The sequence below is a fragment of the Glycine max genome, chromosome 8, assembly GCF_000004515.6.
Source record: "Glycine max cultivar Williams 82 chromosome 8, Glycine_max_v4.0, whole genome shotgun sequence".
Taxonomy (NCBI): Eukaryota; Viridiplantae; Streptophyta; class Magnoliopsida; order Fabales; family Fabaceae; genus Glycine; species Glycine max.
The window spans coordinates 36,324,508-36,396,596 of record NC_038244.2 but is presented as its reverse complement, the minus strand read 5'-3'; the positions used below and the strand labels follow the sequence as shown (position 1 = coordinate 36,396,596).

Sequence of the window (72,089 nt, the reverse complement as noted above, 5' to 3'; positions counted from 1 at the left end):
AAGAAAAAAAGGAAAGATTTTATTTAAAATAATTTCATATCTCTTTATCTTTATATAAATAAAATCATCTCATATCTTTAATTCAAGAAGTTTCTTCATATAAGACAAAGATAATTCACATGACTAATTATGATAACTAATCACATGATCTTGATACGTAGCAATAAAATATTATTCTTATTTTATAGACCACTTTCACATTTATAAAATAACATTCTTTGTTTATATTAATTATATTCTTGGTGCTAACAGAGAATATAATAATATTACACTAAAATACTTATTTGATTAAATTAAATTCTCTAATTTAATGATCAAATAAATTATTTTTTTTTGTAAAAATTAAAATATTCGTTTATGTGTGACCCCGTAGGTTAAATATTTAGTAATTAATCATAATTAATTTATTAATCAAGGTAGGTATCTAGCAACACTCCTTAATGTCAGGATGACATGAAATTACATCTTTTACATTCAAGAGCTAATAGAAGAATCATATAATATTTTCTTCCATCATTTACAGCTAAAGGTTAACGCTAGAGTGTAGTATTATTGTCAAACTCTAATAAGTTAACACAATATATTTAATCAATGAATGACTTAAAAAACTATTTTCTTCTTTCATTTAATTGTTGTGACCAAGGTCTTAATTCTAATATAGAGCTCAAACTCATTACTTAGATTTGATGAATTTCTTCTTGATTAATCATTAATTCTACAAGTATTTAATCATATACAATATTCATTCAACTAATGCCCTAAGACATTAGGTATCCGAAATTAAAATATAACAAATAACTTATTAATTACTATGATAATTTCAAGTCAAAACAAATTATTATATTTCTTCTTGAGAACTTCTCAGTGACATGTCAAAGTAATATTAACTATTAGGAATTCTCAATTGAGTTATTTCAATGATGACATCCACATATACATAATTTATATATGTAATTTAATAAATGAGATCTATTAATCTTTATCTAATAAACATTATTACATATAGATTGATATATTCAGATTATTGATGTCATATTCACAATAATTCTACTATTAAGAATAATTTAGATTAAAATTATAAAGGACTTGTTTCTCATTATCATAATCTCTATCATGATAACAAGTCTCTAATTTTAATCAATGACTTGTCAAAGTAACAATTTAATAAAACAATAAATATGATAATAAAATAAAAAATAATTATTTACTAAAACTGATAACATGATAGATTGGATCTTGGACGTATATATTTATCCCTCGCATATATGTTGCACATTTACAAAGTAGTTTTTTTCAAATCAGGATGAATAATTTTTATACGAGATTCTTCAAGTAAAAAAAATTATATATTATTCAATAAATTCATGGAGTATACATGTCTTTTTATTCAAAGCACTGAGCTTGTACTATATAAAAGAATTCCATTTAATATATAGTTGACATTAAATTAGTTTTCATTATAATAGTCTATATATAACAAAAATTAAAATGTTAGTATAAACAATGTGACTTTACACAAAAATTATGATACTCTTATAGATAATATATCTTCATGGTATAAAGAATTTATGTATGTTATCATAAATCAATAGTTAATAAAATGCATCATACTTTTAAGTATAGATCAATAATATCTACTCTAATAATTTAATTTGTTAGACAATGACTTTATCATAAAAGGATAAAGTTGATATATTTTGTGCTTAATAAATGACAAATTATTTTGGTTGTAAACTAATATAACCAAAAAAAAATTATCTAAGAGCAAAGCATTTGATGGACACAAGTTATTAATATCCATGTAGCTATCCAAAATTCACTTGATACACATCTTCCTTCAAGGTGATCTCTTAGTGCCAAAAACTAATTAATTAATAGTATTATTTTAAGAAGCAAAAGAAATTATTGTTGATAGAAAATACAAGGGATACTCAACCTGGAATACAACATAAAGACCAAAGGTTTCTCCTATATATGAAAAAAAACAATTAGAAAATATACTTTAACTTGCTCTACAAATAGAATATGACATAGAAATAGCCTATTTAGACCAAGTAGCAATATGTGCATGAGGGTTAATACACACAATAAGACAAAAAGAGTTCATGCTTCACTTGGCCAAAATCCATCTTACAAGTAGTAACCTAAATTTATATGATAAATTAAGTGCCTATTTGTTCGACTGGACAAAGTGTCATATATTACATTGGTTAGAGTATATGCAAATTAAATCTTTGTTGGTTTGAGGAGGTAGTGGGTAAAATTCATTAGGATGAAAAGTTGTGGAATAGAAAATGACATAGGAACTTATAATGTACTGATTGAGGAATATGAAAGACACAACAATATGTTGAGGTCAGAAAAAATTCTTTGATAACATCAAAGCGACACAAATTTATCCTAATGATCTAACTTACTCAACATTGATTAGAATATTTACTAAAGGTAGAATGATGCTGAGGCTATGGATGTTTGTAAACCAAAAGGAAGTAAGACAAGTATTGTGAGTGACTTACAACTCTATTATTGATGTTGACTTTGTAGGGTTGATACTTTTTTATTTGCTGCAATTTTGTGATTTTATTTTCACTAGTTACTAGATAGGTACATCGATCAGTTTTCTTGTCTACTAAATCGATTTTGATTTAGTTTTTGTAAAATTGACTTGAATAATTTTTATAATACTGGATAACTATCAATTATTAATTTAATTTCATAACATTTTCGATCATGTTTACATGGAAAGTTGAATGCAGTTTCTCAACTAAATTTGTTTTAAAACCAACAAACCTAGTGACTATTTAATGTTCATTGTATAAACTATACTTTGATGTGGTAAGAGTCTTTATAAATTACTTACTCCCTATTTCACCTTTCTGAAACCCTAATTACTAAGGACCCCAATGTCCTAAAAGGAGTGTGGTGAAAAATTCTAAGCTACTATATTCATAATCTCATAATCATACCCACTTACCCATTCATTTCTCATTTTGTATTTTCCTATTTGACATGCTATGAATGAAGGAATTGCAACATCAACAGTTTTAACACACGTGCTCTCATCTTTTCTTTTTTATATGATACTAATTTTACTAAAACAACTTGTTTTGTAGTTTTATTATCATAAAGAGAAAGACTTTCAATGCCGATCGTTAATAGAAGTTAAAAGATATGAGAAGCACCAAATTCGTACTCGATGTTACAAAGTGAAATTACAAGGCAAAGAAGAAAGCACAAAAATGAAACAAAAGTGAGTACACTTATTTTTATAAAAATAGAGTAATAGCAACATACTCTCCAACACCTTCTTTCTAATACATGTTTTACTATTGGTTAAAGTTTAATTAGAATAAATTCCAATCAATAACAAAGAGTGTGTTAAAGATGTTGGTGCTAGAATATCTATTTTCAAAATCACAAAAATTTAATTCTCTTTTATTTCTTGAGTACATGTAAAGATTGACACTTTAAATTACAATTCCTTGTTATAATTTAAATTGTACCATCAATATTTTGGAGAAAAAATCTCTCGTTGATGTTTTACATATTCTTTTTAATTTAACTACTAGGATTTTTGGAAAATGATAACTACAATGACTAATGAATGTGCTTATTTTGGGTGTCTGGTATCTTTTTCTTCATTACTTTCAAAATTTTGTTTTAAATATTTCTAATTTTTTGTAAAAAAAATTATGGCTAACAATGAAGTATAAAGCCATGCGAACATACATACTTTGGACATTTTGTATTTTTATTTATTATTCAAGATGTTGTTTTAAAACATTACTAATATTTTTTAGGAAATGATCGTGGCTAAAGAGAAAAACAAAGAAGAAAAAGCTGAAGTGAGTAAACATATTTTTTTAATATTTTTATTTTCTCATTATAATTTAAAATTTTGTTTAAAATATTGCTACCATTTTTTTTGGAAATGATCCTAGCTAATAAGAAAAACAAAGCAAAAACGTGAGTGTATTCATTTTGGAATTTTTTTTCTATTTTTCATTAATTTTAAAAATGTTTTTTCCTCTTAAATATTGCTAAAATTCTAAGAATCATTTTATAATAAAAAGAAACAAAAAAAGTGGAAAATGGAGCTTTTTTAAAAGTTTAGTGTATTGTATAGCTATTTAACATGAAAAAATATTTTTTACCGTCAAAGTTACCAGTAAATAGTGTTGTTGAAAAAAAAAGAGTACAAATTGGAAATTAACACAATATTCATCAATATACATGTTTCATGCTTTACTATGAAATTTTTCAGAAAATGTTTGTCTCTCAAAGAAAATCAAAAGCAGAGGATATACGAGCCATTGTTGAAGAGTTTCTTTTGAAAGTATATTAAAATCAGCTTCACATGTTCAATCGATAAATAAAAATTGACTTATTTATATATGGAATGTTCAAACTAAATGAAATTTCATACTTAATTTATTTAATACCTATGTTGACAACCTCCATATGATTTAAGATTTTGATATGATTTTATTTTGACTTTCTATGTTAGATGAGATCGATGAGTTTTAAATTTGGTCTTAATTTTATATATATATATATATATATATATATATATATATATATATATATATATATATATATATATATATATATATATATATATATATATATATATATATATATATATATATATATATATATATATATATATATGAATGTTATCATTGAGAACAATTATTTTTTCCCATCCTCTTACTTGTCATTATCATTATTTTTTAAAATTTTATGGCATCTAGATTTCCCTTTCTACTTTCTCCCTTATTTTTCTCATCAATGCTTACTACTCCTAATCTTTGTTGGAATTTTGACACCTCTTGTTTGGTCCTTGTTTCTTTGTAGAAATTAAATTAAATATAATAGTGTTAAAATATTATGTCGACATCTAAAAAATATGATAAAATAATTAACTTTTATAATATTTACTTTAACAATTATATTTAAAATAATTTTTTATAAGAAACTTTATTAATCGAAGTGAGTACAAGGGATACTCTAACCCTAATGCAGAGAGTTTTTACATATAATTTTTTTTAAAAAAAAAAGAAAAGAAAAGGCAAGCTACACGATCCAAACAACAATTATAGAAAGAACAATAAACATTGTTCCTCTTGGTCAAACCATGTCCACAATCTAACCTTTATCAAGTTCACAATAGCACTTAAGTCAAAATGAATGCCTTGAAACAAGAATTTTAAGGCATTATCCATAGACCAAACCACATATGTTGGAAAAAGATGATAAGTTGGAACTTTTTCTTATAAAAGAGAGAATCAAACTGAATAAAATGATAAAAAAAGATATAATTAAGTAAAAGTATTGAGTAACCAGGCGGTCCAGGGCAAGCTTTGTAACAATCCAATTTTCACCTTATAGAAATTTATCTTTTATGTTGCCTGGTGTATTTTAAGAGGTTTAATCATTTTAATATTTTTAATAAAATTGAAATTATAATTTTTTTAAAATAAGATTGTTTGGTATGAGGAAATTAAAATGCATGCAATTGTGGTTAGTTTTGTTTGATATTTTAAGCATACTAACTTTTGATGTGATTGCAAAAAATTATACATATCTTCGTCCTTAAATATAACATTATTTTAATTTGGTTTGTCTTTTTTTATAAAAGTCTTTTTAAGTTGTCTTTTGCATTAATTTTTTTACCCAGATATCCTTAGTTATTTTATAGTACATGTTATGTACTAGTGAAAAGATAAATGTATAATATCTCATCACTACTAAAAAAAAGATCTTTTACATCGGTTCTAATGACCTTTCTACATCGGTTATGACGCGTAGTGATAACATAATATCGTTGAATAACAACATTGGTTGAAGGACCGTCTTTGAAGGGCGACTGTTCTACATCGATTGTGTAGTTATAACCGATGTAGAATGCGAGTTTTCTACATCGGTTCTAATGGCTAGGCTCAAGCTAGTGGGCCTCGAGAGTGTAAAATAAATACTATAGATTACTATAATAGCATGTTTGAAATAAATAAGAAAGATATTGCTAAAAAAAATCAACAATGGCATAAAAAATGAAAAATTGAAGAATTGGAAGCATACCTCATGCATGTGCCACAAGGAAGCATGCCAAAGAGCTTTATGAGCCCATCTTGCCTAAAATTCCATAGCCACGTGAAAATTAGACATACCCAATTGAATTCAAGAGGTACAATTAAATTATATACCCGTTATGTTCTGGTACAACACGTTCTTGATTTGGATTGCGGATTTCTTCGAGGGCTACACCAAAAAATCATTAGATACCATAGTGGCAATTAATGGATTAATAAGACTAATTAATGTTACAAATTAATGGATTCTTTAATTTTCTTTTTAGCACATATACAAACCATAGGGGCAATTAATAAGACTAATTGAATTATAAAGTTTAAAATTAATTAATTACCTGTCATGTCTTGATTCTAACTCCATTTTTAGTTCCAAAAATCTTGGCTCTATTCACTCGTATTCCTAAAACAAATTCCTCGGATTTTCCGGACCCTAAGCTTCCAATACTGAAATAAATCATCAATCCAAAGAAAATTCACATACAATAATCAATACAAAATAACATATGGAAAGTTTTTAACAGTATTATAATAATAACAACAAAAATAAAAAAAATAATAATAATAAAAGAATGAAGAAGAAATATTAACTTTAGGTGCAATAGCGTGTGAACCAGATTAATAATAACTTCAGTGTAATCAGACAATTAATCTCTTTCATGAACTTTTCCTCTATCTAGTTTTCCAATTACAATGAGAGCTCTTCATTTCCCCTGGTTTTTGTATTAAAAATCACTTTTATTTTGAAAAGGAAAATCAAAATCTAAAATAATTCATTTTCTACACAACCTTAATCTATTTTCTCAAAAGCTTAAAAAAAAAACAGCCCCTAAATTTCAGTAATCGTCTACGAATCTTGAAGCAACTAGAGAAGTCAATGAATCTTGAAGAAGACAGGTTTGGTTGAATAAATCCCACTAGTACAGGGATCCTTTTCTTGTCACCAGCAGTAATGTCCAGCATTCATCACAGTCTACAAATGTTGTTGCATAACCCATCATCATGGTAGGCATTGCTCGTCTCCCACACTTTGTGTAAATCTTCTCAAAAGCAAGCAAAAGTCAAAAAACAGAGATTTCAAAAGCATAAGACCTACATCTTGCCCAATTCCCATATGTTTAACTAGTTTATGCCCATAGTTTTACAAACTTAAAAATAGTTTGAACCATGTATCTCACACTACATACAAATTAGTCATTTGTCACATAGTACTTAAGCACTTATCTCCTAATTAAAACTTAATAATTTTTCTGAAATTTGAATACCAAAAGATTATTAGCTAAGTTTGATATTGGGGTAAAGTAGTAACATAGATAGTTTTCTTCAATCAATTAGTTTACATGGTAAATTATTAGGTGACAAATGACAAGCAGTAAAGTATTAACATAGATAGCTTTCTTCAATCAATTAGTTTACAGTTACAAACAATGTGTTGAATTTATGGGATATTTTAAGTGTAAGGATGTAAGCAACTTTTCTAATGAATTATTAGTTATACAACTACAATGTTTAAGTTTATGCCAGTGGTATGTATACAAAGAATGAACACATTAACTCGAATGGACTTGATCGATGCACAAGAGATGTTACCAAGATACCAAAAGGTAGAAAACATGTGAGAAAGGTATAGAAGAAATAAATTTTCATAACATTCAAACATGAGGATAAAAGTCTTAAGGAAAACACAACAAAGCTCAATAATACCACGAAAAAAATATTATAAAGGATGTTGGGTACAACTACTACAACTCAACATAGAATCATAACCCATGTCCCACAATATATCAGAAATGTCAACAAAAAAGAGTACTGAAAGAAAACAATGCATATACATGTAGAAAAGCAATTTACCTGCAGACATCCATCTTCACATCCAACTGCCCAAAAATTTCCATTACCAGCTAAAATAGTGACTTTTCCTGATATCCTAGCAGACCAAAGTGTTTGAGGGCCCTTAGAGCACACAATTTCTGTTTCTTGCACTGTTATTTCTCTCTAAAGGGAGGGAAAGAGGACACGGTGGATGCCAAAAACTCTATATGCAATGCCAAAAATAGGTTTTTCTATTAAGGTTTTTGGATTAGCAATATCATTGTCAAGTGTTACAAATAATAAGGCAGGTGGTTGTTTGAAAGAATTGCAAAAGGTAAACAGAGGAAAAAGCCCTATCCTATTAGACATACCTTGGGATCGAAGTGCATTTGCGAAACTTCAACTTCAGAGGGAGGAGCCTTGAGTGTTGCAATGGTGGTGTTGGAATTGACATTGAAGACGCGGACGAAGTTACCAAGGGAGGAGGAGGCGGTGACGAAAGGGGTTGGCGGTGACAGAGACGACACCGAGGCCATGACTAATGTTTCTTCTCTCTCCCTCTCTCTCTCTCTCTCTATGACGGCAGAAATGAGAATGGAAGAATGAGGGAGCGTAGAAGAAACGCTGAGATTTAGGGTAAGCTAGCTAGTCCAATTAAAACATGCCACCTCATCATGAGAGAGTGGAAAAACACATGCTTTCGAAGGCGGTTTTTAAAAACCAATGTAGTAAAGTATTTTTAAAGTCGTTTTTTCAGAAAACCGCCTTTAAAAGATTATAATTATTTACAAAAATGTCATCGCATTAGATACTACATCGGTTTTTTATAACCGTCGTAAAACTAGTGTCGTAAAAGCTTTTATTGTAGTAGTGCATATAAGGATCAAATAAAAAGACTAACACACATTGATTAATTAGGTGAAAAATTAATTAAGTAGAAAGAGAGAAATTATGAATCACAATAATTTTAGACAAAATTTTGACAAAATAATACAAATTGTTAACAAATTTAATATTACTAATTATATTAACCAACTTTTTTAAAACGTCTGAATTAGTTAAAAAAAATTATATTTAAGAATGAAAGTCTATGATTTTATGTGGTTGATGTTTCAATAGATTGAATGTCAAACATGAGCGTATTGTTGGACCTTGTTAATAAAATGTTAGTTAGAATTGAAGGAAAGATTAATCGGGCCTTAGTTAAAATAAAATAAAATGTGTCTTGCATGACGAGTTGTATAGAGTAAAACGGATCCTGTAAATAGTAACAGCGAGTTACCTTATGAGTTGGACATCAGTTAGTCAAACAAAGGGGCAATTTTTTTGTGCACTCAGCATTTTTTTTACATCCAATATTTTTTTTTGTTTTTCTCAAAAGTACCCTTGCTAATAAACGGATTTGTAATCCTTAAGAGTAAGCTTACGGATTCGTAATTCATATACAGATTGACAATCCGTATGTACAGACTACAAAAAAATTTTAAAGCTCTAACCAACCGAGCTAATAGATCAATTATATTATGAAATAATTAATGTCATTATATATAATACTAAAATTTCTAATGTATATTTAATGCACATGTAAATTTACATAATAAATTTTGTGACAATTAATTTTGATCAAATAATTAATTTATTTACATATACAAATTTTTTATGAAACTTGTGTGATTTTTATTTAAATTTTGTATTTTTGGCCTTATTACAATTAATTTTGATCTAACAATGTATTTTTTACATATATAAATTTTAAATAAAAATCATAGGTTTCATAAAAATTTATATATGTGAACAAATTAATTATTAGATCAAAATTGATTGTCACAAAATTTATTATGTAAATTTACATGTGCATTAATATACATTAGAAATTTTAGTGTAATATATAGCGGCATTAATTATTTTATAACGTAATTCGCCTATTAGCTTAGTTGGTTAGAGTGTATTGCTAATAACATGAAAGTCATAGGTTTTGAATCTTGCATTAGCCATTAATTTTAAATTAATTAGTAAAACATTTTTAGTTTTTTTTTTAAAAAATGTACATACGGATTGTCAATCCGTATACGAATTACAAGTAAGCCTCTTACGAATTATGAATCTGTAAACTTACTGTTACGGATTACAAATTCATGAGTCTCTTATGGATTATGAATCTATTTATTAGCGGGGTAATTTTGAAAAAAAGATGGATGCACAAAGAAATTCCCAACAAAGGATGTATCTAGTCATGGATTTTTCTTCCTGCACCAGCCCAATCTTAAATACACCTAGCAAAAAGAGTAAAAAACCAAAATTACCCTTCACTTAAAATCTCAAATACGGATTGTCAATCTATCTCTGCTCTCACACCATTAACCTACAATGACAATTGCATTGTGTCGCTGTTGCGAGTCTCTCTTCCTCTTCTCTTCAATCCGTTCATCAATCCCTCCTTCATCTCATCAATCCCTGCTTCCTCAACCCCTCCATCTCATCGTCCCGTTGTCGTCGTCCTCTGTGTGTTTTTCTTTACTGTGTTAAACTCATACGGATTTACAATCCATATGTTTGTTAATTTTAAATATTTTATTTATTTAATAAATATTTTATTTATTATGTAGTTTATTTAAAAATCAATGTATAAACTATGTTTTATTTAATTATTTTATAAATAATTATTTTAATATTTTTGTATATTTAAAATATTTATATATAAAATAATTAAATAACAAAAATTCCAAATTTTTATAATGTATTTATTTTAAAATTTATTTAAACAAAAATAGGTAATATTGTATAAGAAAAATGTTTTTTATTAATATATTTATATAAATATTATTACATTAATACTATTATGTATTTTTATAAATAATGATTTGAAGTATAAAATATAAAAACGAATTTCTTCATTCATTTATAAATATACAAAAGTATTAAAATAGTTATTTATAAAATAATTAAATAGTTATTTATAAAAAATTAAAAATAAAATTATACTTTGATTTTTATCATATATTTTAGTTGGCTAGAAATAGTGATTTGAATTATAATTTTTTTTTTAAAAAATGAATATGTAGATTGATTTATGAATATATAAAGTATTAAAATAATTATTTATAAAATAAGTAAATACTTATTTATGAATTGTTAAATAGTAATTTATAAAATATTTAAAATAAAATTATAGTTTGATTTTGATGATATATTTTAGTTTGCTAGATTAGTAATTTAAAGTTAATTTAAATTTTATTTATTACATTTGTTAAAATATACTACATTTAACAATACATTAGAGTTTCAGAAGATTTATTAGTTACTTTTTTAGTTAGTTTTTTAGTAACAGAATGAAAACATTTTTGTTATGAAATATGAAACTCAACTATTATTTGAACAATGACATTAATTGATATTACTGTTTAAATTTTTATATTATGGTTAAAACCAAAAGATTGTGTTGAACTTTAGGCAGAGTTTTAGGAAGAGCTTTAAGTAGACAGGTTTATGTTGATGAGGATGTTGAGAATGTGGATAATGTTGTTGACGAGCCTCATGAGGAGCCTCAGGATCCAATTACGGAGGATGTAGGAGGTGATTCATAGGATTTTTCAGGCGGGTCCCAAGATACATTAGTGTTGATGTCATATGCCAATCATGTGGCAACCAAAGTGTAGGCAAGAGAGGTAGTTATTTGTTTAATTAAAACTGATTTAAATAAGTATTTTTTATTTAATTTATGTAAATAATTTTAATTATTTTCAGGAACGTACTGAGTTGAAATTAGTCTCTCATGGGAGGAAGGTGAATAAATTTGGAAGGATTACTCTTGAGATTGAATGCATAGTGGCTGCTATAGGATCACGTTCAGTATGCATATCTTGCATTGTAGATTGCTTCATTATTCTACAATTATTGGCATTGTGCTCCTTCAAAGTGAGAAGAATATTCTTTGGTTTGACCATTGATTTTGTCATATCACCAATAATAATTTTCTCATCCTCGGTTAGTTGATCAGCATATGGATGTCTAATGAACGACTTAACCAATGCATGATTATGAGGACCATATATTAAATTGACCATCCTCCCTTCACCTCCCAAGATTGGTTTCGCTCGTAGCTTAAAGGGATACCTACATTTTCTAGTGCTAGTCACCGTTCATATTAAATTTTTCTTGTATGCTCTATATTTTTCACTCCTCTCACAACTAATTAAAATAAATGAGATTCTTTCTCTCTTTCCAATTGATGTGTCTGGCCTCATTATCACAACTACAAAACCAATATCATACGCAATAATAGGAGTCCATTGCAATGAGTTATCACAAGTAGCAAACACCTACAAAAAGGGTAATACATGTTTAGTCTTCTTAGGACATTCATTTACTTACTTTAACCTAGTACAAAATCATATCAATACCTGAGAAGTATTGAAAGTATCAAAACAATCAATATATTCAAACACAACAGGTTCCTCTCCATTGTCTTTATTCATATTAATTTCTTCAGACATAATGCTCTCATATACGCACTCATCTCCATTCATCTTAACAACACATTAAAAAAAATTCAATGACAAACTAACAACAACTAATGAAATTTCATACATATAGCCTATGCAGATTGACATATAATAATTCATACCTCTATATAAATATAATAATAATTTATCTTTTAATAAAATATATGAATTGTTATTACTTTTAATTAATTCTAAGTATTTATAAATAAATCTATTTATTTTAAAAAAATATTCTATACTTGACAAAAACTATTAATGTAACAATCAAAGATACTACTCTAACATTTATGTAGATATATCAATAAATATGTTTTTTAACATATAGTATGACACAATTTTATTATTTTTTTACTACATATACTAATATATTACATTGAAATTGATAAGCATATATATAATGATATATATTTAAATTTTCATATTTTATACACTTGAATAAACTATTTAATGTAATAATATTTATACATATATTAATAAATATAACTAAATTTATATAAAAAAATACATTAAATTTTTTTTTAAACTTATACGGATTGTCAATCCTTATAAACCTTAACGGATTGCCAATCCGCATAGATCATACAGATTGACAATCTATATGATTCATATAGATTGTCAATCTGTATGTTTCTTACGGATTACCAATCTGTATACGGATTCGTCGCAGAAGTAAAAAGCTTACTTTTTCTCTATTGTTTTCATCAAAACACCCACCACGACGACAACCACAACCTCAATGCAACAGTTAACCAACCACCCTGACAATGCACATTGACATAACCAACCACAACGAAATGATGACCTCAACCTCCAATAAGTCAGTGAAGGGTGTAACAATAAAACGAAACAAGAACGAACAAATAAGAAAAAAAAAGATAAACTGGAAATTAATAAAAAAAATAGTTTATGTAGAAGAAATTCACCTGATATAGGAAGGAAAGTCTCACTTTATGGAATTTTGGTGTGTTTAGGCCCTATACACTTAAAACAGAACAAGAAAACAAGTTCAAACATAGTCACCTAACACTATGCCATTGAGAACTTTCTTGAATAAGTTATACAAAGTATATCATAATAACACATGCCACAATTAAAGATAATACATATGAAATGGTAAAAGAGAAACTATGACAATCTCACTCCCTATTGGACTATATAACTAAGATATCCTAATCCTAATTCACTACAGTTGGGAGACCTTTGAAGGATCCTATTGTCCCTCCTCTGGGCTAGGGACACGAACAAGAAGAGATCAAATGTAACACCCTCTATTTTATGATAGAAATTATATTTCTCTGTTGCTATTATCGATTTATTAATATTATTATATTGTTATTGTTTGACATCTGGAATGATTCAAAGTCTAGAAGATATTTGGACTTTCTGAGTATAGTTAACTCAATAACAAATAAAGTATGAATTTTTAATCTTAGTAGGTTTAGTGGTAGTTTAAGTATCTCTTTAACATGGGATAAAGAGAAATAAATAAATAACAAGAAACTATGAATTGGAATTTAATACTTATTGTATAAAAATGAACCTACAGTTCTTAGAAGAAAAATGAATTGATTAGAATAATAAAATAACTTAAAAAGAGACAATAAATGGAAATAATTAATAAATTTTTTTTAAAACATTAGAGAATCATGTATATAAAATATTTCTAAATTGTTGGAATAATTTGCCATTATTTGAAGAGTAAAGCAAAACAGAAGAAAAAATAAATCCCATTTTGCATCATTCAAAGAAGCATAATTAGATCAATAGTGTGTTTAATCAACACATTACTGAATAAGAACAATATTGTTTTGTTACCTCAAGGCTCTCTCTAATAGTATCCCCATTTCACACTTCATGTTTTCCTAGTTACCCTAGAAACGTCCACCAGCTTTGGTGTCCAACAAGATGAGGGCTAAAAAGATTTGTGATGAAATTACTATGTCAAAGCTTTTAAAAACAAATAGTATAACATGGTACAATATCCTATATCCTTTGAGACGATGACAAAGCTTGGCTGGGAAATTCATCCAATGAAATTATTGGGTTTTGATTATACATCCTTCGAGAATTTTTAGGAATATATAACCTCTCTGAAGTTGGTGGTATATTCTGGTACTATAGGAGGCATAAAGACCCTCTCAGAAGTAGGAGCCAAAGTATCATCATCAAGCTGACAAGCTGGACTAATGCTTTTATTTATATGAGATGCTGCAGGGATATAAATTCTCTCTGTAGTTGGAATATCAGTCCTTTGAGATGTTGAGCCAATTTGGTCATTCATGTGCGATGACGTTGAAGGCATGTATATTCTCTCAGAAGTTGGAAACATAGGGTCTGTTCTTTCAAATGTTTGACCAACACTTTTATTCAAATGAGATGCTGCCAGTATGTATGCCTTGTCAGAGTTTGAATGCACAGTAGTATCCATTCTATGAGACCCTGGAGTGATGTTATCACTACTCTCTTGTGATGCTTGAGCAATGCTATCAGTTTTATGTGACGTACACATGTATATCCCCTCTGGTTTCAAAGCTGTAGCAGTATCAGTCGTATGGGGGATAAATAAGTTTCCATTCATCTGAGATGCAGACACAAGACTCCTCTCTGAAGTTGGTAGAATAATTTCACTTCTTTTTGATGTTGCTGGCGAATTTTCATTCCACTGAGATGTTTCAGAGACATACATCCTCTCTGATGACTGTGATGTGGCAACAGATACTCCTTGGCTAGGTAAATTGCTTTGCAATGCAGGTGATAATACCAGTGAAATATCCCGATCTGACATATCCCTCTCAGATGCTGAAGGCAGCAATAGGGAAACATCCTGGCTTCTGTGATCCTTATCAGTTGATGTAGATGCAGATGACATGGTTGTGTTCGGTATATCCACATCAGTGATGGCCACTTGTACTTCATAGGTTGGTGAATCACTTTCAGATTCTACAGGCATGGCTTGTGACAATTGCCTAGGTGAATCTCTCTCAGATGGACATGTAGCAGGGAATAGTGCTTGTCTAGGGAAATCCTTCCATTGGTGAACCACTGTTTTGATTTGGGTATAAAACTGTACTCCAGCTTTTCCTGCAATTCAACAGAGGACAAGTAATATCAAAAACATACTCAATGACTAAGGAAGGTACAAGGAAGGGGGCACAAACAATACCAGAAAAACTATCACCAGCAAATGATGATTTTGACCCATTGGAGGAAAACGGTAATGGAACAGGTACTGGCACATTGATCCCAACCTGTGCAGAAGATTTAATACAGATTATCCTTCAGAGCAAAAATTTCCTACAGTGCATCTATTATATGCTGATCCTCTTTAGCTCTAACAGGCTCAGGAAGTCCAGAAACAAAAATGAGGAGGAAATAAGTAAATAACCCCCACGTGCAAATAAATGAATAATCTACCAATAAATACAACATACAGGAAAAAAAAAAGTGATCTTAAAAAAGATGCAGCTTATTAAGCATTATAGAAGTAGGTTTCAAAACATTAACATATCTGATGTGTCCACATTCTAGCATAGGTTTCAAAGCATTACGGTTCTTGAATAGATTTCAAAACATTAACACATCTGATGTCGACATTCTTGCGTAGGTTTCAAACGTTAATATATCTGATGTGTCCATATAAAAAGGATCAAAGACATCAGAAGAATGTAGCATAAGAAAGCATGCCTGTTTCTAAAAAATTTATGGTTATTTATAAAATAACATAATGCTTACCAGTCCTGCCTCAACTTCATTCTGGAACCTCCTAGCAGCTATACCAGATGTGGTGAATATAGAAGCTCCATTTCTATATCTGTAGAAATAAAGTCTTACATTATAACCAAACACATGCTTTCAAAACTAATGCAAAATGTTGAAGAAAAATCTACACAAGTTTCAACATAATGCAAAATGTACGGCACAAAAGAATCCAAATTCTTGTATGAAGTTTTTGAGAAACTGAAACATTAGTAAATATTATATTGACACACAACACTAAGGATCGTTGGAATAAAGGAGCACAATGTAAAATAAATACCTGTTTTTATTTATTATTGACATAGCCCCATCTATGTTGTCGGCCTATAAATAAACAAGAACATTGGCCCTTTAATATCAACAAGGTGAAAAGGTTAAAAGCAAGACAAGTATTGACTAAACAGCACCTGCATGCAAAGCAGAACTGGTCCAAAACTTTCTTCCTGTCAAAAGAAAAGATAGCAAGGTCACTTTGACTGAGACAGTATCACTAAAATGCCTGTCAATGAGAGAGAGAGAGAGAGAGAGAGAGAGAGAGAATCTGAAACTTGAAATAAGATAAACCTTGTAACATTCCATGCAGGTTGTAACATCACATAAGATAGTAGGACCAACAAAGTTCCCATTTTCATATCCCGGTACCTGTCAAGAAGCTCAGAAAACTCAGTTTCTTCTTCCAAAAGTAAAGTTTAACACCTTTAAAAATAACAGGGAAAATATTTCATTTTGGAACAGTGAACATCAAAGAAATTTGTCAAACAATTTAGTACCACAATATCTCTTCCATCAAGTAGAAGTCTAGCCCCATTTTCAACACTGCTCTGAACTAGTCTACATATCCTCTCCTTTGCCTGTAGTTCAAGAAGACGATTATGATATAAAATAACAAAACCTTAACAAATTATATCCCAGTTCATATATTATCAAAGATGTAATATCTTATAAAGATCATTGATAGGACCAGGAGTATGGGCTTTGACTTAGAGGGAAGGCCCAAGGTCAGGAGGGTGTATGTTAGGAGGAATTGTGGTGAGAAGAGTAAGGGTGAGGTGGCAGCGGGTGTAACAGAATTGCCAAACGAGTGATTAGGGAATTGGGGTATATAGGGAATGTTGAGGAGAGAAAGAGGATCATCTTTGATATTGTGAATTCTGTTATGGGCAGAGGGAAGTAGCCTCTCTGTAGGAGCGTAGCTCTGTGGCAGTTGGATTCATTCCTTCTGTATTTTCCTTTTCATCTGCAAATAATACAAGTCATTCCCTGTTCTGCATTTTCATTTCCATCCTTGTTTTTTGGTCTCTAACAATCATCAAGAAGTGGCATTAAATGAATTTAACACCATGGGAAAACTGAGATAAATGTTTGCACCTCTTTGCTAATAACTGGACCAATGTCTGCACTAGGATTTGTTCCTGCATTTACTCTAAGTAGTTTGGCACGCTGCACTAGTTTTTCCTCCCTGGAAATAGATAAATGCAACAGACTTGATCATGAAGAGCACCTAATATTCTTCCTTGATGGCCAAGTTCATTAAGACTTAACTATTGGTAAATAACAAGTTAGTTTGTAACCTGTAACTGAAACATGATAGATAGGACTCAATAATAATCAATGATTGGTAGAGGTCACAAACGTAAAAATCTTGGAGAGATTTAACGGAGGAAAGGGAAAAAAATGAAAGAGGCATACAAGAACTACTTTCTATGTAAATCTTCGAACGATCCAACTTTCCATTAACTTTTAAAGCTTCTCCTATTCAATTCAAATATTTAACAATTTAGGTTGAAGTTAAACTTAAGATCTGAAAAACTCATCATTATAGTTTCACTGGGTAACACATTAGTACTGAACGGTAGGTATAGGTTCAACTCCTTTAGTACCTACAAAAGACACCAATAAAAAAAAGTAGACTTCTTGAGAATTATACAAGGAATAATCAAACAGAACTCAACAAATAATGAGGTAAATAATAATGCTAAATTGGAGGGAATACCATTGCATTGAACCTCCAACAAAAATAGCTATGCTTGAAGTCATGCACCTCTCTCCTGCAGCACCAAAGCCAGCAGGAACAAGGGCATCTAAAGTCGCATCCAAGCCAGCATCGGGCATTACAAGTACATGATTTGTGCCACCTGCATTTGACTAATGTAGATAATAACCAATTAGCCAGCCAGTACACATCCATATACAAATTCCAACCCAATGGTCAATGCATTTAGAGTGAAGCAAGAACCAAGAGACATAAATATAATAGCAAATAACCTGAACTCGTTTCCCTCTAGCAGAAGCTGTGGCATATATTCCAGCCTTAAAAATAAGTGAACAAGTAAAGGTTTTAAGTAAATATAAAAGTAGCATTTTAATAAAAGTGCAGTGTGCGCACAAAGTACAAAATCACTCTTTAAAATTTACGAAACAGCTATCAATCTGCCAAGACAAAATTGCAAAAATCAGGCAAAAAATAAATAAATTAAAGCACCAACTTACTGTAATTGGACCAACAAACGATACAGCTTTTATATCTTCATCATTGCATATGTAATTAACAATATCCTGATCAAATAAATTCCAAAAGCATGCGTTAATTTTTAATGATCTACACCTAATTTTTTAGTGTTTTGATTGTGATTGCCTAAAATGAGAGAGAAGAGAGGCATCAGCCACAAAAACCATGTCTCAACTATATGAAATTATGAAATATAATAAATACAAAGATGTAATTTTCCTAATTATGATATATATATATATATATATATATTCTAAGTTCTAACCTCCATGTTTGTCACAGATAAACAATCCAAGGACATCTTAAAATATGGTGAAAAGATCAGCAAGTTTATCACTTTGATTGTCAAAACTAGTGGCCATTGTTATGATGTTTCATGCTGTGATACCCACCATTTTGAATGTTTAATTAGTTATTTAGAAATTTTAATCATAAGAATTCTGGTGAGCAAGTGGAACACTGGGTCTCACAAACATGATTTAAGAAAACTAAACTAACATACCTCAATGCTCGGAGGGTCCTCGCTATGCGAAGGTATGGAAGAGGGTCATTGTATGCAGTTTTATCCTAGCAAAGGCAAAGAGGTTGTTTCTAGATTTGAATCTATTGGGAAAAATCCAAGTCCCACATTGGCTAGAGATAAGGCCAACATAAAGTATCTAAGTAGGAGGCAACCCTCACCCTATGAACTAGCTCTTGGGGTTGAGTTAGGCCCAAACCCACATTCTAAGAGAACCCATGACCAACCGGTCACCAAGACACAATTTTACCGTTGTGCCAGGACTCGCCCTCACAAACATGATTTAAATCCATGAAATTTAAGTTTTGGATAAATATTAGAGAAAAAAAAAAGTGTTGCAATCCTAAGAAAGTGTAATTTTGAAAATCAGAACATTGCTAATTTATTAGCATAAGTGCTAATCAACTAGATGATTTAGAAGGACATAAACTGGGTTTACAGAAGGTTCCCAATTGACTAGAAGCACGCTGCTAGTGCTAATCAGTTGGCTAATTTCCAAAGGCTAGGAAATCAATTAGGAAGAGTCTACTAATCAATCAAAAGGATTCAAGTCTAATTGATTGGGTAATTTCTAATCTATTAAGTGTTTCTTAGATGCATGATTCTAACCCGAAAAGCTAGCTTAAGAGATGAGGATTGTCTCCCAACATATGTACACTCTTTGGGATATCTGAGTGGTTGGGTAACAGTTTGATATTGGGTGGCCCAATCGACACAACAACAATCATTAAAATAGACTCTAATATATATACAGAGAAGGGATCAAGTTACTCCAAGAGTAACTCTTTTAAGATTAACTAATGGTTAAGATTAACTACTCATTACAACCATTAAATTTCAAGAAAATGAATGATGAAAATAAGGTGTAACTCGATCCCTCCTTTTATATATATATATATATATATATATAATACAATCTCTAATCTTCTTTTATAGGGTAAAATACTAAACCCATTAAGAGAAATAGGGAAACTAATATAAAAAGTATAAAAAGGAAAATAGAAAATTATCAAAATGATACATTGAGATATTTACTACACTTCCCTTCAAGTTGGTAAATGGATATTAATATGATGCAATCAAGTTAAGGGACTCCTTTCGAGTAGGAGTAACTCCAGGGAAAAAAAAAAAGGTAAGGAAACAGAGTGTTATTTGGGTGAGTGATATTTTTCATGCCTTTTCATTACTCAATCACAATATTTGTAGTGTGATACAATCCTGAAAATACGGATCTGATGCCAAGTGTAATACTATCATTGGTTCTCAGTCTAACAGAAAATATTCCCTAGTAACAGAATGGAAGTAAACTATTATGAGAATTTGCTTATTTGCCACTAAACGGTTACATGCCTTCAGCGAGGAACTGCTTGTAATCCTTCCACCAATTTGGCCTTTTCTTCACATGTGCAGGTCTTGCCATTTTGGGCCCAACTTCACTTCATGGCCCAAACTCTGCTAACGGGTTCCTTCCTTCTGACTGGGTCACATCACAATCATTCATAACTTGCTAGAAAGTTCTTGGAATCTTGTTGTAGGGAGTTCCTTCGTGAGGTGAATACATCTGCCAATTGGACCTATGAAGGGATATAGTTTGTGACTATAAGACCATTGTTCAATTTCTCTTTGACGAAATGTCTGCCAATCTCTATATGCTTGGTTCTATCAAGTTGTACAGGGCTCTGTCATGAGGAGTTTCCCTAGCATGAAGCCTAATTGATGCTTAAGAAAAAATAGTCAACCAAAGATGATTTTATTGTTAGATTTCAACTTAAAACCAATTGGCACTAAGTGAAGTTGTCCAACAGATATATAAGCTGCACCCCAAGAACTGAGGCAGGCGATGTGGGACTTCCTAACACCCCCCTCCACATATGCCTGCCAATACAGGCGAGCCTACTAGAATAGGCAAGAACTAAGATGGGCTATAGGTTCTGATACGCTAGATTTCAACTTAAAACCAATTGGCACTGAGTGAAGTTGTCCAACAGATATATATAAGCTGCACCCCAAGAACTGAGGCAGGCAATGTGGGACTTCCTAACATTTATATTGTTAGATACTTAGATCGGTCATTCTATCCAAGTACACTTACCCTTGCAAACAACATCATTGCCTCCTCCTTATAAAGCTAGAACATACCTGCCAAATCAGGACATCAAATAACTTTTGATTCCATTGAATTCATTTCAGGTCAAATTCTCATCCTTCTAACCTATCATCAAGGAAGAACCTAACTGCATTATATTTCCCCCTCTCCAGTTTGATTGTGCAAATTTTCTAGACTCTTTCAACCTTTCCTTAATACCTCCCTTAGTAGTTGGACGCAATCATATTTATGCCCCATGGAGTATTGCATAAAATAATAAATAATTAGGCATCATTTAGGATTTGATGGACATTTCATATGAAGTATACCTTTTTTGAGAAGTAATAGTATCTAGGAATGTCCCATTTAGGAAATGGTGCTTTAGGTTTTTCTTACTTTGTTTTGCGGATTTTGACTCTGCTCAAGAGTTAAGACAACCTTGCTAGAAGAACCCAGATAGCTTTGAAAATGAAAATCATCAGCAGGCTTTAGCATTACAATTTAGGTTTATTTCTACATCAGATTCAAGGAATGCTAATTTTTCCTCTCCAAATATCAATCAACTATATCATGGACCATCTATCTTCAATAAATAATCTAGAAAACCATAAAGCATGCACATCAACTCTTTTATGTTGAAGTTGGAAAACATTGTTCATGGATTCTGTTCATAACCCATATAGAAGTCCCTTATTTTATCGATCACCACTAAATCCTATTCCTCTAGTGTGTGAAAAGTATACCATAATCCAAATATTTCTGTTGCTTCTCTCCTCATCTAGGAAACATGAATATGAGGTAAATTCTAACTATTGGGAGCATCCCAAACACATAGTGTTAAATGGCAGTGCCATGGCTGCAATGGCATGTTTATATATGTTTATATGGAGGAATTTTGGCCTTTCGCTATCCGTCATTGATAACACTGCCCCAACTAAACAAATGAAATATCTTGACTTTATCAAAAAATATGGTTAACAAGAGAAGTTGCCAGAAACACCTTTTCTAAGAGCATATGCAAAGATAAAGAATGAGACACTTATAAATATGGCAAACCCAAGCCACAATTCAAAGCATATGATTTACACTAAGCTACAATTACAATCACAATAATGTTAAAGAAAAGATAAGTCCTCACTCTTGAGTAGTATAACATACATGGGTACCATGAACAATATTTAATACACCATCTGGCAAACCAGCTTCTTTTGCTAGTGCTGCAAGTATCGTTGAAACCCCTGAAATTTAATGGAAAACAATATTGTCAACACCTATTCAAGGGAAAAAGGGAAGAATAGAAAGAAAAAGAGGGAGAAACTAGTTAGAAAAGAAAAGAAAAAGAAGAGATAAAATGACGCAATGAAAAATCGTTTTCCTACACATAATTCCATTCCTGCTGCCAACAACTATCAAAAGAAAATACTTCGGTTGAAATTACAGGATTTTAGATATAGAGGAGGAGATTAATACTATGATGTATTACAATGAGATTCGTTTTTAAAATTAAGGGCACTAACTGTTATTTATACTAATAAGCATAATCCTAATATATTAAAAAATAAATCATTATTAAATTTGGAAATATGGTTATCAATCCATAAAGAAAATGAAGAAATACAAAAATTGTTAGATTTCAGTTTAAAACTAATTGACTTTAAGTGAAGTTGTCCAGCAGATATATAAGTTGTACTCCGAGAATTCAGGTAGACGATGTGGGACTTCCTAACCCCCTCCACAGATGTCTGCCCGAACATGCAAGCCTACTAGAATAGGTGAGAACCAAGATGAGCTTCTTAGAATGTGAGTTTGGGTCTAACTCAATCCCAAAAGCTAACTCATGGGTGAGGGTTGATCCCTACTTATATAGTCTTATCTCTAGCTGATATGGGGATTTGGAGTTTTCCCAATACACCACCTCTCACCCAACACTTTTTGAGCTTGATGCATGAATAATATGGTGAGCAGTCCTTTAATGGATATAGGATAGAGTCTGATTCCATCTTTAAAATGTGGGTCTTCCTAACAAAAATTAATCCAAGAGGACCAGATTTGTGGATGGAAAATGACGAATTAAGGAAGTCAACAAAAAATTCGCCATATAAATATGGCAAATGGCATCATGGCAGACAAAACACACACACATATAGGGGACATATCAAGTAAGTGGGCCATTTATAGGGACTTGGGTAATATGGGGTGCCTAAGTCCCACATTGAGTAGTATGGACTGCTGGATGGAGTATTTAAGTGCTCCTCCCCCCTTCCAACTGCTAGCTTTTATTTGCAGTGTAGAAATAAAACTTTAGTACAAATGGCAGAAATAAATAAGGAAAAGTCACAAAAGTAGCAACATATCTCAAGAACCATAAACTAAATAGATAGTAAATATCACAAGTCTCATATTTAAATAGTGAGCCTTATTTATGACCATCAAGTTTTAGACTTTAAATAACAACAAAATGATAAAAGAAAAAACCATCAAGTTCAAGGCTTCAAAATACCAAAAATATGATAAAAACAATAATACAAACACAAAGTAAATGTCTAATCCTCTTCTTCAACCCCAACGTAATTGCTTTCTTAGCCATCTAATGAGGCATATCCCTCTTACTCTCCTTCAAATTCCTGAAAATTAAATGATTCTTCAGAATTCTCCTCTAATTCCAATTCTTCATCTCCACCCATTTTATCTTCCCTTTTGAGGTTGAAGTTGCACCTGGGCCTTCCTTAGAAGCTCTGACAGTTGCAACACCACTTATGATTCCTTTCTTTTCTTGACATTTCTCGCCTAATATGGATTCTAGGCTCTCCAACCCTCAAAGCATTAAAGGACTTTCTGGTCCTGCCACCTTCCTTTTCCGGCATGTTTTCCAGCAATTGCCTTCTACTTGCCACTCATTTTCTGGCTCTAGACTCCTATCTTGCTGCTGTCGTTTTTTAGTGTGTTTTTCAATGACTTTTCTGTGCTTCGCTGGTGCATTTTTGCCATTGTTTTCCTTTCCCGTGGCTATTTATGATGATTTCCTCTCTTTCAAGTTTAAATAATTTTGGGTCTCCACTAATATTGGTTTGAAGCTTCCAAATGTAGTTCTTGAAACTTGCTTTGCTCGCCATAAATCTTCTTAGGCTGATAGTCATTCCAGCTCTCTAGCAATGTTATCTTTCTAGCAATACTTTCCAACTTCGCCAGCACCCCTGAGTTGTCTTTCAAATGTGGCAATTTATGTTTTTATTTACTAGCTGGGGATAAATTTTCTAGTAACAAGCTGAGAGCTTAGTAAGCTCTAGCTTGAGGCGGAGTGTTGAAAATTAGGATAAAATAATGACCACATATATTAATATTAGGGAAGTAGAATATGATTTTGAGGAAACAAAATATGCTCTCATTCCTAGCATTTATTATAATGACCATTATATAATAGAGCATCCTTTGTGTACTCTAACACATGGTTTCAGTCAAATGCCTCTGTTTTATCTTTCTAAACAATTTTTAATCTATTTTTATGGTGAAGCCTATTATTGTTATAGGATGAAACTAATTAACACTTTAATTATATTTGTGTTGCAGATTCATTTAACAGAAATATGTTTGACCACAAAAAGTTGCATGATTTGATTTATGTCTAATATAATCAACAACTCAAATAAAGACATATTGCCAAAAAGTGAGTTATAAGCCTAATTCAATTCTATAAAACCGGCTTGTAAGGTAAGGATTGCTCCCACTTATATAGTTTATCTTGGCACTATCTTTAGTCAATGTAGGATTTCAACATGTCTCCTTTTGCCCACAGCTACCCACCATGGGGGACTTTCAACACACTCCCTCTATTAGGAGTGACCACAATTTAGGTGATTTTTTCAACATCCCCCCTCATGCTCAAGGCTACCTGCCTAGAGCGTGATAGACACAGGGACCCATCTAGGATAGGCTCTGATACCATGTCAGAAAGTGAGTTATGAGTTTAACTCAAACCTACAAAACCGGCTTGTAAGGTAAGAATTTCTCCTCACTTATATAGTTTATCTCGACACTATCTTTAGTCAATGTGGGACTTCAACATGTCCTCTTTTGCCTATCATGTGGGACTTTCAACCCTCTATCTAGGGGTGACCACAATTTAGGTGGCTTTTCCAACAATCATCTTAGACACGAAATTGATCCAATTGCACTCAATGACATTAATTAGTGAAATAAGTGGTTAGTATAAGAGATGGATGATAATAATGAAGATGTTGGGAATGTGTTGGTTTTGATGATAGCACATTGAATTGTCATCAGCAAGCAGAAGGTGATGTTGTGTAGGAGCCATCGTCAAACATTGACAAAAAACGTGTACCAAAAAACCACAAAACAACCAAATTATGTTGTAAAAGAGGGATCTTTGTCAAAAGAGCTCCGATTGGAGCAAGATTGCAGGGGTACGGTCGCGTGGGGGTGGCAACCTCCATGCTGAAAGCACACCCTGAAACGGTGGCTAACATGCTGTCACATGCCAGTGGGCGTTGCTGTTTGGCGCATCAAGGATGATGCGAGTGTGCAGAGATTGATGGGTGTGTGCTGGTTGGATCTGGACAGATTGGGCGAAGGTGAGTCGAAGATAGTCTTCTCCATCTTCGCCCAATTTGAACAGTCGCCGGTGGCTGTTGGAAAAGTCGTCGGTAAGTGTAAAACTAGTCACCAAAAGGACAATGATCAGAAGGGTCCACCAAGGATAATAGGTCCCCAGTGAGGCCCAATTTTTGTAATCCCTCTGCTAGGCTCTAGATACCATGTTAAAAGTAGGTATAGTTGACTGAAAACCGTGTGTTAGAGTACACAGCGGATGCTCTGTTATATAGTGGTCATTACAATAAATACTAATAAAGAGAAGATATTTTGTTTCCTCAAAATCGCATTCTACTTTCCAACATATCCTACTTTCCTACTATTAATAAATGTATATTATTTTATCCTGATTTTCAACAAAAATAATAGTGATTTACGAGTTATGATTATTACTTGGCCAAATACACTCCAATTTCATTCACATCCCAATGCAATATATGTCAAGCTCAAAATCTCAATTGCTAGCTTTTGCAAATATGGAATTGAGTGACCATTCATTCCCCACCAGAGCTACAAAACCAATGAGTGTAACTTAAAATCTAAACATAGTTAAAAAACTTAAATTACTAGGAGATTAGGAGTTGTATTCTTAGTTTCTCACTAGAAATTGTGTTTTTTGTTTCTGATTTTGCAAAATGAAAACTAAAAAGACCACCCCTGCTCTTATATATTGGCAACTATTGTCGCACACATTTTTTTTTTTATCAGCAAAGATAAATATATTATATTGAAATAAAGTACCAGAGGTACTAATTACAAAGGTATGGACTATTATATGTAGTACATAAGTAGTCAAATAGATCTACTTGTGTGGTGTACAAGTATTGCTGAATTATGTGCACTCCCTCTACATAAACAAAAAACTTTGTCTAATATTGCTTGACCACTGATTAAAGTGGACTGTGAAGTCCTTCTCAAATTGTCTAAGCCAAGTCCAAACTATAAAGATAGCATCTTCAAAAAGCTGATTAGTATCAAATTCTGCATTTGCAAACAAAATTCTGTTTCTAAGCTTCCATATAGACCATGTTACCACCAACCACCAATACCTCCATCGCTTAGCCCTTAATCCTTCGATCTGGATAGAGATGTGCTGCATGAAGTGCTGTTTCGGGTTGAAAGGGAAAGCACCTTTGATATTCATCCATGACATCGATTCCCACCAAATTGGTTGGATTATGATGCAATGGATAAATAGGTGAGATTCATCTTCCATAGCTCCATTGCAGAAAGGGCAAAGCATATTGTTGATTTGCATGTGTCTTTTACGCAGATTCTCTTTTGTGGGCAATCTGCCCCTGCATAATCTCCAAGCAAATACCGCAATTTTGCTAGGTATCTTCGTCTTCCATAATTCCATACTCCAATCCTCCTTCTGACCACCAGCAATTTCCTCCCATATCAGATTGTAGGCGCTGCGAGTTTAGTAATTCCCTGATGGATCTCCTAGCCACTCCCAAATGTCAGTTTGCTGTTGCTGTATGCTTTGTCCTTCTACCTCCCTAAGAAAATTGATGGTTGTATCAATTTCATTGTCAAAAAGCAGTCTTCTCCATGAAAATTTCCATTCCCAACCCTTGTCATTGTGAATTCCCATCTGCCTAATGGTGTGATTCTGCTGTGAGGATATGATAAACAGCCTGGGGTACCTTTCTGCTAGTGATTCCTGTTGATTAATCCACTTGTCTTTCCAGAATCTAATTTTCTCTCCATCCCCCACCTTCCACCTCATGTTATTTTGAATAACCACTCCCTGTTGTGATTGATTAAAAGCGTGTTTTAGATCCCTCCACCAAACAGATTGCTTTGCTGAGTTTCCTGTTTCTTCAAGGTTCCTCCATCCACCATATTTCAATTTCAGAACTCTGGTCCACAGCTCACCATTTTCTTGCATTAATTGCCACTTCCATTTTTCAAGTAGTGCGAGGTTGAATGTTTCAATATCCTTGATGCCCAAGCCACCCTTTTCTTTTGGTAAACATACCGATTTCCATTTAATCCATGCAATCCTTTTTTAATCTAGTCCTCCTCCCCATAAAAAACTTCGCTGCAGCTTTATAAATTTATCCGCTACTGATTTTGGCACCCTGAAAAAAGAAAAAAGATAAATTGGAATTGGTGTTAGCACAGCCTGTATGAGTGTCACTCTCCTCCCCCCCCCCCCCCATGATATATGACGTTGTTTCCATTTTGCCAATTTCCTCTCACATTTGTGGATAATGGTATTCCACATCTGTTGTCGCCTCGGATTAGCCCCTATAGGTATGCCGAGATACATAAAAGGAAGAGTCAAACAACTGCAATTCAAGTACTTTGCTGCATCATGCTTCCACTGGTCAGAAATCCCGAAAGCTCCAAAGCTACTCTTAGCAAAATTGATTTTCAGCCCCGATACCAGTTCAAATGCCCTTAGAATAGCTTTTAAAGCTATGACATTATCCTTGGTTGCCTCTCCAAAAAAGATGGTATCATCCGCGTACTGCAATAAGCTTATGTTAACACCATCATTCCCCACCAGGTAACCTTTGAACAGATTTTCTTCCATTGCTTTCCTCAACAGCCCCGTTAATCCTTCCGCCACAATGTTAAAAAGGAAAGGAGCTAGTGGGTCTCCTTGCCTTAGTCCCCTTTGAGGAAGGAACTCAGTAGTAGAACTCCCATTCAGTAGAACTGAGATTGAGGCAGATTTTATGCATCCCTCGATCCATTTAACCCACTGGGGTCTGAAATCCATCCTTCTCAGCATATATAACAAGAAATCCCAGGATATGGAGTCATAAGCTTTCTCGTAATCTACTTTGAAGACAAGGCATGATTTGTGACTTGTTCTAGCTTCTTCAATTATCTCATTGGTAATCAAGGCACTTTGCAGTAAATGTCTGCCTTCGATGAACACAGATTGTGTTTCATCTATGATGGTAGGCAAGACTTTCTTCATTCTTTTGGCAAGCAATTTGGAGACTATCTTGTACATGCACCCAATTAAAGAAATGGGTCTATACTCATTTAGGTGTTGTGGATCAGACACCTTAGGGATTAATGCAATAAAGGAAGCATTGCATCCTCGAGGAAAAACCCCGTTAACATGAAATTCGTGGATGAATCTCAGGATATCAGGCTTTAAAGTGTCCCAAAACTGCTTGATGAACTTAAAATTCATATCGTCAGGACCCAGGCTTTTATCATTGCCACATTCCCAAATTGCCTTCTGAATTTCTTCCTCCATGAAAGGTGCTACAAGCTCAATATTCTGCTGTTGATTAACAGTTTTAAACCTGATTCCATCAATCTTGGGTCGCTGACCAATTGGTTCTTGGAACCTATGGAAGAAAAATGATTTCACCTCTTCCTTCACCTTGTGTGGGTCATCAGTCCATGAACCATCAATGAATACCCCCCTGATAGAATTTCTATTTCGGTTAGCATTCATCAATAGGTGGAAAAAACGTGTGTTACAATCGCCTTCTTTTAACCATCTTGATCTGGATTTCTGCCTAAGTAAGGATTCATGGGGTTGGGCAACAATCCAAAGAGATTCCTATAGCTGCTTCCTCTCCAATTTTTCTTGCTCCGTTAACTGTCTATGCATTGAGTCCTCCTCCAGTTTATTTAAATCTGATTCCAGCTTTGTGACCTTTTTGAATGTATCTCCAAACTGCTCTTGATTCCATTTCTTTAGCCTTATCTTTAACCTTTTGAATTTTTCTTTTAAAATATAAGCTCCCCATCCTACTGGCTGATGTGGCTGATCTGACTTCCAGCTTTGAAGAACAGTTGCTTTGAATGATTTATCTGTGAGCCAACAGTCTAAGATCCTAAAAGATTTAGGACCCCAGTCAACAGACTTGGCTCTGAGGAGAATAGGACAGTGATCTGAGAAGTTCCTTGGTAAGGTAAGCTGCAAACTTCCAGGCCATTTATCCAGCCATTCAGGGGAGACTAAGAACCTGTCTAGTCTGCTTTTGGACTCCCCATTTGGCCTAAACTAGGTGAATTGTTTACCCAGGCAAGGTATCTCCAGAACCTCCAAATCATCAATCCAGTCATTGAATTCTTTAATGTTGCTGACGCCTGATCCCCTGTCACTAGTGCCAATTCTCTCTGCTGGTGCTCTTATGCTGTTAAAATCACCTAACACGCACCATAACCCCTTTTGGGATGATGCTTTCAGCTGCCTCACTGACTCCCATAGGATTCTTTTGTTGTGCATATCACATGGTGAATAAATGGAAATGATTTTCACTTGTTGTGCCTCTTTGGTCCACTCCCCTTCCAGAAAAATGAAGCCATTACCAACAACCTTGTTCTGTAATTTAAATGCATTGTTGTTCCACATGCAGAGAATGCCACCTGCTGAGTTAGTAGCAGGTTGCAATTCCCAGGAAACATCAGCACTCCCCCAAATAGCCTGACACATGCCTTTATCAATGCTCTCTTTCTTAGTTTCTTGAAGACAAATAAAATCAACATTTTCCTTTATCAACCTCCTCACTGCTGCCCATTTCACCCCCTCCCCAGCCCTCTAACATTATAAGACACTATATTCATGGGTTATTTGTCATGACTCCCAACCTTTCAGCCTCTCTACTATCTCTGTCCTCCATGCATCTAATTTGTTCTATGACTCTGGTTTCCTGGTCTTCTTTTTCATTCTCCATTGTTACCCCCAACTGTTTGATCATTGACCACATCTTAGCTGCCTGTTGATGATGTGCTGAAATAATTTCTAGGACTGCATTTATCTCCTTATTCGTGTCATCCCCACTAGAAATTATGTCAGTAATCTGTGCTGTATCTCTGCCATGTGAATATTTATCAATGTCTACAGCATAATTGTCTCTCTTTTGGATTGCACCCAAGCAGTTCTTTGTTTTTGACCAGCTCCCTCGGGAGTAAACTTGCCATGTATTAACCTTTTCCACATGGTTTAGTGGAGTGTGGCCCGAGTTTGTTTCAGACTCATAAAATGAGTGGCTTGTAAGGCCCAATTGAGGCCCATATTGCACATTGGGCTGTTTATCTTTGTTTTCCCCTTTTTTATTTGCCACATCAGCTCCCCCTTGCTTCTGATATACATCCCTCTTCCCCGCTAGAGGTGTGTCATCTTCATAGTCACGTGGATGCACCAGCACTTGTTTTTGAATTCCACTGGACTCTCCCTTCTCTCTCATGCTATTTTCGTGGAATTTACAATCACGAAGGTCATGGATGGTCAGCTGGTGATTCTCACAGGCCTCATTAATGTCATCTTCCTCGGGGCTTGAGTTGACCGTTTGTTTGGTTTTACCAGTAGTCAATACCCGCGAGTCACTGTTGTTAACTCGCGGACGTTCGTCTTCCACGGATTGACCGCTGTGTAAAACGTTGCCCCACCATTTTCCGGCATCGACAATTTCCGCGGGTAGTAGGTGATGGCCAGTGGCGGTGTCGCGTCCCTGGTCGTCGGCGGCGGCAGCTTGGTGTGACGGAGCTGGAGACCGTAGGCGAAAGGAGCTTTCATCATCAGATGCAGTCTCCTCCGACGAGCCTTGGTAAATACTGTCGCTACTATGGTTATCGCATGTGGTCACACCGCACTCCTCGATAGCATGCACAGAGAAGATGTCGCCGCTGATATGGACATCTATGATGTGTTTGATCATAGGCTTCCATGGAGTTTTGATGAGCACTCTGGCTCTGTCCAGTCGCCGTTTAACAATTACGTCCTCGTCGACATTCATCAGTTCCCCCATCACCGCGACGATCTTCCCTATGTGCTTCTTATCCCATGCTTGGATTGGAATTCCCCAGCATTGGATCCACACCAACCTGTTTCCGGTGCGAATGCTTGGGTTCCATCTCTCTAACGAGTGAAAGAAAGATTCGTTCCCGTGAGCTCTGCCATTCATGATTGCTTCTGCTCCCTCCTTACTCAGTTCCGGAAAGAGCACTAGGTCGTCCCCTAGGTATTTAGGAGAAATGTCAAAGCCCAACTCCCACTGAAGGTCGTCCTCCACCCTGTCGAACATGGCTGGGTTCTTCAAACGCCCTACCCACGCCTCCTCCAACCATTTAGTATCTTCTGCACTTAATTCCAAGTGTATTGATGAACTGGGGTTGTCAGAACCTTGAAAATTGCGAGGAATGCCCTTTGATTGTCGCTGAGTGTTGCCTTTACGTCTAACGATTTCCGCGTAGGATAGCAATTGCTTTTGGAGGTCGTAAGTTGTTCGTTGGGTTTCTGCTTCTACCTGAGATTGTCTCCATGTATAATCCTGTGCTTGCCTTTCTCTGTTATGCTTAGGAACGTTCACGTACAGTTTCAGTCCACCAATGGCAATCTTGTCCAGCTGGTTTGCCAAGTGTCTGGTATCTGATACCCCTTTGAATCGCACAAAACCAAACCTTCTGCCTTGATAGTTCCGTCGTCTGGGTATGAAGATTTCTCTGGCATCTCCCCATTTTTTGAAATGCTGCCATAACTCAGTCTCAGTGATATCATCCGCGAGCCTTGTGAAGTAAAATGATGAAATATCTTCGCGATCCCTCCAGTTTAGTTTGGTAGCTTGCTGTTCGACTCTTCCTCTGGTCTCGACATAGTCCCGTCGGGACTTCTCTCCGGTACCTAGATGTGTGCTCTCAGCTCTCTCACCTCTACGCCTAACTCTCACCCACCCAGAGTTTCTCTCTCTACTCTCTCTATTCATTCTCTCTCTTCATAAACACCTATACTTGCCACCAACCTCCTGATGGAATTTTACAAACCCATCAATAACCTCCAAATAATCCAACTTTGGGTTGGCATAGAAGAACCCTGGGTTTAAAAAGTGACAAGCCGCAAGTGATGGACAATGCAGTTGACAATTCTGTCTAACATCAATGATTGCAAACACATCTTTGTATTTGCTTTCATTGTTATTGAAAGACTTCATAAATCACAATTGCTTATTTGGCCTTCTCCATTGCTTCATAAATATAGCTCATGACTAAATGTCTTTCAACATTAACAAGACAAAGCACTTGGACAAGAGGAGCCATGACTTTGAGAGTAAAAACTGCATGGCTAAAACAAAGACAATTTTTATTGCTTGCCTCCCCTTAGTCTCCTTAGAAAAGATTTTTTCCCTAAAAACTTATTTTTTTCCCTAATCATCATAATTAAACATTCTCAAATTCTCTATTGTGGCCTTATCTCTAGCAGATGTGGCATTTGAGTTTTTCTCAACAGACCCTTTAACGCCCAACATTATTGGGCTTGGTGCATGGATGACATGGTGGGTGACCCATTTATTCAATTTAGTCCAGCGCATACTTCCTTTGAGAGATCACGACACCATCTTCAAATTGAGCCACCTCAATACCAAGAAAATACTTCAAATGTCCCAGATCTTTTGTTTGAAAATGGCTGAATAAGTGTTCTTTTAGCTGGACAATCTTAGTAGTGTCATTCCCTGTAATTACTATATCATCAACATAAATCATTAGATAAACACACTTTCCAAGAGATGTATGACAATAAAATATAGAATGATCAGCTTCACTTCGTTTCAGCCCAAAAAGCTGAACAACATGACTAAATTTGCCAAACCAGGCTCGAGGAGATTGCTTCAACCTATAGAGAGATCGGTGAAGCTTACACATAAGACCATACTCCCCTTGAGCAACAACCCCAGGAGGTTGCTCCATATAAATATCCTCCTCAAGATCACCATGGAGGAAGACATTTTTAATATCAAGCTAATGAAGAGGCCAGTGACGCATGGCAGCCATAGCAAGAAACAGGCGAACATAAGTGATTTTGGCTACAGGAGAAAAAGTATCACAATAATCAAGACCATATATCTGTGTGTAGCCTTTGGCTACCAAGCGAGCCTTAAGCCGATCTACCTCACCATTGGGCCCAACTTTAACAGTATAGATCCATCTACAATCCACAGTTGTCTTGCCAGGAGGAAGGGGAACAAGTTCTCAAGTATCATTATCCTCAAGAGCCTGCATTTCATCAACCATGGCCTGTCACCATCCAAGATGATTAAGTGCGTCATGAACAATAGACGGAATAGTGAGTGACGACAATGAAAAAACAAAGGAAGTATATGTAGGAGACAAACGGTGATAACTTAAGAAATTATAAATAGGATGGGAATTACGAGTAGAACGAGTACCTTTCCTGATGGCAATGGGCCAGTCTGAGTCAGAATTATGCGAAGAAGTGGAAGGAGAAGGAGGATCCATGAGTTGAGGACTGGTTGAAGAAGGATGTGGATCACGAGAAGAAACTTCAGGTACAGTAGATCCAACTTGCCTTGTCCTGCTTTGATGTGAGACTTCAGGTGAATTTGGTGGAGAAGATGGGACAACCCTAACATTTTGGTCTGAATTACCTGGAGGACAATGAGAAGGAATTGGAAGAACTTCCTGGAGAGAAGAGGAATGATCCATGGAAAGTGAAAAGAAGGGTGTGTCTTTAAAGAAGGTTACATCTGCAGACATATAGTATCGTCTGGTGATAGGAGGATAGCACTTGTAATCCTTTTGAAGACGAGAATATCCCAAAAAGACACACTTGACTGACCTAGCAAAAAGTTTATCTAAGCCAGGAAAAAGATCATGGACAAAACAAGTACAACCAAACACTTTGGAAGAAACATGAAATAGTGGATCATGAGAAAAAATAATCGAATGAGGAACTTGGTTTTCAAGAGAAGAAGAGGGCATCCTGTTAATTAAGAAACAAGCAGTAAGTACTGCATCTCCCCAATGGTGGGTAGGAACATTAGAGTTTAACATTAGGGAACGTGCAGTTTCAAGAAGATGACGATTCTTCCTTTCTGCTATACCATTTTGTTGAGGTGTATGAGGACATGTAGACTGATGCAAAATACCTTTTGAAGATAAAAAGGAAGAGAGATCATGAGAGAAATACTCTTTAGCATTATCACTTTTGAAAATCTTAATTGATTTGCCAAATTGATTCTCAATCTCATTAAAGAACAACATGAATATAGGCAAAAGTTCAGATCTGTCTTTCATTAAATAAACCCAAGTACATCTGAAAAATTCATCAATGAAGGTTACAAAATACCGAAAATCAAAAGATGTAACCCTACTTGGTCCCCAAATATCAGAGTGAATGGTAGAGAAAGCAGAGTTACATCTTTGTACAGTTTGAGGAAATGATGACCTAACATGTTTTCCTAGTTGGCAAGACTCACAATCTAAGACTCTAAGATTCTTGAGATTAGGAACCATCATTTTCAATTTTGATAAGCTTGGATGACCCAGACGATCATGCAAAAGCTTGGGCTTTGAGGATGCAAAACAGGACACTGGAAAGCTGGACTCTAAATAATAAAGTCCTCGTGATTCACGTCCTTCTCCAATCAGTCGACCTGTCCCATGTTCCTGAATAACAAAAGAATTAGCGATAAAGGTTACTGAGCAATTTAAAGAGCAAGTCAACTGACTTAATGAGATTAGATTATATGGACACTGAGGAACAAATAATACAGAATTTAATTTCAATGAAGGAGATAATGAGACTTGACCACTTCCTTGAGACGCAACTTTGGAGCCATTAACTACGGTAACAAGGTGAGAAATTTTTGGAAAAGAAATGGATGAAAAAGAAGACTTGTTAACAGAGATATGATCAGAGGCACCTGAGTCAAGTATCCAAGGACTAGGACTTCCAATGGACTGAGAAATGCAAGCTGTCGAGAAACATGGTACCGATGAAGATGATACTTGATTGCTAGATTTCTTTGACTTGAGCTTCAAATACTCCTGATACTCCTCATCAGAGAATCTAGACTCTGGTTTCTCTGACTTAGACACCTGTGCTACTTTTTCAGGAAAACCATGCAATGAGTAACAATTCTCTTGAGTGTGGCCCATCTTCTTGCAATAAGTGCAATAAGGATGTCCACCTCTTCCACCATGACCTCCTCTATTGTTGCGACCTCCCCCTCTCCCACGAGATGCAATCATGGCTGAGGTTTCCACAACATCAGCAAGATTTTCATCCTTCAATACATGAGGCATGCGAATAAGTCTGGTGATGAGAGAGTCCATTGAAGGAACCTGATCTCCAGCAAGAACTTAATCACGCACGTGATCAAAACCTGAGTGAAGGCACCTCAAAATAAGAACCATGTAAAATTTATCCAGCTTTTTATTCACTTCCTCCAATGAGTCAGCCACAAGGAACCTCTTCAGCTCTTCCACAGCAGCCCTAGCTTTTCCCATATGTGCAATCATGTCATGGTTGGTCTGCTTGAGAGCCGTAACCTTCATAGTCGCATCAAACAGACTTTGGATGTCATTGGCAAAGATATCTTGGGCCTTTTTCCAGAAAGAACGACATGTTTTGAATGATCTAAGGATCTCCAAAACATCTGGCTCAATTGATTGCCATAAAACAGCAGAGTTGATAATCCAGCTTTTCCCACACAGGTCTGTTATCATTTGGGACAGCATCAACACTTTTCTCCAAGTGGTCGTGGTGGCCTTGGCCGAGAAACCACAGCTCCACTGAGGCAGACCAAGATAAATAATTCTTCCAATTGAGTTTTGTTGTTGTGATGGTTGGAGTTCCAGAGAAGGAGAGCACAGGTCTAGACGAAGTCATTTCCACTCAAAAAACACAAACCCTAGCGGAGAAAATGGGAGAAGAACCAGGTCGACACGTTCCAAGTGTCAAAACTGGAAAATGAAGGCTGGAATGGGCTCAGAAGGGTCCGACGAGTCGAATGGCGTCGGTGTGGCAGGAGTCCGACGCCGGGAGGGTGGCGCGTGGCGGCCACGCGCGAGAACTAGCGGTGGACGACGACGGCGCGTGAATGGCCGGTTGACCACGCGAATTGTGGGGTTAGGTTACGCTTCTCGAGGCACACCAAACCCTGTTGTCGTCGGAGAAAAACGGCGGCGGACAGGCGGCGCGGACAGCGACGCTGGGTGAACCTGGCTCTGATGCCAAGTTGAAGCTAGAGATATTTAGTGAGGAAAAGTTCTCTCACTTAGCTTAACTTTATTGCTTTCAAAATGGCATATATATATATAGTACAAGAGAGGAGAGAGACAACTCACACAAATAACCTAACCCTACTGTCTCTCTATAAGCAGAGCAAGATACCAAAAAATAAAACAATATTCAACAAAGTCTAAGCAATAGGCCATCAGATTGAGTTTAGTAATGATGAGGCTTTATTCTTCCAACATCCTATCGAATAAAACATAATTGATTCCATTATCTATATAATAACTTTAAGTCCTAAACAACTTTTCTTCTCTGATCTCCACAATGGAATCAAGTAACTCAGCTTTCAACCAAATCTTATTGAATAATCTGGGTTTGAAATTCAAATTTTAAATAAAAGTACATACAGCTGTCAACAATGACCCTCATTGCACAATTTTGATTATTAAAAAAAATATTATTCAGTTCTTAATCTCCTTTTTTAAGTTATACCTGGATTTTTCTCACATGGCTTAAGAATATAAGTGTTGCCACATGTAATTGCAATAGGGAACATCTGAAAAATTAAGGAAATAATTTTATTAGAAACATACAACCAATGCATGTAATTTGCAAAAGCTTAGCATAGACAAATTTTAATGTAAAAGATAGGAGTTCAAGGATGAAAGGGTTCAGATGAATAAGACTATAGGAGCAACAATACATACTATTATCCAATGGGTTTATGTTACAAACCAAGAATAGACAACTATGCCCATTTGGTTGAGCATCGCATATGACCCATTGTTGGAAGGTTCCACATTGTCTGCCTCAATTCTTGAGACGCAACTTATTTCTCAATTGGTCAACTTCACTTGATGCCAATTGGTTTTAAGATGAAATTCAACACCCATTTTGTATTTCAGCCTATAGTGCTTTTCCCATAGGTTTGGGCTTGGCCCATTAGCTCAAAAAAATGAAATTGGCTGACCGACATTCCTAACCTTTCTTTTTCCATGAATTCAATTATTAAAACTCACTTGGGTTTGGCTCATCAGATGAAAACTTAGACCCACATTATAGAATTCCAATTTAGCCGTTGCCTCTTTCTCCTCCAGATGTCCATAGTTTACTCTAGGCAGAGTTGTCAAAATGAACCGCCTGACCTAGCACCGCCTGGAAGGCGAATGTGTGAAAAACAGTTTGAGACGATTTTCATATCGACCATTGATTTGCTGGCCTGTCTGACCCATTTTCTTTTTTGCATTAATTTATATGTATTTTATAAGAAAAAATATACACTGGGCCAAATAGGCCCGATAGCTTTTTGAGCTGCATTTCAGCAGCCTTGCCTGCTCCATTTGGTCCATCATACCAAGCCATATGGGCCCAGTTCTTTTTGAGTCACTAATTAAAGAGCCTAGCCCGAGCTGGCCCATCGGACTGGGCCATTTTTTTACAGCTTTAACTGCATCGTAGAAACCATGAACAATGGTTATATATCCACACACATCTTTTGCCCTAATCTCCTCCACCATATTCTTGACCTCAAGCATCTATATCACTGGATCATGTTTTGATTTTGTCACTGTATTTGCTTCTTCCTATGCTTCCTCCAAAGGCTTCGTCAAGTGCACATCCAAGAGTTTTTCCAGCTAAGTGACCTATCTCAAAGAATTGGTCCCTCCAAAGGTGGGTAGCTCCACCTTTCTTGCCCAAGGGCAGGCCATCCACTCTCCTGGACATTCTCCTCATGCTTCATGGAGTGGAGTTGAGTTGCTCATTATTGCCCCCCGACCTTCAATTCTATACCTTCCTTCTCCCTTGGCTCCATTGTCATGCTATCAACCACTGAAACATCAAAGTTCAACCATAAAGGCTCACCCAGCAAGTTTGAATTCCTAGAGTCCAACACCATTGATGTTCCACCCACATTCATGTCAAATCTGGATCCAACAGTGATTATTGTTTCATTGTAATAAGCTTTTTCTGAAATCTGGGTTTTGAAAACAATAAGCCTTGGTTGCATCTCCACCATCAACTTTCCTCTCAATCTCCTCTACTACTAGGTTATCCTAAAAATGGTATTTTCCGTCCACATTCTCCAATCTATTTTCCACGTGTTTCTCCCTTTCCCTTGATGGATCAACTTCTTCCTCCCATGTAACTATTTTAATTTAATCCGTGTTTCTCTTGCTTTATTTGCTCCACTTTTGGTTTCTTTGCCCAACAAGGTGTGGTTCTTGATCACTAAACCTTCCTCTTTACTTCTAATTTCTGACTTCAAGAATTGCAATCGGTCACCATCACTACTACCCTTTGAGTTAATTCCCCCTTTTATGCTTCCAGCAAAGGTGGGTCACTCCACCTTTCTTGTCCAAGAGATAGCCTCTACTTCACCACATTCCCTCCGTGTTGTTCTTGTCCTCGGGATAGGGATCAGCCTCCAGAAAATGTCAGTCTTGCAAGAATGATGCTTCACAAATGCCTCCTTCCATGACCCATCTAGCGCTAGTTTGGTTTCTTGTTTCTTCACCAACCACTGCAACATTTTCTTAAAGCTCAGATAGACTGTTTGTTGGTCTTGTCTTTCAAGAACACTCTGGAAGTCTCTATTTCTTTTTCTTCGGCAACAAATTGGGGAGTTTCTTCTCGGGATTTGGATATAGCATGTCAGACCAATTGTTTGGAACCAAGAATAGAAATGGGAAAGAAAAGAAAGGTTTTATTGAATAGGATGAAAATAACAAAGAATAGGACAGGAATCTATCCTCCAAGGGTTCTCTCCCTTCACAAAGAGCTAATGCTCAATTTAGAAATGACAACAGCTAATGCTCAATTTAGAAATGACAACACATCTAAATGAATCCTTCTTCCTTCTCCTACTTATATCAAATATTAACTAACTAACTAATCTCTCCTCCTTATATCCTGACAGTTTACTATTCATCTAATTGTTTAATGACGAGGTTTTTCTACAAAAAGTAAACACAGGATAACCCCCTCTCCCAATCAGTTAATTTCAGGATCCATTCCTACACAAAGGAGCATGTCTATGACTCTATATGCATAACAAAGTTATCTCCTCCATTTACAAAAAAATGAAGTGAAATGAATCTTGAAAATAACTACAAATCAGAAGGTCTAGCATGAAAGACATACCCACAATGGTATCGTTGCTGGAAAGTTAAAGGCACATATTCCAGCACAAACTCCAAGGGGCTCTCTAATGCAGTACGTATCAATCCCATTGTAGGCATTGGGGACAAATTCCCCCATTTGCAGGTTTGCCATCCCACAAACATGCTCCACCACTTCTGTAGAAAAGATAGCAAATTCATTACTTCATTTTGAAATAACTATGAAAACAAATACACAGAATTTTAGCGAGAAACATGTGCTTTTCACAGTAAATGAGGAAAAGAAACTAACCTAAACCATAAAGCACATCTCTTTTTGCACCTTTTAATGTCTTGCCCTGTTCTATGGTGATGTTCATGGCAAGCTTATCCTTAAATAAGAAAAAGTATCCCTCCCATCAAATCCAAAGTTTGATAAAAAAAAAAAAAGAAAAAACATTGCTGTTTCAATAGCAATATCCTTACAATATCTCTGCGGATAAGCTCCTGAAGTTTAAACATAATGCGTTGACGAGTGGTGATAGGAGTATTTTTCCATGAAGGAAAAGCTTGCTTGGCTGCACTAACTGCAGCTTTAAACTCTTCATATATAGTTAAATGAACTTGAGATACAACTTCTTGCGTTGCCTGAGTAAAGATAAATATTCAAATTACTTTTTACATAAACCATCACAATGCTAAGAAAATTTCAAGCAAATATCATTGAAAAACATATCAACTTACGGGATTTATAACATCAATGATTACAGAACCCTGAGAATCTACAAATTTCCCCCCAATAAAATTTGAGACCTTCAGCTACATACCAATAAAAAAGGTCATAAATTCACTGTTTGATAATTATGATTAACAAGAAAGAGAAAGATAAATATATAAACAATATATAGAGTAAAAATATTGTCCTTGGACTTTCAACCCTACCAGCTGATAGTTTCGGTTTAATGAACCATCAGATGAATTACTGTTTATCTCAACATGGATAGATCTATTTGGTCTCCATGACTTAAATGTTTTCTCTGCAAGATATAGTTAAGCATAGTTATGTTGAGAGTATAGTTTTTCTACAACCATTTTGACAGTGCAGTAAGGACTAGCGAAAATACAATTAGCATATTGCACTCAAGTATCAAATACTCTTTATCAACAGAGAACTTTGCCTTATCACCCACAAAAAAGAACAGGAAAACCAAATAAACCTCTTCTTAACTCGAAGAAATCATTATATGCCAGTTTCTAAAAAGAAATTATTAAGAATTCCCACTTCTAGATATCCCTAACCAATCAATTGTTAGAAATGGCTGATTCCCAGTTATATAGTGGAGCAATAACTTGATTCTCTTTCTGTTATAATTCTTTCAGAGTCTTGCTTTGCTAAAAGGTATATATAAGCATAACAATTAACATATATAATACATAACCAGCCACAAAGTGGCATAATTCTGTATTTCTGTGTGGGCTCATAAAAGAACAACTAATAACAAATTATTGTCAACACAATCAACTCCAACAAAAAATATATGAAGAATTCAAAATCAATTTAAGTTTTTTACTCTTGCAAACTAACATTTCAGTTCTGGGGTAGCAAAAATTACTCCTCACAACAATTATCTAAAGTTATCATAATGATATCAATATAAACTTCTACTTTGTAGAAATTAAACCAATGGCACTCTAGCTGCTAGATCAACTGATTGACAAGGAGCAGAAGAATGATGTAAAACCTGATAGATTTCCCTGACGAATCTTTGCTTTGAGGTTGTACAAATGCCTTGGTGTTGACTGCAATTCAGGATTACTATGCTTGAGAGCTTTAAGCACTTGACGAGGTTTTATACCAGCTTCAGTCATTTGTTTGATTTGTCTAACTTCTTCCTCAGTGAAACGTCGACTATAAGGATGTTCTGACATGTCTTTCAACGGTTCATGATTGTGATCTCCATTTTTTACAGTAAGTACCCATGCATCATCTTCCTTTTTACCTATGGCTTCAAAAGGACAGTTTATAAGGCGTGAAGTTGCTTTCCTTTTGCGCTTACTTTCATCAATTTTTCGTCTATTACGATAGACACCTCCTCTGTCACAGCCAAGGATGACTCTTCTATCCTTTCTGGACTTCTTGATGGTGACAACATATCCTTGATTAGCTCCGAAATCACGAACATGTTTAATAAGGTCTTCACGGTCTTGGAAACTTCCAGGCGGTGGAGGAAGCATCCTTTTTAATCCTGCAGGATCTGATTGATTTTGAGTCTCCATGAGTATGCCAAAACCAAGATCCTAAGTAAAAATTAACAAAGTACAAATGAAAATATCAATCAGCAATTAGAGCAATATGCTGACAATAATAATAATAATAATAATAATAATAAAAGCAATAAGAACAATACAAAATTACTGTTGTTTTAGCTTAAGATGCCATATGTTCCTAGCATACAAGGCAACAGAATGACAGATGTCTCTTACAATAGAAGGGCAACCTAAGGATTAGAGTATGATGGCCATCTGAAGGAAACAAACATAACATGAAAACCATACAGGTGAACATTGATACCCCCATCTAATATTTATTGACACCCCAACATCATTAGCATCAGAGCATTGCAAAGAATCAAAACCTTTGCATGTATCAGTCTTGAAGTGCATAAATGCCTAAGAGCTAAGACAATTCCACTTCCACACAATTTCATTTTAGTATAAAAAATGAAGTTTATGGTGTTAGTTAGCACTTTAACTCACTGGAGTTGTTAACAAGATAAGATACAGTTATATATGTTTGTGTAGTGTGCACCAAAACCTTCTAAGAAAGAAAAATTGTGCAGCACAACAATACAAAAAAGTACATGTACATGCAAGAGTACAGATTGCAGATTTCAAATAATAAACTCATTAATAGTCTACTAGTTGAAATTCTTAGAAGGTGAAACAAGCAGCAATGAAGACCAGAACCCATATTCAAAGATCTACCGATGTAACTAGTTTGGTATAATTTTGAAACTGAGGTTAGTTGAAATACTTTCAATCCTAGGAATAACTAACTAACGTACCCCAATGTCAGAGGCTCCTTTTTCGCAAAGGTATGGGGGAAGGTAATTGTACGTAGCCTTGTCCTTGCACAGGCAAAGAGGTAATTTCCAGATTCCAGCCCATGACAAACTGGTCACCAAAGTTTAACTTCCAATCCAAGGAATATTTGGAAATATTTACTTGGTCAAAAAAGTCTGGTACATATTTAATTGAGTACAACTATGGACGGGCTTCAGTTTCCTTAAATTATTACTGTTCTCAAGGAAAAATTATAAGCAAAATAGATACTCATCCTTTATCATAAAAGTCAGCCCTGCTACCATATTTTTTATGAGATTTCAATTACCACATTTATAATATAACTTCCCAAGACTGGATTCCTTATGTTTAATCCAATGCCTTCTGATATCCTACACAAGAACCGGGAACCAAAAAACATTTGATGTCCAGCATTATTTATCTTTAATAATATTCTTATTGGGTAATTATAGATTACCACCTTCAACTTTGTTCTTGGTGCAATTACACCTTCGACTTTGCTAACATTTCTCATCTGATATTTCCAAATTATTCAGGTAACAAAGAACTAACAAGTTTGCTTAATGATCCATTAATCAGCGTAGAACATTCTTGTGAGTACCCAATCAGGCAATCACTTTCTTAATTGAAACTCTAGCATCTTGGCAAAAAGACTCCAGACACATAACAAATTCAAATTCTTGGAATCTTAAGCAAGAGCCATCTTCAAAAACCCCACACCAAAACATAAAGAAAGAAGGAACAGTATGTGATCAAGGTTAACCAAATACACAGCCTCACAGTTGAAAGAGCAACATTAACAGAAAGTGACAGCTAAAAAGAGAGTGATATGTGTCACCTGATTACCAAAGAGACCAACTTGGAAGTTCCACCCCAAGATTGCTCCTCAAAGCCCCAACATAGGAACCATACCTAGGAAGAGAGTCAGATTACAAGAAGGAAAAAAAATCAACCCCATTAATCAGAATCAAATGTTTAAACAGGAAATAATCCTCAAAATCAAGAAACAGATAAACAATGATGCCCAACTGAAGTTCCTTCCTTGACACACACCAAAAGGGTATAAAAATCATCACTTTGAATTAAATAATCCAATCCAATACATAAATGCTGCCAATCATGTTTTTTATTTTTATTTTATTTTGTGACAGAGTGAGTGGCATACCTTTGAGTGATGAGAAAATATATTTGTACGGAAAGAAAGTGAGGGAAAAAATTTGAAGGTGTTGTTTTGTTGCCCACGAAAAAATGGATCGGGACGCCCACTAGTTTTGATAATCAGCAACAACCCCTTTATTGTCTCTGTCTCTCACTCTTACTACTTGGTTAAGTATATTTTTTTTGGAAGCACCATGCGCGTAAGTGTGAGTCACGCGTTCTGCTGTTGAGAATGCACTTCGGTTGAGTGGCGTCGTTTTCGAATGGATTTGTTGCACGCGTCGTGTAGTGCGTGGGGTGGAGGTTTTGTGTGGTAGAAGGGAGTGGCAGTATTGGTAGTATATTGATTTGGGATATGCTAAGTGCACCCAGCAATTTTAGTGAATGGGTCATTTTGTCCTTTAAGTAAAAATTTAAAAAACATGCTCCTCCTCCTGGAACCACTTCGTGCTGCTTCTTTTCCTTGTCCCGGAACACCACTTGGTGCTACTTCTTTTCTTCTTCCTGCATGCTTCTTCTTCTCCACGAGACCAGCGAGCCCGGCTACTTCTTCTTCTTCGCGAACCACGCCTTTTGCCTTCCAGGTAGGTGTCTCTAACTTGCCTTTGCCTTTATTATGCAGTGTAGTTATAGCATTTAGGGTAGGATAGTGGAACTTTAGGTTAGTGGAACCTTAGGGTAGAAGACGCCGAAAAAATTGGGGAAAGGAGTGGTTACGGTGGCAGCTTCCGGAAGATCCGTGAAGGGTTCTTCCGGAACTTCCGGAAGAAGAGTTCTTCCGAAAGTAACCAAAGGGCATCCGAAAGAACACATCTTCCGGAACACCTCTTCCGGAAACTTTCCAGAAGAAGTAGTTCTTCCGGAAAATTTCCGGAAGAAGGGTTCTTCCGGATGACCTCTGAGTTTTCCGGAAGAACCCTTCTTCCGAAAATTTTCCGGAAGAACTATTTCTTTCGGAAGTTTGTTTTTTTTTTTAAAATATTATTTTGTTTTTTTTTTAATGAATGATTATTTTGTTTTTAAAATTTTATAAAAAAATGAGGTTTGGCTTATTCATGACAAATGAAGATGTTTTTTTTATAATTTAAATTGTGTATTTTTACTAAATATTAATTTTAAATTATTTGTGTTTTTGTTTATAAATGAAGTTGTTTATTGTTATAAATTAAGTTGTGTCTGTTTTTGTTTATTGTTTTTTTAAAATTAGTGTATTTTATTTATAAATAAAGTTGATTATTTGTATAAATTAAGTTGTGTATGTTTTGAAATTTTTGTTAATTGGTTTTGTTTATTTTTTAATTGATTTTAGTTGAGTATTTTACTAATTATGTAATTTTAAATTAGTTATGTTTTTTGTTAATAAATGAAGTTGTTTATTTTTATAAATTAAGTTGTGTGTGTTTTGAAAAAAAAATTAAAATACTATTTTTTTTATAAATGATATAAATTAAGTTGTGTATGTTTTGAAAATTTTTTCTCCCATTTTCGTTTTATTTTTATATATAATTTTAGTTGTGTATGTTTATTAATTAATTATTTGTACATTAGTTGTGTTTTTTTATAAATGAAGTTGTTTATTTTTTTTAAATTAAGTTGTGGATGTTTACTAATTAATTATTTTTACATTAGTTGTGTTTTTTTTATAAATGAAGTTGTTTATTTTTTTAAAATTAAGTTGTGGATGTTTACTAATTAATTATTTTTACATTAGTTGTGTTTTTTTTTTATAAATGAAGTTGTTTATTTTTTTTTAAATTAAGTTGTGGATGTTTACTAATTAATTATTTTTACATTAGTTGTGTTTTTTTATAAATGAAGTTGTTTATTTTTTTTAAATTAAGTTGTGGATGTTTACTAATTAATTATTTTTACATTAGTTGTGTTTTTTTTTATAAATGAAGTTGTTTATTTTTTTTAAAATTAAGTTGTGGATGTTTACTAATTAATTATTTTTACATTAGTTGTGTTTTTTTTTTTATAAATGAAGTTGTTTATTTTTTTTAAAATTAAGTTGTGGATGTTTACTAATTAATTATTTTTACATTAGTTGTGTTTTTTTATAAATGAAGTTGTTTATTTTTTTTAAATTAAGTTGTGGATGTTTACTAATTAATTATTTTTACATTAGTTGTGTTTTTTTATAAATGAATTTGTTTATTTTTTTTTAAATTATCTTGTGTGTGTTTTCAAATAATGTTATTTAAATTAGTCTTATTTTTTTTATAAATAAACTTGTTTTATTTTTATAAAGAAAGTTGTGTATGTTTTGACCGAAAAAAATACGTGTTCCACATGATTTGCAGATCATGGCTAGAACACGAGGTTTAGGTCGTGCTATAGGTAGAGTTATAGGCAGAGATACACAGGATGATCATGATGCAGTTGATGTTTCCGAGAGGCGTAGGCCTACTGCATCAGCCCTTAGGCAACGGGTTCATCAGATGACTGCGGATGCACCTGATATGGCTGAGGATGTTCCTGACATGACTGAGGATGTCCCTGATATGGCTGACGATGCACCTAAGATGACTGACGACGTATAGGGTGATAATGGTGCTGAGGAGTCACATGCTGATGATGCTGAGGGATTCCCAGGTGGGCCACGTGACCCATCATTGCTGACATCATTTGCGGACCATGTTGCACACGCCGTTTGGAGTTGACAGGTATTTTAATTTGTTAATTATTTATCATTGTTGATTTGTTTGTCATTAATTTTTTTTTATAATTGTATAATTTGTACTTCAAATCAGAAACGTCCTGATTTGAAGTTGGTGTCACATGGGAGGAAGGTGACATTGATTGGGAGGTCAGTGCCTGAGATTGAATAACTGGTTGGTGCCACAGGATTAAGTCCACTGATCGATTGTTCACACAGCGAGACCAACACCTTCCACCTTCCGGTAGGAGAGTTGACGATCACATTGGATGATGTGTTGTCACTCCTCCATTTGCCTATCACTGGCGCGTTGCACAGCTTTCATGCTCTTTCTGCGGAGGAGACGATATTTTTGTTGACCGAGTTGCTTGAGGTGTCTGCTGAGGAGGCTAGAGCCGAGACAGCACGATCACATGGGGCATACGTACGGCTGGGATGGGTTCGAGACATCTATGAGATGAGATGTCAGGCCCGGCGGTGGATTGTAGCAGCTCGTGCTTATCTGCTGCACCTAGTCGGTTGCACTCTTTTTGCTAATAAAAGTGCAATATATGTTCATGTGGTGCACCTAGACGCTTTTCGCGACTTGGGTCAGAGTGGTGGTTATGCTTGGGGAGTTGTCGCGCTGGTTCATATGTATGACCAGTTAGATGAGGCTTCTAGGACCACTACACGACAGATTGCGGGGTACCTGACTCTATTACAGGTAAATTTTGTGTTTTTAAATATGTTACGTTCGATTATGATTTAAACATGTTTTTATGTTATGTTAACCTCATTTTTTTTGTAGTGTTGGATCTATGAGCACTTTCCTAGTGTGCATCAGTGCGTCACAGATGATGCATACCAGGAGACGTCCCCACGTGCTTCCCGGTGGCTGACGTCGAAGGCGCATATGAAGGGAATAACAGGAGCACCTTACAGGGCACATTGTAATGCTTTGACCATCACAGATGTGTCTTGGTTGCCTTACACTGAGCATCGGGGGGTTAGGGCCTTTGAGCTGATTTCATCATTCTAGGGTCAGCTGAGATGGGGTCCTATGGTGGTCACAGCTCGACCGGAGAGGGTGCTACGACAGTTTGGTTACATTTAGAGCATCCCTCTGCCGCCTGTTAGTGCGCGATTGTCACATGATGATATAGATGACAGGTGGATGCATTTCGCGGACCACGTACTAGCTGTGGGTGAGCTTTGTCTAGTGCCTGGGCAGGTATCTGCGGATTACATGGAGTGGTTTTTTCGGATATCTCACCCATTCGTGATACCGACCCAGGCAGGTGACCAGCCCAGAGATGCACCTGCCGCAGACCCTGAGGAGTACATGCAGCCGCCCAGCCCCCAGGTTCCAGTGGCATTTGACCCCCCTCCACATGCAGTGGTAAGATTTTTTGCGCGTTTAATGTTTGATGAGTTGTTATTTATTTTAAATTTTATAATAAATGTTTTTAATGACTGTCATAGGATGATTACGACGGCTATGAGGCGATTGCACAGAGGTTGGAGCGTGTGCTTAACCTTAGGATAGTCACTGCAGGCACAGAGTTATATGATATTATCCAGGATTGTCTGACGATCGCCAGAGGGGGAGCCAGTGCTGATGGAAGTGTCAGGGCTCGACAGAGACGATGCATAGATCATTGATTATTGTATTTATTTTTTTGTTTTGTAGTTGACATGATTTTATGTATTTGTTACACTTTTTAGTTTAATATAGTTGACTTGTTTTGCACAGTTTATTATTTTATGATATTAACTGACGTATCGATTTTGATTCTGATCGTGGTCCTTAAGCGAAGTTTTGGACTGTTTTAATTTATTTTTTTAAAAAAAGTGAAGCTAAAATCATGAGTTTTGTTCGTAAGAATTACATTAAAAATAAATTTTTTTAGAAAAGAGGCAGAAAATCCAAAAAAATAGGAATCAAATCTTTTTTTTTATGTTTAAGTACCCATGTTTGGGGTTTTTTTCGTGGGTGTGCGAGTGGCCTATGACATTGGAGGGGTGCTATTTGTCATGTTTGGACGTCAAAGAACCCAAAAAAATTATTGCCGTTCCCTGGTTCCATCAAATAACACCTAAAAAAAGAGGCAGAAAATCCAAAAAAATAGGAATCCGACCCTTTTTTATGTTTAAGTACCCATGTTTGGGGGTTTTTTTCGTGGGTGTGCGAGTGGCGTAAGACATTGGAGGGGCACTATTTGTCATGTTTGGACGTCAAAGAACCCAAAAAAATTATTGTCGTTCCCTGGTTCCATCAAATAACACCTAAAAAAAGAGGCAGAAAATCCAAAAAAATAGGAATCTGACCCTTTTTTATGTTTAAGTACCCATGTTTGGGATTTTTTTCGTGGGTGTGTGAGTGGCGTAAGACATTGGAGGGGCACTATTTGTCATGTTTGGACATCAAAGAACCCAAAATAGTTATTCTCGTTCCCTGGTTCCATCAAATAACACCTAAAAAGAGAGGCAGAAAATCCAAAAAAATAGGAATCCGACCCTTTTTTATGTTTAAGTACCCATGTTTGGGGTTTTTTTTCGTGGGTGTGCGAGTGGTGTAAGACATTGGAGGGGCGCTATTTGTCATGTTTGGTCGTCAAAGAACCCAAAAAAATTATTGTCGTTCCCTGGTTCCATCAAATAACACCTAAAAAAAGAGGCAGAAAATCTAAAAAAATAGGAATCCGACCCTTCTAAGTATGCGTAAGGTTTGAAGGTGAAACAATTAAAATAAATTATCTTTGGACCATTGAAATAACACATTGAACTTTATTATGAGATTTAAACACGCCATAAACAGATAAAGGTTACATCAATGAAAAAGCAAAAAAATAAACATTGCATTCAGTTGTTTAGCGATGTCGCAATGACCTCGTCTTCGAATTTCACAACATATTTAGTAAAGACAGCTAAAATTTCTATTGGTCCATATTTTTTTCAGTAGTTAGATTGTACTAACACCTTCAGCAATTCTTCGTTGGTCTTTAGCTCATTAATTTCATATTTTATAAGTGTATCTGAATACTCAAAGTGACCTGGTTGGTGGAAAAATAATCGTCTTACCGTTTGTGATTCGTGAATTCCAAGAGAGGGAATCCCTTTAGGTGCAGCTTGCTTTATTAAATCCTTTAGTTCATCGATGGTACATGTTGAAGGAATTTGAAATTTCTTAGGATTTTTTCTTGTGAATGCGCATCCAACAAATTTGTTCTGCGGTGGCATGTTCCATTTCCCGTTGTAATACAAGATCGCGTCATGAGTATGGGGCATAGTGCATTGAAGTAAGTTTATTATTTCATCTGGTGTTCTTCCAACGGTGCATAATAACTCAATCAGACCAACACAAGAAAATTGATCATTACACATTAACATTGTGTTGACATCGTCATCATTTATCAATTTCATACACTGAAAGCGAATTTGGTTACCTATATGGGTGAATGGCTTCCGGTAGTGAATTTCATCCAAAAATTGTTTGTCGGATAGCTGAAGGGTATTGTGTATTCTGATTTTTAGGCTTGCAAAATCACAGCTGTTTGGTACTCGAATGGGCACCGGAGTCAAAGTTTGGAAATAAACCCCAGTATCATTGTGAATAATAGATCCATTTGGAAAAATGAAAGCCAACCTTGAGTTGACAATCGTCTGACTGCTAGTTTCTCCTAAAAATGTCATACTTTGTGTATCAATTGGGAGACTATGTGAAAGCAAGATAATGTGTGATTTATTAGCCGTGTCTGCTATATATATACATGGATGTCACCGACAGATTGCTTCACTTTGTTTACAAAAAAATAGACACGCGTGAACATGTTTCGTGTTTATGTTTCCTTCAGAATGTGTAGTCAAGTCAGTCAATGTGGTGTCGCGCTCAAACTTTAATACGCATGCATGTCATTATGTGTTGTCAATTATGACAATGATGTATCCTACACTCTTAAATGATTTTTGTTGGACCAACAATTTTTTTGCTTAACGAAACGAGTACTTAATAATATTAATTGGTTATTAATGACTTACAACAAATTATATCGCATAATGAATACAATTACATAAACAATGCATGTTTAGTCTTCATTTAGGTCGACATAGTGTCTTTTGAATGACATCAAGCTTGTGTATTGTTGCATTCTACTAATATATGGAGTTGTCCACTGCTTTGCCTGAGAATAACAATTGCTTGACCACAACAACGCTGGAGGCAGTAAGGGACAATGGTCTTTCAAATAAACCTGTTGTACATGAACAAAGATTATATCATGCGGTGACCGACTCAAATGAACCAGGGAAGTCATTGCATAATTGTTATACTAACTATATTCAATGTACCTGAACAAAATGATTTCCAAACACGTGACCGATACATATCATGTGGTGCCCAAAAGAATCATGTGGTGGTTGACTTCTAAGAGGAAAAAATGTCATGCTTTGTTGTCAGGACAACGATACAAGGATTACGTTATACCGTGATGTAATCACATATCCCATCTCCGTTATATCCATTCACTTGTCCACACTAACCTGAATCAACCAAACATACACATGTAAGTAATTTAAAGTTTGTTATTAAAAAAATTAACCTAAAAACATACCTTCGAAAACCCATCAACAAGTAGGGATAACTTTAATTGTTCAAATCTCTCTGTGCCACCGAAGAGGTTCATGTACTCATGTGACCACCTGTCAAGTTCTTTAATCAATTCACTATGCACTAACGGCCACGAATCTTCCCCCATTCCTAATAAAGCGGCAATGGACCAATATCCACGGTTACCGTCCGCTTTCACATCCACAACGTCACGAATGAAACCTTGAATGAATGGCGCAAATTGATTCCACATCGGGATGATCCTTGTTGGCTGAGGTGATTCAGAACATGATGCACTGCGTTTGACTGGAGAGTTACTACTTTGAACAGAATGAAAAGCATCAACATACTCCCAGTAAGACGGATCACGCTTTGTGGATCTTTGACTTCTTTTCATCAGTTTCTTCGATGCACCTTTAGTGTTGACCTTTGACGGAGGAGGGCACATAGAGTTCTGATCAGGGTATGTAATTTCTCGAAGTTTACTCTTCAGAGTTACTTTGCCAAAGACATCAAGTTCGTCAAACCTTTTAGATATGGTCTCTATCTCTTCCTTGATGCTGACTTCCGCCTCACATAACCCTTGGTCTGAAAAGTAAAGTCTCCTCCAGAAAATCTGGACTAACTCCACTGGGATGCTGGTAACAGTATACCTAGAAAGCTCACATGCACAAGGAAAATCGTGCGTGCTTCTCATCACACAACCACAAGAAGAGGGATTGTTGCCGAGATAACGTAGACGGTCAACCTCAGAAGCAATCTGATTTAAAGCGTCCCTTGAAACCATCCCAAGAAGCCTCTTGTATAAGGTTTTTTTAAATACATGCCCAACCACATACGTACTGGTTTCAAAGGATGCTATAATTTCAACGTGTTACAGCGTGATCATGTTGTTCATGGCATCCCAAACACTACATAGGTTTCCAAGGCTATTTTGTAGTACTCTTTTGAGAGCCCAATGAGCTGATTCAACCCTACATTTAAAATACACAACAAACATGAAAAATATACAATAATTAAATACCATTTATTAATAATCATTACTAACAAATAAAATCAGTTCTTAATACCTGTTTGTTGTTGTGTTGCCTAGGTGCATGACCTTATTCGTCCATGCTGTAATAAATTTTTCCTTGTGAGGGATAATCCATGTGTTGTTAACATAGTCAATGAACATCGGCCAAGGCGAACAAGCAATTTGAAACTTCTGAAGTGACTCAGCGAACTGGTGTTCGGACGGACAATCAACCAAAGTACCCCAGTTATCCATTACATAGTCCCAGACATTTTTTTCACCGATTAAAGATTTGCACTTCGCCTTCACATTCTTATCGATATGAAACCTGCACAACAAATTTGTACACTTCGGGAACACAGTTTCACTGCATTCATCAGTGCTAGGTCTCTGTCAGTGACAATAACAACAGGGAGGCGATCGTTTCTTAAAAATAGGCCTCGAAATCGTTCCAAAGCCCATACAATATTATTAACACGCTCAGCCTCCAGATATGCAAACCCAGCAGAGAATGTCATCGTCGTTGGTGTCACCCCAACAAAGTCAAGTAGTGAGAGTCTGTACCTGTTTGTTTTGTAGGTACTACCAGATGACATGCATTGCATAACTTTACTGCATCTAGGTGACACCAAAACAGATCACGCACCATAACTTCATCCTTCAATCTATGCCAATGAATGTATTGATCACGTTCGAGAAGCTTCATCAAATGTTGCATTTCGGTATCAGCTCCTCTTATTGAAGAACGATATGCACTTCTTGCATTGTAAATTTGCTTTATCGTGGTGCAACTGTTGGCATTGTGTTCCTTCAACGTTAGCAAGATGTTTTTTGGTTTCACCATCGACTTTGTCATATCAGCAATAATTTTCTTTTCATCCTTAGTCAATCGCCCAACGTATGGATGTCCAACTAAGGACTTGGCCAATTCATGATTGTGAATCCCACAAATCAACTTCACCATCCAACCTTCCCCTCCATGCACTGGTTTCCCACGAAGCCTGAAAGGACAACCACATTTCCTACTCCCAGTGTCTTTTCTAACGAATTCTTTATTCCTACACTTGTACGTACCACTCCTTTCACACCCAATTAAGACAAATGAACTTCTTCCTCTGCTACCGGTATCTGTGTCAGACCTCATAATCACTGCAACAAATTCATTTTCATGGGCAACTGTTCGAGCCCACTGCAAAACATCATCTCGAGTACCAAATACCTACAATGCAACCCCAACATATTTATTTTTATACAAAACATCAATTCAACCAAATGACTCAAACTAATCAACATGATTACCTGAGACGTATTAAAAGCATTTGAACAATCGACATGTGGTTCATTCACACCATATTCTTCTTCATTATCATAATCATAATCCATATGAACTTCTTGTGGCATCGCATAGTCATACGTCCATTGATCTTCGTCCATCTTAAGGACATATGCATCATACACAAGTACATTCAAATTATCATATAACCACATCCAAAAATTTACTACATATTAACTAACAAACATATTAACAGGACATATGCATCATACAGAAGTATATTCAAATTATCATATAACCACATCCACAAATTGACTACATATTAACTAACAAACATATTAACAACTAATACAAATACATTCTAAATTTATAACTACATTATTTACTTAAACTAAACTTAACACTATAATAAACAACTAATAAAACAATTTTCTACTACAACAAAATACAATTATGTTACCTAAATCATTTAATATTATACCAAAATCATTATACCTAATTAAACCAATTACCCACAATTGAAAATACAGATATTATAAATGATAATATTCATATATATATATATATATATATATATATATATATATATATATATATATATATATATATATATATATATATATATATATATATATATATAAAACAGAATTAAAAAAATTTGTTAATAAACTAACATTCCGGAAGTTAATATCATCAATTCCGGATAAAGTGGTTCCGGAAGCATTGTAACTTTCGGAAGAAGTTCTTCCGGAAATTCAACATTCTCATTCCGGAACTACTTCCTCCTGTAGTTAAAAGTTATTCCAGGAATAGCTTTTTTACTGTTCATCTTCTCTAAACAACTACCCAGAAAACGCAAAAAAAAAACAATAAATGTGTACCTCCGACAAAATAGGAATAGCAACGACTAACACAACTTCAAATACGGAACAGCTGCTTCACGGGACCACCAAATCTTCAAATACTGAACAATTACTTCACGGGACCACCAAATCATCAAAGCTTTTTACGGAAAAGGATAGCAATAGCAAGAAGACAGGAATGAAGGTGAAATGGAAGGGTGTAAAATGAAAAAGCAGCACAGTAAATTTAAAGAAAACAACAAAGGGGCAAAATTGTCATTATATATGCATTAAATATTATTTTATTTTTAGTTATTATTATAAAATGAAATTTATTTTTACTTCACGTTGTTATAAAATTATAATTATTTTTTTATTATATATTAAGTTTTGTAATACAAATTAAATGTTATCATAATAAATATTTTATATTTTTTTTATAAAATATAATAATTAATTAATTTTTATGATTTAAATTATACTAAATTGTCACACAAATTATTATTTACATTTACATGTGCGTAAAAAAGGAATTACAAATATTAGTCATAATTATGTTCACTAAAAATTTATGTATAATAATATTATTTATTTTATAACGTAATTTATTTATTTAAATTAAATAATTAGAAAAATACAACATTTTAAAAAAAGCTAACAAAATAACTTCTGGAAGACCCTTCTTTCGAAAAAATTTCGGAACACATCCTTCCGGAACGTATTCCGGAGTTCTTCTGGAAGTCCACCTTATTCTTCCGGATGTTTTCCGGAGTGACGTCTTCCGGAAATTTTTCTGGAAGAAGGGTCTTCTGGAACAGCCTTCGCAAAAGGGAAAAATTGCCCATTCACTATTTGTTGGGTGCACGTAGCAACTCCCTATTGATTTTGGATTGAATGTTTAGATAATGTCCCCTTTAAATAAAGAAGACAATTACATGAAGAATTGTATGTAGGGCTTAATATCAATTTAGTTGTTAAATTATTTTAAATGAGTTAATTTGATTTTTAAATTTTTTAAAATTTTAATTTGGTCTCTTTCGTCAAATTGGTGGTGATGATATTAATATGAAAATTTTGGCGATTTCATTAATAAATAGTGACAGAGGTGACTAAAAATTGTCATTGTATTTTATTTCCTTCTTTTCCTTTCCTTCTCCTTCTCCCCATATTTGTTCCTAGATAATCTACATGGCCAACACCTGCCTCATATTCTCCATCCCCGACCTCCTCACTCACTCCTTCATCCAACCAATCCACATTTACCTTCACGCGCAGGACGTCACGCACCCAATCATGTTAGTGTTCCTCATCAAAATCTTCTTTCTCTACCCTTCAACTACCTCCTCGTCACATGCCTTAGCCTCATCAACATCATGGCTTTCAATCTCTCCATCCTCCTCTTCCTCAGAGTCAACATGTGCCTCACCAACTTACACTGCGTCATGCCGAGCTGAGACTATTTTTTTTTATCTCATCCAACTTTCCCAAATCGACCCACAAAAATTAAAATCATGTGTATGCGACTTGAGGAACGGGATCAGGGCAATAGATATTTTATTCAAATCAGGTTGCAAAATTTGACCCAATAGGTTTTGAGGCTCAAAATCACTGGGGGTTTACAAGTTTCCCTATCAATCCTAGTCCAATTCAAGTGGCAATCCTACATTGGCTTGAGCATGGAGAAGCAAGAGAAATAGCATAATGGTCCAATCCTATGTGCAAAATCATGATCTTCACATCCTTTCAACGATGTTTTAATGAAGGAAAGGGGGAAAAAAGAGCACAATGTTAGTTTTTAGCCGCCTCTATTAGCAAATGTTAAGAACTAAAGGACCAAATTGGAGGTTTTAAAATTTTGGGGACCAAATTGAATCATTTAGAATAATTTGGGGACCCAATTAATAATTGAGTTTGAATTTTATTGTGTTCATGTTTAGTATTGTATTATCTATGGTTTGGATTTTTTTTTTGTTCTTCATGTTGAAGTGGATTTGTTTTTAATAAGCACCATTTTATTTTTATTTTTAACGATGGTGTTGAGCTTTTTGCACCACTTTGTTAAGGGTGCATCGATGCAATAAGTGTATGTGGTTGTAAACAGTAGATGTTGCATACAATAGAATGACAGTTTGTAATTATTATTAATTATTAATCATTAATTAATTAATTTTAATTTATAAGAACTTACTCAACTAGTAAAAGTATGCATTTGAAAATGAGTTGATCATTTGAGCCGAATTGTTTAACAACCGACCTTGTTTTAATTAGGCTCAAGTTGCATTTGACAATAGGGATTGTAATTGACACCCCATTTATGTCTAAAGGCACCCCTACTTTACTAAATCAACTTGAAATTATTAAGGGTAAACTATGTTTTTTTCCTTAAACTTTTTGGCATTTATGATTTTTTCTGTAAACCTTTTGATGATTAGTCAATATCCTCAAAAAATTTTTCCATCTTATGTTTTAATCGTTATCTATTATGGATATTAAGTGATGGCATGACGTTAATTTTATTATTATTTTATTAGATTATGTTTTGTAACGATTAAAATTTGCCAAAAATTGTGTTTTTGAAAGGCTTAAATAATTTGTTGAGGCTTTTAGCCACCACAAATTGCTTCAGATCAAACTATTTCTAAACATTAAAAAGTCATATAACAAAATCAACATCATACACAACAGAACCCAAAATCAAATTGATTTCCATTTGCAAAGCATTTCAATTTACCCATGAAAATTATATCTTAAACTTAAAATCATTCCTAGTTTCCTTCAAACTTTGGGTTAGCCATGACAAAATGATACATTATCATCACTAAAAGGCGAAGGCACCAAGAAAATGTGTAAAGAAACCCAGATCTTGATCATTGGTGGTAATGATAGTATCTTGTACCTGAATCAGTGGCTCATTTTTTTTAAGTAATTGGAAAGAGGGCCAAAATATGCCACTGAAAGACTCTACTGAGACAAAGATAGGTTGTCAAGAATGTTGAGGAGGTGGGATAGGCAATTGATAAGATCTAGTATGGATCGTACATGGAAAGTAGTTGGAGTCGATGCTTTCCTAAGGTTTCCTTATTTGGGATCCTAGGGAAGAGGATCAAGTTGGCCTTGATGCACGGTCTCCCTTCAACCCTTTAAGTGAAATGTGTCAAAAGGAAAAAGAATCCATGGATCGATCCCATTGCCTCCACCTTGTAGGAACTACGAGATCACCCCAAGGATGCCTTTAGCATCTAGGGGTCGTGGACCAATCATAGAACCCTTCTCAAAAAGAGGAATGCATTAGTTATCTGCTATTTGGTTGGACAATAAAAGTCGAAGAAGGGCAATCGCTCATTCTTAAAAACCAATATTTTTAAGAGCAAAGAGTTGGGCGAAAAAAAAGGGTAAGGGAAGCTCTTCATTCCTGGTTCTCTTATAGTTGGATTCTATGGAACCACAATAATCCTTAGTAAGAATGTGATTCCACCTCAGGGCCTTTTGAGATTTTGATAGGAGTTGCTCTTTTGGAGAGCACAATACAATGAAAGTTGTGAGCTATTTCAAGGGGGAATTATTGTCTACTGTTGGCCTTTATGATAGAATTAATCAAGGCCTGAGAAATGATGGTTTACCCTGTGGCGGGTGTCAGCGGTTCGAGTCTGCTTATCTCCAACTTGTGAATTTAGACAATACAAAGCTATATGATAACACTTAAATTTTTCCGATTCGAAAGTTTGATATATATTATGATTAATCATTCATGGATATTGGTAAGATCCTTCCATCTAGTAGCACCTTAGGATGGCATAACCTTAAAGTTAAGGGCAAGGTTCAAGTGAAGAAAGGCTTATGGTGGATACCTAGGCACCCAAAGATGAGGAAGGGCATAGTAAGTGACGAAATGCTTCGGGGAGTTGAAAATAAACATAGATCTGGGGATTCTCGATATAGGTCAACTTTTCAAATTGCTGTTAAATCCACAGGTTGGCAAGAGACAACTTGGTGAACTAAAATATCTTAGTAACTGTCGCAACCTGCCCTTCGGCGGAAGGGCGACGCGGGGCTCACGGGTGCGTCTTCCATGGGAGGAAAATGCGCGGAGTCGGCACCAACGTTTATTTGAGGAAAACGTCGGAAAAACCGAAAAGGTGTGGTCTACGAACTTTAATCGTGAAAGGTTCGGGAGATGTTTTTACGCACGGGAAATGTATTAGCACCCCACGTGTTCGTCACAAGGGACGACAACCTATAACCAAGTGTGCAATATCATGTATTCGATTTGTTTTATTTTCCCTTTTTTATGTTTTTATGTCTTTTTATGCCTTTTGTATTTTTAATCTTTTTGTGGTCGACAAGGGTGTTTCCCTCGCTCTTACGTATCCTTAATTGTGATGAGTAAATCAGACGTACGTAGTTCTTTCAAAAGCGGTAAAGTTATGGGTTGATTTTATGCTTTTGAATGGTCCATGTTAACCGAAAAAAAGCAAAGAGGACCGTTTAAGGCGTTGGACCTTAAAACGGTTTTTAGTGATTTTTGCAGACAAAACTTGATTTATGAGTTGATTTTAGCTTAGCTTAACTTTGGTTATTAGTCAATTCATTCAAGGAAACTTTCAAAAGAAAAACGTCCGATTGATTTTTCTTGATTATTTTTTTTTTCAAGATACTATGATTATTTTATTATTATTTTGCTTTTTTTGGTTTAATCGAGGTTATAGCGTGAACGATCGATTAGATTTTGTTTTAACGGTGATTAAACGAGATTACAACATAAATTATCGGTTGAAATTCATTTTATCATTTATTAGGTGAGAAAATGGCTTAAATAAACGGTTAAAAGCTCATTAAAGCGGAAGAAAAGAAAACTGAAAGTAAGCGAAATTAAAGTGAAAGTACACAAAATAAGTAGGGACCATTAAGGGAGCATAGAATGAATTGAAAGATTTGATTCGAAATCTCACGAAACTTTACGGATTCTGTAATGACATCCATTTTGTTTCCGAAATGTTGCAAAACTTTACGGATTACGCAACAATGCTCTTTTTGACTTTCGGAATGTTGCGAAACTTTACAGATTATGCAACAATGCTTCTTTTTAACTTCCGGAATGTCGCGGAACTTTACGGATTACCTAACGATGGGTTTTAAGTACCTCGAGGCGGTCAAGAGAAGGTTCACCAAACAATGGTCCTCGGATGAAATTAGGGTATGAAAGTTGCCCCTCTTTACTTATCTTTTATTGGAGATAAAAGCGAAGTAAAGATAAGACTCTAATTTTGTTCGAGCGGAACATCATTCGGCCGATCAATATCCCAACCAGCGGAACCTATCATTCAGAAAGAAAGAAAAGGCATCAGAAGCGTCAACAAAACTTCAGTGTCTTGAAAGCGATAAAATGGGATAGCCATGACATTTCCACGTGCTATCGCACTTGATTGTCCCCGCCCAGCAGAGAAAAATCTCATGCGTCATTGGGCTTGAATGTCTCCGGATGACTAGAGTAAACCTACAAAAATTTTGAAAATAATCAGAATCGAACAACCAACATCATCCTATTACCGTCGAATTTGTTCGCCTCGGTTGACGAAAGGTGCGGATGACCATAAGGTATCTCCGCCTACCACCTGACTTCCCAGGTCATGGTTAACAGAAAATGTTCGTGCGAATAACCACTTGGGTATCTCCGCATGTTATCGGACTCACTGTCTCGGGATGACAAAAGGTGCGGATAACCATATGGTACCCCCGCATGTCATCGAACTTGCCATCTCTAGATGACAAAAGGTGAGGATAACCATACGATACTCCCGCATGTCATCGAACTCGCCGTCTCTAGATGACAAAAGGTGTGGATAACCATACGGTACCCCTGCATGTCATCGGACTTGCCATCTCTTGATGACAAAAGGTGCAGAAGACGATGTTAGTCTCTGCGTGTCAACGGGCTTGCTTGCCCCTGGTTGACAAAGGGTGTAGATGACGATGTTAGTCTCTGTGCGTCAATGGGCTTGTTTGCCCCTGGTTGACGAAAGGTGCAGATAACCATACGGTACCCCCCACATGTCATCAGACTCTTCGTCTCGGGATGACAAAAGGTGCGGATAACCATACGGTACCCCCCGCATGTCATCAGACTTGTCATCTCTAGATGACAAAAGGTACAGAAGACGACGTTAGTCTCTACGCATCAATGGGCTTGTTTGCCCTTGGTTGACGAAAGGTGCGGATAACCATACGGTACCCCCGCATGTCATTGGACTCACCGTCTCGGGATGACAAAAGGTGCGGATAACCATACGGTATCCTCGCATGTCATCGGACTTGTCATCTCTAGATGACAAAAGGTGCAGAAGACGACGTTAGTCTCTGCGCGTCAATGGGCTTGTTTGCCCCTGGTTGACGAAAGGTGCGGATAACCATGTGTACCCCCGCATGTCATCGGACTTGCCGTCTCTAGATGACCAAAGGTGCGGATAACCATACGATACCCTCGCATGTCATCGGACTTGCTGTCTCTAGATGACAAAAGGTGCAGAAGATGATGTTAGTCTCTGCGCGTCAATGAGCTTGTTTGCCCCTGGTTGACGAAATGTGCGGATAACCATACGGTACCCTCACATGTCATCGGACTTGCCGTTTCTTGATGACAATAGGTGCAGAAGACGACGTTAGTCTCTGCGTGTCAACAGGCTTGTTTGCCCCTGCTTGACAAAGGGTACAGATGACGACGTTAGTCTCTGCGTGCTACTGGACTCTGAGTCTGACGGATAACAAAAGAGTGTGTGCGGGTTACCGTATAGGGCGTCTCCGCGTGCCAACAGACTCACAGGTCACGATAGTGAAAGGTGGGGCAGTTGACAAAAGCGGGGCTTTTGCTCCTACCTATCCTCAATCGCGATGAGGAATTCAGACCAACGTAGTTCTTGCTTTGTGAGACTAAAATAGTCTCGGTATTCTCTCACTAAAATACGAACATGCTTTAGTAAAGAAACAGAACCTCCAACTGATCAGAGAAACATATGATTCTTGATGAAAAACAATATGTCTATTGGGGAAGGAGAGTATGATGATGAAATTTTCTCATAACCATAAATGAGATTTGGGATGTTAGTGTTTCGTTTCTAAACGACCATTTAGAGGAAACACTGAGTCCAACAAAATAGAAGAAAATCACTCAAAGTGTATCAATCTCACACAGGTAAGTGTTTTATCCTAATTCCGAACCATAGATATGTCATGACTTAATTTTGCAAATCATTTCCTATCAAATCAAAGATTGTGTGCGTGATCATGGATCAATAGGACTTTTTCGGGAATGCTGTTTTGGTGAGGAATTTGGCTCTGAGTGTTTGGGCCTTTTCCTTTTCTGTTTTTGTTTAGTGCGGGGCGAGAAAGTCGCTAGCGCACAAGATTTTGGTTGGCAATCAAAGGGAGGGGACCACTTCAAGTTGTGGTTTTCTTTCTTTTCTTGTTTACTTGTGACAATTCTGTATTGTTCAGATATTGTCTGGTCCAAAGACCTTTCTGTATATTTTGTTTTCTTCCGATCTTTGATCGAGAATTTTTTTTTTTTTTTTTGCTTTCTTTCAATCTTGATTGGGAATTTTCTTCTTTTTCTTTCTTCCGATCTTTGATCGGGAACTTTCTTTTCTTTGTTTTCTTCCGAGGGCAAGGATGGACATTCTCACCCTGGGTCAAGGTTTATGGTAAGGTGGGATTTTGGCTCAAGGCTTGTAGAACGGCTGGACATGATATATGTCAGGGTGTGGGTTTGGCTAGTGGTTCAGGGATAAAAGGGATGTCCCACAATATTTCCATGACACACATGCAACAATGATGATTTGAAAATTTTATGCAAAACTAGTCATGCACACACCCATGTGGACACTCAAGCATCAAGTTTTTATGGTCACATGACACTAAGGCTCAGGATTAATTTTCCCTATTAAGTGAACCCAGTGTTTCCAAAACATGTTCTTTTATCAATTCATGCATTCATCCAAGTCCATTTTGGGTGTTCGGGAAAATTTTCACAGCATTCACCCTTCAGGTGTATACACATTTTTTTCAAAAAAACCCTTTGTTTTGATCGGTGAATCGTTTTCAAAGAAAAGCTGGAAGTTATTTCTTTTCAAAAGCGTGCTGGCTTTTCAGCCGAAAGATATATTTTTTTTCTTGTTTTTTTTTGTTTGTTTTTTTTTTTGAGGTATTTTGCTACCTAAACATATGTATATTTTTGTGAGGTATTTTTGCTATATACATGCATATCCAAGGTATCTTGCTACTTAATCATATATATATATATATATATATATATATATATATATATATATATATACATATATATTGTGAGGTATTTTTTGCTACATACATGCATATCTATGGTATTTTCACTACCTAAACACACATACATATATTTTGTGAGGTATGACTACCTTCCGAGCTTGTGCTTGTTTTATTTAAATTCCTAGGATCATGAGCAACTAGGTGTGTCCTACTGTGACTTGAGAAACAAAAGGTGATCAAATAACAAGCAAAAATTAAAAAGGTACTAGGTTGCCTCCTAGTAGCGCTTCTTTAACGTCTTGATCTGGACGCGTGATGACTTGTCGGTCACGGACCTAGTACTTTTGGTTACCTTTGGCTTTGGACTTGGTCGACCATGGGTCGTAGGCAACGCTCCAACTTTTGTAGATGAGTTGAGGAACTTTGGAGGTGGCGGCGGTGCGTCTGTTGCCCGCTGCCGGCCATCCCCAGGCTGCTGTGGTGTCTCGCCCTGCGCCTACCTGGGGGCGCAGTAATTCTTGATGAAAGCTCGGTTAGTAGGGGGCCTGATGACCTTGCTGGGGGCGACAGGCACTCCGTAGAACTAACAGAGGTCCGTAATCAGAGCTGGAAACCCCAAGACCCTGTTGGACTTCTCCGGGTCCACTGGGTGTCTTGCAGGCGCGATCCCTGCAAACAATAGATGACATCAGAAATCAGTTGAGAGAAGTGCATACTTACCTATGTCACAATGACATGACCTTGCTGGGGGGGACGGGCACCCTGTAGGACTGACAGAGGCCCGTAACCAGAGCTGGAAACCCCAAGGCCCTGTTGGGCTCCCCCGGGTCCACTGGGTGTCTTGTGGTGCGATCCCTGCAAACAATAGATGGCATCAGAAATCAGTTGAGCCACGTGCATACTTACCTATGTCATGATGGCACAGACCAATTGATACTTTCATAGGGGGAGATCAGCATTGTGGTCGTTGGGCAGAATGTTGCTAAGTAGCAACGTCATCCATATCTGTGTAAGAGTAGTCATGTTGGTGCGCATGATCCGCACTCGTCTCTTTGTAGCGGCACGGTTGAAATCTTGCTCCAGTATGCATAGTGGCTGCACGATAGCCTGCCTCTGGTTGTGCTCGCAAAGTTGGCCCTCCTCCGAGATCAGGGGGTGACCAAGGGACTGATAAAGGGAAACTACTGGCCCCTCACCCGGGAGCGCAAATCTCGGTTAAGCATTAAGGGCAGAGGTACTTAAGTCCTCTGAAGGTGCAGATGTGGAGCCCTCTAAAAGCAAGGACGTGTAGTCCTCTAAAGGCGAAGGTGTGCAACCCTTTGAAGGCGAGGACATGTAGTCCTCTGAAGGCAAGGACGTGCAGTCTTCTGAAGGCGAGGACATGTAGCCATCTGAAGGCGAGGACGTGCAGTCCTTTCAAGGTGAGGATTTGTAGTCCTCTAAAGGTGAGGATGTGTAGTCCTCAGAAGGCGAGGGCATGTAGCCCGTTGAAGGCGAGGACACGTAGCCCGTTGAAGGCGAGGACACGTAGTCCTCTGAAGGCGAGGGTGTGTAGTCCTCTGAAGGCGAAGACGTGTAGTCCTCTAAAGGTGAGGACGTGTAGTCTTATGAAGGCGAGGGCGTGTAGTCCTCTGATGGCGAGGGCGTGTAGCCCTCTGAAGGCGAGGACGTGTAGTCCTCTGAACGTGAGGGCGTGTAGCCCTCTGAAGGCGAGGACGTGAAGTCCTCTGATGGCAAGGGCGTGGTAACCCTCTGAAGGTGAGGACGTGTAGTCCTCTGAAGGCGAGGCTTGCAGCCCTCTGAAGTTGAGGACGTGTAGTCCTCTGATGGCAAGGGCGTGTAGCCATCTGAAGGCAAGGATGTGTAGTCCTCTAAAGGTGAGGGCGTGTAGCCCTCTGAAGGAAAGAACTTGTAGTCCTCTCAAGGTGAAAACGTGTAGTCCTCTAAAGGCGAGGGCGTGCAACCCTTTGAAAGTGAGGGCGTGTAGCCCTTTGAAGGCGAGGGCGTGCAGTCCTTTGAAGGTGAGGCCGTGTAACCCTCTGAACGAGAGGGCGTGTAGCCTTCTGAAGGCAAGGACATGTAGTCCTTTGAAAGGAAGGGTGTATAGTCCTCTGAAGGGGAGGACGTGTAGACCTCTAAAGGCGAGGGCGTGTAGCCCTCTAAAGTGGAGGACATGTAGTCCTCTAAAGGTGAGGACGTGTAGTCCTCAGAAGGCGAGGACGTGTATCCCCTTGAAGGCGAGGGCGTGTAGCCCTTTGAAGGCGAGGACACGTAGTCCTCTAAAGGCGAGGACCTGTAGTCCTCTAAAGGCGAGGGCGTGTAGCCCTCTGAAGGCGAGGACGTGTAGTCCTCTGATGGTGAGGACATGTAGTCCTCTGAAGGCGAGGGCATGTAGCCCTCTGAAGGCGAGGGCATGTAGCCCTCTGAAGGCGAGGACGTGTTGTCCTCTGAAGGTGAGGACGTACAGTCCTTTGAAGGGGAGGACGTGTAGTCCTCTGAAGGCGAGGGCGTGTAGCCCTCTAAAGGGGAGGACATGTAGTCCTCTAAAGGGGAGAACGTGTAGTCCTCTAAAGGCGAAGACGTGTAGTCCTCTGTTGGCGAGGGCGTGGTGACCCTCTAAAGGTGAAGACATGTAGTCCTCTGATGGTGAGGACGTGTAGTCCTTTGAAGGCGAGGGCGTGCAGCCCTCTGAAGGCGAGGACGTGTAGTCCTCTGATGGCGAGGGCTTGTAGCCCTCTGCAGGTAAGGACGTGTTGTCCTCTGAAGGTGAGGGCGTGTAGCCCTCTGAAGGCGAAGACGTGTAGTTCTCTGATGACGAGGGCCTATAGCCCTCTGAAGGTGAGGACGTGTAACCTTCTGAAGGTGGTGGCGTGTAGCCCTATGGAGGTGAGGACGTGTAGTCCTCTAAAGGCGAGGGCGCGTAGCCCTTTAAAGGCGAGGGCGTGCAGCCCTCTGCAGGTGAGAACATGTGGTCCTCTGATGACGAGGGCGTGTAACCCTCTAAAGTTGAGGACGTGTAGTCCTCTGAAGGTTAGGACGTGTAGTCCTCTGAAGGTGAGGGCGTGCAGCCCTCTGAAGGCGAGGACGTGTAGTCCTCTGATGTTGAGGGCGTGTAGCCCTCTGAAGGCGAGGACATGTAGTTCTCTGAAGGTTAGGGCGTGTAGCCCTCTGAAGGTGAGGGCGTGTAGCCCTCTAAAGGTGAGGGCGTGTAGCCCTCTGAAGGCAAGGACGTGTAGTCCTTTGATGGTGAGGACGTGTAGCTCTCGTAAGCTGAGGACGTGTAGCCCTCAAAATGTGAGGGCGTGTAGCCTTATGGAGGTGAGGACGTGTAGTCCTCTAAAGGCGAGGTCGTGTAGCCCTCTGAAGGCGAGGGTGTGCTGCCCTCTGAAGGTGAGAACGTGTACTCCTCTGAAGGTGAGGACGTGTAGTCCTCTGAAGGCGAGGGCGTGTAGTCCTCTGAAGGCGAGGGCGTGTAGCCCTCTGAAGGCGAAGGGCTTGTAGCCCTCTGAATGCGAGGACATGTTGTCCTTTGAAAGGAAGGGTGTGTAGTCCTCTAAAGGCGAGGGCATGTAGCCCTCTGAAGGCGAAGGCGAAGGCGTGCAGCCATCTTAAGGCGATGACGTGGAGCCCTCTAAAGGCGAGGACGTGCAGCCCTCCGAAGGTGAGGGCATGCAACCCTCTTAAGGTGATAGGTACTAGTACCCAAGGGTCCACCCTTATGAGAAAGCAAGAGATCGACTCATCGAGAGGGACGGTCATCCCAAATTCAAAAAGATTGGATAGTAGATGTAGGAAATCTATGTAGTTAACATGATTTTTAGGGATCCAGATGCATGCAACCTTTGTCTTGAAATGCGGTAAATGTGGACTTCTTATGCAACAATACAATGTAATGGAAAGTTGTACAATGTTCATGACATTCTTTCCCTATTTTGTGATTTGGATTTTGATTTGATTTTTTCAGAAAACACAAATTGAATGTCCTTTTGAAAGAGGTGATAATTCATGCAACCTCATCCTATCTTTTGCAAATCTCTTCGGGAACTCCCTCAGAGTGTATGTTCTGTTTGATTTAAACACTTGATCATTTTGGAGTGATGACAATGGAGCCGTTTGATGTTTAATCAACCCATTGAAATCCTAGGGTTTGTCCCCTTTTTTCTGTTTAAAAACATCGACGGGTGAGAAGTTTTGATCTGCCCCTAGGTTCGCTTGAGGCTCATGCACGGTGCCCCTCATTGTCCCAGTGTAAGGCTTTGAGGTACCAATTGTTATCTTTCGTCATGACCTTGTAGCTGGGAACCTATTGGGTGAGAACTTCTAATTTTCCCCTAGGTTCGCTTGAGGTTTATGCATGGTGCCTTTCATTACCTCAGTGTAGGGCTCTGAGGTATCCATCATTGTTTTGTTTTCACAACCTTGTAGCAAGGAAGAATGAAAGAGGTGGTTGATTCTCGCAAAAAGAATTTTTCAAGGATGAGAAATAGTTGAAGGATTTTTTTTAATTGACGAGTTAAGTCAAATGACTTCTATTCTAGATAACTCACTTCTCTCTAAAAAAGATAAACTTTCTAGAATGATAAAATGAGGTCACATGAACGTCTATATTTTTACTTGAAAACACAGTCAATCAAATGCTTTTTTTCTTGAACTTTTTTTTGCTTTACTCGTCATTTTACGGCACCTCCACCAATGTGCAGGACGAGTAATCTCTGTTTGAACGGTCTTGGAAGTCAACACTCAGGAGCGCAGGTCACTTTGAGCAAACAAACCAATGGCTTACACTCACATTCCGGTGGAGGTTGAATAAGCAACGATGTGTTTGCGAGAGGATGAGAGTGACAAAGATGTCCAATTTATCCATATTATTTAGCATTGTGGTTTACAATAATGGCATAAACTTGAAAATCCTAATGAGTCATTAGAGACATCTAACAACAGCTTTCAAAATTACCCCATGTGTGGTGTCGCTTGTCAATGTTAGGATTCACAAGCGGTTCTCCTCAAATTTCAGCCAGCCCGCATCAATTTACCTTGCACCTTACGCTTCAGGGTCCTACAATGCTCAATGGAATGCCCTGGGGCCCCTCCATGATAAGCACATGTTGCGTTCGAGTCGTATCCTCAGAAAAAAGGAGGTTGAGGAACCTTGGCTGGGGTTATAGCAACCATTGAATTATCGAGCAGATATGGGAGCAAGTCAGCATAGGACACTGGAATTGGGGTGAATTCTATAGGCTTTTTCGCTGCAAAATTCATTTCTTGGTTGGTGTTTTGGTTTGCGCTTAGCATTGGATGTGCGGCCAGCAAACTTTATGGATGACTGGGTGGTGGGTAATGAGAAGGGCCGATATTGGCTGAGCAATGACATTGTTGGGCTGGTGGGAAGTTTGGCCATGTAGGAATGGCAGCCACAACATGGGTTCCTTTCTAATTCTCATCCTCTTCATTTGCCCCAGTTTTCTTATTCATCAAAGCAGGATGATCAAATTTACCTCTTTTCAGACCCGCTTCGATCCTTTTGCCAGCGAAGACCAAATCCGCAAAGCTTGAAGGTGCGTACCCCACCATTTTTTCATAGTAAAACACTGGTAATGTGTCTACTATTATTGTGATAATCTCTTTCTCCGTCATTGGAGGTGCCACTTGAGCTGCCAGGTCTCTCCACCTTTGGGCGTATTTTTTGAAAGATTCATGCCCCTTTTTGCACATGTTCTGTAGTTGCATCCTATCCGGAGTCATATCAAAATTGTACTAATACTGCCTAACGAAGGCAACCATTAGGTCCTTCCAATAATGGACTCGGGAAGGTTCCAAGTTAGTGTACCAGGTAACAGCTACCCCAGTAAGACTTTCTTGGAAGAAATGTATCAGCAGTTCCTCATCTTTTGCGTATGCCCCCATCTTCCGACAATACATCTTTAGATGGTTCTTGGGGCAAGTAGTCCCCTTGTACTTGTCAAAGTCTGACACCTTGAACTTGGGAGGGATGATGATATTGGGTACTAGGAACAACTCTTCTAGGTTAACAAAGGCATAATCTTCGTCTCCTTCAATGGCCCTGAGCCTTTCCTCTAGATGATCCAACTTTCTCATTTCTGCCATAGCATAAGGGTTTTTAACCGCTGTGGAATGTGAGGGGTGTGGTTGTGGGAGATACTGAGGGCCCTCCAGAGTGTTTTGCAGGGGTATACCACCAACTTCTTGCCCTTCAGTGGCATATCCAAGGCAAGGCTCAAAGTCCGCTAGATTGTGGTGGGGAATTTCATGTGTCTCCCCCATGGGTTGAGGGACATGTACATGATGAGGTTGTAGGCTCTCAATGAGTATGGTAGCGGAGTTATTGACATCCTCATTGGGAGTGTATGCCACATTGGGTGGTGTATAGTTGGGAGGCAAGCCATATGGCGGGAAGGCGTGCTCATTTTGAATTTTCACATCATGGGGCCCTTCGTACTTCTTAAATCTTTGCCTACCATATCTGAGGTTGGATGATTCATTTGGTTGAGATCAGATGGGGGCATCGAGTTCACCTTAGCAACAGCGTTGGTAGCGGTAACTGCAATCGCATTGGCTTCCATTATCTTCTTCATGCTCATCATGGCCTCCATCATTGTGGCCATTTTCTTTTTCATGGCCTCCTTGTCGGCCTTCATCTGCTCTTGCACCTCCTCTGCTTCACCCATTACTCTAGTTCTAGCACGAGTTCGGTAAGGGCGCCGTAAAGCGTGTTCTTTTCTTTTTTATAACAATGATTAAGTTCTTTTTTTTTCAAGGAAAAAATGCAATGAGCAATGCAACCAATGAAAAGGATGGATGTATGCGAATGATGCACAGTTGGAGTATTGCAAATTTTTACGCAAGACATGGGGTTGAATCAATTTAGATTTGACAACATTTCACAGAGATGAATGACTCGAGCATACTTAAGCTATGCATGGCAAATGTAATTATGAAATTGAGATGCCCGAAGAAACATCTTTTCTTAGTTAACCATGCATTAGGTACCATGTTCAATCATTTTGTTTTTAAGTGAAACGGATTTATGATCCCAACATGGTTGGCTCATGTTACCGAACATATGCAACTAAGAATGCAGCGTGAATTTTCATGCTTCCTTTGTTGTTTTTGTTTTGCAGAGGAAAATGCAAGGATCATGCATGAGTAAACATGAAAACAAATGGTATGCAAAAAACATGTTAGATGCAGATGCATGGTGATGAAGTGACTTATGCAAAATGCAATGCATGAATATGGTAAGTGACAAATGCAGGAACGATATGTCCATTACGATGCCATGAACAGATACTTATGCAGTGCATGATATGAATGCATTTACGGACACGAGAGACCAAAATATCATATCTTCTTACTTGCGTATTTGGGGGCGCAGTGCCCCATGTGTACAGTTAAGAAGGTGATATGGACCTTCCAGCTTCCCATGACAAAAGACGAGACCAACATACAACACATGCGTGATGACATGATGCAGATGCGCAAAAACGCAACAGGGGGATGTACACTACATGGCAATATTCTCAAATAATCATACAGCAAAGGCGTACATGATATTTATGTTATATGCATGGCAGTGTTTAAAACGCACGCAGCGTGTTCGCTTCATGCCCCTATTTTAGGGACCTAAACGGGAGGAACTAAAAGGCTTTTAGTGATAATTCCCAAGGTGATCATATCTCTCTTGATGGCTTCTAGAGGTATCACACCCTTCAAAAAACATATTGCGGCATTAGGGACTACCAGCAACAATATGTTATCAAAGAGAAAAACTCTAGATGAGGGTTCACTGTTATCAAGCAAGTCGGAGACCCAACATGACCACAGATTCACCTCCACTCCTTATGTTCCCATGGACCCGAGTATAGGGCCCCTTTTCAACTCACCGTGTGTACAAATAGTGTTGGTGTTTGTGTGCATCAAATGAATAAGTATCTATCTCATGCATACATTTCAAAAACACATTAAAAGCATCAAAGAGTTATATATAAGAATGTAAGAGAAATAAAAGGAAACCGACAAAAGAGGAAGTCATGATATTGCACGAGATTAGAAGGCTTAACTCTCTAAAAACAATCCCTAGTGGAGTCGCCAACTGTTGCAACCTACCCTTCGAAGGGAGGGCGACGCGGGGCTCACGGGTGCGTCTTCCATGGGAGGAAAATGCGCGGAGTCGCCACCAACGTTTATTTGAGGAAAACGTTGGAAAAACCGGAAAGGTGTGGTCTACAAACTTTAATCGTGAAAGGTTCGGGAGTTGTTTTTATGCACGGGGAAGGTATTAGCACCCCACGTGTCTGTCACAAGGGACGACAGCCTTTAACCAAGTGTGCAATATCATGTCTTCGATTTGTTTTATTTTCCCTTTTTTACGTTTTTATGTCTTTTTATGCCTTTTGTATTTTTTATCTTTTTGTGGTCGACAAGGGTGTTTCCCTCGCTCCTATGTATCCTCAATTGCGATGAGGAAATCAAACCTACGTAGTTCTTTCAAAAGCGGTAAAGTTATGGGTTGATTTTATACTTTTGAATGGTCCATGTTAACCGATAAAAGCAAAGAGGACTGTTTAAGGCATTGGACCTTAAAACGGTTTTTAGTGATTTTTGCGGACAAAGCTTAATTTATGAGTTGATTTTAGCCTTAGCTTAACTTTGGTTATTAGTTAATTCATTCAAGGAAACTTTCAAAGAAAAACGTTCGATTTATTTTTCTTGATTATTTTATTATTATTATTTTTTCAAGATATTTTGATTATTTTATTATTATTTTACTTTTTTTGGTTTAACCGAGGTTATAGTGTGAACAATCAATTAGATTTTTTTTAACGGTGATTAAATTAGATTACAACATAAATGATTGGTTGAAATTCATTTTATCATTTATTAGGTGAGAAAACGGCTTAAATAAACGGTTAAAAGCTCATTAAAGCGGAAGAAAAGAACACTGAAAGTAAACGAAATTAAAGTGAAAGTACACAACAAGTAGGGACCACTAAGGGTGCATAGAATGAATTGAAAGATTCGATTTCGGGAACTTACCGGTTGAAGACTGAAGAACGAGGATGAATGAATGAAGAACGGTGAAGAACGATGAAGAATTTCCACAAAATCGCTTACGGAAGCGTTACGAAAGCACTTTGACTCGATTTTTCTTCACGAAAACGTGTTTTTTGCCCAAAATAGCCGAAATGCATAGCTTAAGGGTCATTAACATTTTTGAAACAGCCCCCCTCCCCTATTTATA

General features: G+C 36.6%; 1 protein-coding gene across 6 annotated transcripts; it reads right to left on the bottom strand.

The window, feature by feature from the left end:
* Window positions 1-14,158: 14,158 nt before the first annotated feature.
* On the bottom strand, window positions 14,159-44,389 carry LOC100796803 (methylmalonate-semialdehyde dehydrogenase [acylating], mitochondrial). Of its 6 annotated transcripts, none has more exons than XM_014779288.3 (21): window positions 44,187-44,389; window positions 43,860-43,933; window positions 41,680-42,235; window positions 40,880-40,974; window positions 40,682-40,756; window positions 40,424-40,585; window positions 40,251-40,329; window positions 39,981-40,132; window positions 37,332-37,395; window positions 22,433-22,512; window positions 18,650-18,715; window positions 18,425-18,469; window positions 18,153-18,304; window positions 17,528-17,618; window positions 16,930-17,010; window positions 16,724-16,801; window positions 16,567-16,602; window positions 16,440-16,483; window positions 16,136-16,214; window positions 15,567-15,651; window positions 14,159-15,484 (listed from the first exon to the last, which is right to left on the bottom strand). In XM_014779288.3, the coding sequence occupies exons 3-21, from the start codon at window positions 42,212-42,214 to the stop codon at window positions 14,475-14,477; spliced, it is 3,009 nt and encodes a 1,002-aa protein (XP_014634774.1). In that variant the 5' UTR covers window positions 42,215-42,235; window positions 43,860-43,933; window positions 44,187-44,389; the 3' UTR covers window positions 14,159-14,474. The 6 variants fall into 6 exon arrangements, with proteins under 6 accessions (XP_014634774.1, XP_014634775.1, XP_014634773.1 ...); XM_014779289.3 differs by having other exon boundaries at window positions 39,981-40,135; window positions 41,680-42,192; window positions 44,187-44,388; XM_014779287.3 differs by having other exon boundaries at window positions 39,981-40,135; window positions 44,187-44,387.
* Between the last annotated feature and the right edge of the window lie 27,700 nt (window positions 44,390-72,089).

What these genes read in the sequence shown, in the direction of transcription:
- LOC100796803 (XM_014779287.3), bottom strand. Translation starts at nt 42,214, where the DNA reads ATGGAGACTCAAAATCAATCAGATCCTGCAGGATTAAAAAGGATGCTT. An exon ending in TAAACCGAAACTATCAGCTG is followed by an intron (nt 40,757 to 40,879) that starts GTAGGGTTGAAA and finishes ATTGGTATGTAG; the next exon opens with CTGAAGGTCTCAAATTTTAT. An exon ending in CAGCAACGATACCATTGTGG is followed by an intron (nt 37,396 to 39,980) that starts GTATGTCTTTCA and finishes TTAATTTTTCAG; the next exon opens with ATGTTCCCTATTGCAATTAC.